The sequence below is a fragment of the Podarcis bocagei genome (genome assembly GCF_964188305.1).
Source record: "Podarcis bocagei genome assembly, chromosome: 11".
NCBI classification, from domain to species: Eukaryota; Metazoa; Chordata; class Lepidosauria; order Squamata; family Lacertidae; genus Podarcis; species Podarcis bocagei.
Window position 1 is genome coordinate 66,158,273 of NC_138136.1, and position 64,730 is coordinate 66,223,002.

At 46.0% G+C, this 64,730-nt stretch overlaps 1 protein-coding gene across 3 annotated transcripts; it reads right to left on the minus strand.

The window, feature by feature from the left end:
• Nucleotides 1-4,084: 4,084 nt before the first annotated feature.
• Nucleotides 4,085-58,242, minus strand: LOC308597542 (lysozyme C-3-like). Of its 3 annotated transcripts, none has more exons than XM_081213375.1 (4): nt 58,041-58,242; nt 11,897-12,058; nt 5,709-5,787; nt 4,085-4,421 (listed from the first exon to the last, which is right to left on the minus strand). In XM_081213375.1, the coding sequence occupies exons 1-4, from the start codon at nt 58,174-58,176 to the stop codon at nt 4,355-4,357; spliced, it is 444 nt and encodes a 147-aa protein (XP_081069501.1). In that variant the 5' UTR covers nt 58,177-58,242; the 3' UTR covers nt 4,085-4,354. The 3 variants fall into 3 exon arrangements, with proteins under 3 accessions (XP_081069501.1, XP_081069502.1, XP_081069500.1); XM_081213376.1 differs by lacking the exon at nt 58,041-58,242 and adding an exon at nt 12,369-12,550; XM_081213374.1 differs by lacking the exons at nt 4,085-4,421; nt 5,709-5,787; nt 11,897-12,058 and adding exons at nt 46,089-46,425; nt 47,764-47,842; nt 57,595-57,756 and having other exon boundaries at nt 58,041-58,228.
• Nucleotides 58,243-64,730: the final 6,488 nt, after the last annotated feature.

The following is a 64,730-nucleotide window of genomic DNA, read 5'->3' on the forward strand; positions in this document are numbered from 1 at the left end:
CGGTTTGGATTCTTAGATCATGGACTGCAGTTTCTTGAAGATGGACTTCTGGCAAACAATGGGCTGCACCTCACAACGGTTGGGAGGAATGTTTTTGCCAAAAATCTCAGAAACCTCATCAGGAGGGCTTTAAACTGTGGGGGAGGGAGACAGTGCTCCTGAAGGTAGGAGTCTATCAATTGATGAAGATGATCATCCAAATGTCATAGACCAAATGGAGCAAACAGCACGCAGACCTAGTGGTGGGAGGAAAAAATCCTTAAATAAAAGACACGGGGGAATGATAAAATGGACTTCAATGTCTGTACACTAATGCGCAAAGGATGGGAAATAAACAAGATGAGCTTGAGCTCTTGGTACAGCAAACTAAATATGACATAATAGGCATCACTGAAACCTGGTGGGATAAGTCCCACGATTGGAATGTAATAATGGAGGGATACAATCTATTTCAGAGAAACAGACCAGACAAGAAAGGAGGAGGAGTGGCGTTATATGTCAAGGATGTGTATACCTGTGAAGAGATCCAAGATTTAGAACCTCAAAGCCAAAATGAGAGCGTTTGGGTCAAAATTAAGGGAGAGAAGAATAACAGAGACCTCATTGTGGGAGTTTACTATAGATCCCCAAGCCAAACGGAGGACATAGATGATGCCTTCCTGGAACAGATGGCCAAGCATGCAAAAGGAAGGGAGATAGTAGTAATGGAGGACTTCAATTACCCGGATATTTGTTGGATGTCAAACTCAGCCAAGAGCATAAGGTCAAACAGATTCCTCACTGGCCTTGCAGACAACTTCATTGTCCAGAAAGTGGGAGAAGCAACAAGAGGAACAGCCATTTTAGATCTGGTCCTAACCAATGTTGATGACCTGGTTAGTGGGGTAGAAGTGGAAGGATCATTAGGCGTGAGTGATCATGCTCTTCTGAAGTTTACTATACAGCGGAAAGGAGCAGCCAAGCATACTAGGACTCAATTTCTTGACTTTAAGAAACCCGACTTCATAAAACTTAGGGAAGTGCTGGGTGAGATCCCATGGACAGTAATACTAAAAGGAAAGGGAGTTCATGATGGCTGGGAGTTTGTTAAGAGGGAGATAGTAAAAGCACAACTTCAGGCAATACCAATGAGACGGAAACAAGGAAGGTGCCTAAAGAAGTCAGGGTGGCTATCTAAAGAACTTTTAACTGAGTTAAGATTAAAAAAGGATGTGTACAAAAAATGGAAAAGGGGGGATGACACCAAAGAGGAATTCAAACAAATAGCCAGCACATGTAGACACAAAGTCAGAAAAGCTAAAGCACAGAATGAACTCAGGCTTGCTAGAGAGGTTAAAAGCAACAAAAAAGGCTTTTATGGGTATGTCCGTAGCAAAAGGAAGAACAAAGAAACAGTGGGGTCACTCAGAGGAGAAGATGGTGAAATGCAAACAGGGGACACAGAAAGGGCTGAACTCCTCAATGCCTTCTTTGCCTCAGTCTTCTCCGATAAAGAAAACAATGCCCGACCTGAAGAATTTGGAGCAAATGATTCAGCAAAGGAAACACAGCCCAGAATAACTAAGGAGATAGTACAAGAATACTTGGCTAGTTTAGATGTATTCAAGTCTCCAGGGCCAGATGAACTGCATCCAAGAGTATTAAAAGAACTGGCAGATGTGATCTCAGAACCACTGGCAGTCATCTTTGAGAATTCCTGGAGAACAGGCGAAGTGCCGGCAGACTGGAGGAGGGCAAATGTTGTCCCTGTTTTCAAAAAGGGGAAAAGAGAGGACCCAAATAATTATTGCCCAGTCAGTCTGACATCAATACCAGGGAAGATTCTGGAGCAGATCATTAAGCAAACAGTCTGTGAGCACCTAGAAAGGAATGCTGTGATCACCAATAGTCAGCATGGATTTCTGAAAAATAAGTCATGTCAGACTAACCTGATCTCGTTTTTTGACAGAATTACAAGCCTAGTAGATGAAGGGAACGCAGTGGATGTAGCCTACCTTGATTTCAGCAAGGCATTTGACAAGGTGCCCCATGATATTCTTGTAAAGAAGCTGGTAAAATGCGGTCTTGACTATGCTACCACTCAGTGGATTTGTAACTGGCTGACTGACCGAACCCAAAGGGTGCTCATCAATGGTTCCTCTTCATCCTGAAGAAGAGTAACTAGTGGGGTGCCACAGGGTTCTGTCTTGGGCCCGGTCTTATTCAACATCTTTATCAACGACTTGGATGATGGACTCAAGGGCATCCTGATCAAATTTGCAGATGACACCAAACTGGGAGGGGTGGCTAACACCCCAGAGGACAGGATCACACTTCAAAACGACCTTGACAGATTAGAGAACTGGGCCAAAACAAACAAGATGAATTTTAACAGGGAGAAATGTAAAGTATTGCACTTGGGCAAAAAAACCGAGAGGCACAAATACAAGATGGGTGACACCTGGCTTGAGAGCAGTACATGTGAAAAGGATCTAGGAGTCTTGGTTGACCGCAAAATTGACATGAGCCAACAGTGTGATGTGGCAGCTAAAAAAGCCAATGCAATTCTGGGCTGCATCAATAGGAGTATAGCATCTAGATCAAGGGAAGTAATAGTGCCACTGTGTTCTGCTCTGGTCAGACCTCACCTGGAGTACTGTGTCCAGTTCTGGGCACCACAGTTCAAGAAGGACACTGACAAACTGGAACGTGTCCAGAGGAGGGCAACCAAAATGGTCAAAGGCCTGGAAACGATGCCTTATGAGGAACGGCTAAGGGAGCTGGGCATGTTTAGCCTGGAGAAGAGGAGGTTAAGGGGTGATATGATAGCCATGTTCAAATATATAAAAGGATGTCATATAGAGGAGGGAGAAAGGTTGTTTTCTGCTGCTCCAGAGAAGCGGACACGGAGCAATGGATCCAAACTACAAGAAAGAAGATTCCACCTAAACATTAGGAAGAACTTCCTGACAGTAAGAGCTGTTTGACAGTGGAATTTGCTGCCAAGGAGTGTGGTGGAGTCTCCTCCTTTGGAGGTCTTTAAGCAGAGGCTTGACAACCATATGTCAGGAGTGCTCTGATGGTGTTTCCTGCTTGGTAGGGGGTTGGACTCGATGGCCCTTGTGGTCTCTTCCAACTCTATGATTCTATGATTCTAAGCTCTGGCCAAAAAAAAGAGAAGAAATGTTCTGTATATTTTCTGGCCACCAGCAATGGGGAACTGAATGCATTGCTTAAACAAATCCATACCACGAGAACAAGATTTTATTGATGCCCCTGATCCCCATTGCCCAACCCTGCTTAAACCCAGCAGTACCCCTCAACTTAAGAGGAGAGACATGTGTTGCTTGATATAGCTATCTTGACGTTTGAGTTTCCCCCTCAGCTGACAGGAAGGCAGTTGCACCTGATGTAGGGAGAAAGGGCTCTTCCTCAGCACTGCAGACCCAGTCCAAATCAAGGCAATTCTGGTCCTTTGGAGGGTTAATAGAATGCCTGGAAAACTTCATAATAATAGGATGTACCAGACGTTATAAGCAGGAGAAAGTCAGTTAGGAAGTAATGGGAATATTATAGGGTGTGTTCCATTTTTAAATTGACTGCAAACTTGGGGCCCATTTTCCAATTTTGGAGGTCTTTAAGCAGAGGCTTGACAACCATATGTCAGGAGTGCTCTGATGGTGTTTCCTGCTTGGCAGGGGGTTGGACTCGATGGCCCTTGTGGTCTCTTCCAACTCTATGATTCTATGATTCTATGATTCAATCTACCTGACATTTGTAAGTCACCCCAGAAATCTGTCACTATCTGTATAAGGTCATGAGTTTAGACAAGAGCTGGGAGCTGAGTGGTGGGAGAGATGGCGAGGAAGCATGAAGGTAGACTGAGGGAGATTATGATGTGTATGTGTGTGGCAGTGCGTTGCTGCTGTCGCAGCAAGATCACATGTGCGAGAAGTGATTTTCCTGGTGTGCGTGTGCCCATACAGCTCCTTGCCAGGGTGCAAGAGGCCTTGATGCGCCTCTGCACCTCCCTGCCAATTATGATGAGACGATGATGCTTAACCTAATTCTGTTATTTCTATTTACCAATCAAGCAAGAAAAGAGTTTTGTTTATGTTCAGTTTATTGAAGATTTTCAAGCAGAGAAGCTCTCAATCCAAAGCAAGATGACTCACCACCCCAGACACACTTAAAAATAATAATCACTTTCCTTCATCTAGAAAGAGGGCCATTTCCCTCCACCATGGGGTGGGGCACAACATGCAAATGCTAGCCCAGAAAGAAGCAGCTGGATCTTGATTATATGGCAGTAGGTAGATGTTTCATCAAAGGGGATCTCAAGAGAAATGCTGGAATTCATTCAGGACCATGGAACTCAGAGTCTGCAACCTTTTGTCCACCCTGAGAGATCTTTTCCTTTGCAATGATTCCTCCAAGCAACCCTAAAAGTCAGAATAAGAGCAAAAAATGAAGCAAGGGAAGCCGCATGACTGTTGCTTGGATAACTAACTACAAGTGAGGTGGATCTTCTTTAAAAGCTCCACAACATTTCCAAGTGAGGCATTTGTGTCAGCTGCAGGGTCATTCTCTGCTGATGATCAGTTTAAGCGGTCAACGGGAAGTCTACCTATTAACAGCCCATGGTGCCCTTCTAGCAAAATTTTGCTTCACATCCCATCCCATGGAACTTTACTGCTCAGTCATGGATACAGCTGTCGAGCTGCTCAACTGCCTCATTCCTTGAGTCTGAGCAACTGAATCTGTATCTACCTCCCATGTGCCGGTTCATGACTAGGGGCTTCCAGATTTCACGGTCCTACCACTGAGGACTTCTTGGATCATTCTTTGTCTAGCTCCTCCCCTTTGACCCTACCGCCTTGGGGGACCCTGCTGGGAGTATGAGACTCCCGATTGCCTTGCTCCCAAGGGTCATAGGAACGTGCAAGCCCACACACCGCGACAAGGTGATGATCCAGTGAGTGAAAAGCACATTCAGAGGCACATTGTGCCTAAGAATGGAGGTGGAACAGAGTCATTGTGGCTGCTAAGCATTGATAGCCTTCTGTGAAAGACCTCCAAGCAAACTTGGGAAGTGAACCATCTGCCCCAGGACTTCGCTCCAGCCCATGACAGAACTCAGACTGTCTCCTCCTTTCCTGCATTCCAATTTATTTATTACTACATTTATACCCCACCTTTTCTCCAAGGAGCTCAAGGTGGCATACATGGTTCTTCCCCTTAGAAAAACACTGTAGGCTGGGTTGTGAGACAGTGACTGACTCAATGTCAACCTGTGAACTTCCTGGCTGAGTCAGGATTTGATCTCTGGGCTCCCAGGTCCTCTCTTACCACTACTCCACATTGGCTCAGTTGCCAAATCATGTCCTTAAATCCCCACCAAGACAGCTACCAAGTGTTTGCTGCACACAGTGGTGGCTGGCTTTGTGATGCGGGTGGGGCTGTGGTCTTTTCCTGGCTTCCCAGCACTGTCTGATGCTGCCAGTTACTCAGAGGAAGTGGAGAAGGGCAGCAGGGTCCCAGAGCAGTGAGGGCACTACTGGCTGTACATTTAAGGAAGCATCTTTAGCCCTTGTCAGTGCCTATTGGGGAAGGATCTTTAGCTGCCAGCTATACAACAGTCAAGTGAAACCACCTTCCTCTACATAGTTATGTGAACTGAAAACTTGGCAGGTATTGAATGTTCCAAGCACTGAGATATTAGCACTTACCAGGCGTTCATCCCTTGAGGGTCACGGACAATCCTCTTGACACAGTTAATATCATTTGCGATGTCATCATTTAAGAATGCTGGCAAAGATTTGTCAGAAAGCAAAGGAGGTTACTGGGTGATACGGACCGGGGGGGTGCCTCCTTCTCCCCCCTTCTCCTTGAACGTCCGAGGCGATGACCTCGAGGGTGCCACCGCACACTCACCCTCAACCCCCTTCACCGTTGCACAAGCACCACACTTTTCCCAGACCCCCCCTTTCTTCCCCTTCCGCGAGCGAAATAAGCTCGAATACTTATATATATTCCCCTATCTTTTCCTATGCCTATCTGCGCTCCATACTTAGAACGAGTAGACCGAGTGTTCCTGTTTCCCCGCTGATTCCTATGGCCGCGCTTTAGCCAATCACAGCCATGCATTCGTCCTGCAGGAGCTAGCTCAGGGAGCTACTGCACGCCTCATTTCACCCCTGACAAGCTGTTGACGGCCCCCCACTGTGAGAACAATGGATCCGAAACCAGAGACCTCGTAAAACTGTCAAAATCCTGTTACAATGTATCCATTCTGTTTCCACTTGTCAAAATCTTGTTACAATGTATCTATTCTGTTTCTGCTTTTGCCCTATAGTACAGAATGGGTTTGAAATCATTGAAATCTTTAGAAATTGATATAAAATCAACCGTAACTCCGATTCCCTCACTTTTGGTGTCATTCAACTCAGCTCCCCTTGGACTCCATAATGCTATCCCTACTTCCATAATCCCCAAAACGGCAGGTCACGTACACAGGAACTTCTTAATCCTGCCAGATCGTTTCCCCAAACCCTTCCTCCGGGCAATACGAAGTGGCAGACGATGCATATCTCTGGCCCATTGTCTTGCCACCACCGGTACTCAATAAATGTTTATCTATGTATATTTCTTGCTCTGCATATTCCCCCTCCCTCATCCGAAATGTTAATGAATGTAATCCCACCTTTCCTTAATCTATTCATGACGTCTAAAATATATTCATGATGTAATTCGCGAAACATGACCTTCCCATAATGTATTCATGACGTTTCCTGCACTGTATTCTGGGTTATGGAGGGAACTTTTAAAAGCCTATGTCACCCCATTCTCGGGGTTCAATGCCATTTTGAACCTGTTGCGCAATAAAACTCGGATCTTCGTAGTTTGCTCCTGCGTCCGGCTGAGCTCCTTTTCTTCTCCGCTAGGACCCGCGGACTCTGTCCGACGAGCTGGGTGGCAGTGCAATCACGCACCCAGATTTTTCCGTAACACTGGGGATTCCTAAAATGCAAACCCCAGAATACAAACACCCCCAAGGCTGCAGGGGCTGCCTCTGAACTGTGGAAAACCTTTTCCTAGAGGTCCATCCAACTTTTGGGGAACACTTAAAGCATTTCCCCCTTGAGCTGGCATTCAAACATTATAGCACCAAGCGGGGGATCCCTTCTAGTCAGCTGCATTCTAGCCAGAGAAAGAAATCAGTTCTTTAAAAATGGCCCATCTCATCCTTCATCCAGACAAGCAAGGTCACAGCTCCAGGACACATTGCAACCCGGTAAAAGCAGGAGGATACAGAGCAGAGGCAGTGGGGCAGAGCATGGCCTAGTGAGAGCTCATGGCCTAGGGCATTGTTTCCCAGTCTGTGGGTCACAGCCTGCAAGTGGGCAGGCAAACCAGTTGAAGTGGGTCGATTGCTTCAGTGCTTCCCACCCCCACCCCCCACCCCGTTGGAATACTTTGGTAAGGAGTGCTAGGTCCTTTGTTTGCACAGCTGCCTGCCTCCAGATTACTTGAAATGAAAGGTTGGGAAAGGAAGGAAGGATCTGTGGGGTTATAACTGTGTGCTCCGGCTGCTGCTGCCTGCCAGCAAGCAGTGAGTGTCTTGTTTGTCCCATGGTAAGTAAGGCTGAATGGAATGGAGGAGGGTGAGGAGGAACAGCAGGGATTCAGGATTCTGCTATCCACCAACCTTGTGCTGAGGATGTTTTGTTTAAAAGGGGTGGAAAAGTAAAGGAGAGGCTGAGGTCAGAGTCAGGGGAATGTTGCTGCCCACTAGGCGGCACTGTTGGCAGATGGTTCTTTAGCCCTATGAAGATGCTTTTTAGAGCTGGGATGTTAGTGCTCAAGTAATGTGTGTGTGACTGCGAGAGAGATGTGCAAGTTGTGTGAGGAAGGTGGGAGAGATGTATTTGTGATGTGTGTTTACATGTTGTTTACATGTTGTTTCGTGCAAGTGAGAAAAATGGGTTACATGTATGTGTGCTCAGAAGGGAAGGTATGTATCTGAGTAAAGAGGGAGAGCAGTGTGTGTGTTTGCGTGTGTGTGTGTGTGTGTGTGTGTGTGTGTGTGTGAGGGGCTGAGGTGTAGGAGCCAGGGGGAGGTGTAGGAGCCAGGGGAAGCCAGGGGGGGGGGGCATCGCCCTGGCACACATTTTTGAGGGTGTGCAATCAGGTATCCCCACGACAGGTACCGAGCCCTGGCAGCTGAGGCACATTGGCAGGCAGGCTGGTCTGGTGAGCAGGTGGATAGAGGCAGCAGTCGAAGAGCCTGTTGGAGGCGGGCTCCATCCACCCTCTGTAGGGGCTCTGCATGCCACCCCTGGTGCCCGCCCCAACTGCCCAGTCCACCAAGGGAGGGGGGGCAGCAACCCACACTACGCTGCTGGTGAGGGCAGAGGGATGGACACATGCACATGTGGTGCATGAGAGACAGAGGAAGACAAGAACCTGAGCAGAGAGAGAGAGGCATATCTGAGTGAATGTATATCTGTGCAGTATAAGGTGGAGTGAGAGACACAAAACTTGCATGTATGCCTGTGGTCTGTATATGTGAGGGCATGTGTGTGCTCTGTGTGTACGCAATAGTGTCGTGCGGCTACCTTGTATAGATTTTCCTGGTACAAGGAGTGCTCCCTGGTGTTATTGGACAACAGCAGTATCAGTGTGTACGTTTGCATGTAAAAACAATATTAAGTGACACAGTCAGGACAAACAGGGCACAGCTGGCTTTCCATGATAAACATGAAGTTTGCGGGGAGGGAAGCAGCAATGACTGTACTGTACTCTCTGCAATTTTCCCTATGCTCACCCCAGTGGCTTTAACTCTAACAAATAAATGGAACCTATACTATGTGAAACATTTTGAATTTCATTATGTAGTTCCAATTTTTATTATTAACTGTGTCATTAAAAGTTCATCACAAATTCAACAAAGAAGGGGGCACAGGAAGAGAAAAGTGTTGGAAACACATTTTTAAGTTTATTAAGATATTAGTACCAGCATTTCTGGAAGTCCAAAATTCATTTGACAATAAATCTGTAGTCACCATGTCTTGCAAATTTGGATTTGTGGGTCACCATACCAAAAACATTGGGGACCACTGACTAAGGACAGTCCTGAAAGCTGGACAGATACACCTGGGGGTGAAGGTATGGAGGTTGTGGAATTCTTTTTTTAAAAAGTCTTCATGTAAATTCAGCAGTTTTTTAGTGTGAAATTCTCCTGAATGACAGCTTTGTGTGCAATTTTTTGTAATCTAATGTACTTTTGTATGCAATTTTTGTAAATATATCTATTTATAGGCATACTGTGCCCAATGCAGTTGGCTTGAGAAGGGCATTGGAAGATTAGAAGTGTGAGTTTTGAAGAATGTGCTGTGTCTTTTTCCGTGTATTATTTCAGAAAGTGCAAATTAGGTAGATTCACCTTCAAATGTGAACTGAATTAAAGAAGTGTAAGCTAGTAGGGAATCAAGAGATAAAAGGAACAACTGGCAAGTTTGGCCTTGGAGATCAAAACGAAACAGGGCAAAGACTAATAGAGTTCTGTCAAGAGAACAAGCTGGTCATCACAAACACGCTTTTCCAACAACACAAGAGACGACTCTACACATGGACATCACCAGATGGGCAGCATCGAAATCAGATTGATTATATTCTCTGCAGCCAAAGATGGAGAAGCTCTATACAGTCAGCAAAAACAAGACCTGGAGCTGACTGTGGCTCAGATCATCAGCTTCTTATAGCAAAATTCAAGCTTAAACTGAAGAAAGTAGGAAAAACCACTGGGCCGGTAAGATACAATCTAAACCAAATCCCTTATGAATACACAGTGGAAGTGAGGAACAGGTTTAAGGATTTAGATTTGCTGGACAGAGTGCCTGAAGAACTTTGGATGGAGGCCCGCAACATTATACAGGAGGCAGCAACGAAAACCATCCCAATGAAAAGGAAATGCAAGAAAGCAAAGTGGCTGTCCAACGAGGCCTTACAAATAGCAGGGGAGAGAAGGCAAGCAAAATGTGAGGGAGATAGTGAAAGATACAGGAAACTGAATGCAGATTTCCAAAAAATAGCAAGGAGAGACAAGAAGGCCTTCTTAAACGAGCGATGCAAAGAAATAGAGGAAAACAACAGAATGGGAAAAACCAGAGATCTGTTCAAGAAAATTGGAGATATGAAAGGAACATTTCGTACAAAGATTACCATAATAAAGGACAAAAGTGGTAAGGACCTAACAGAAGCAGAAGACACCAAGAAGAGGTGGCAAGAATACACAGAGGAATTATACCAGAAAGATATGGATGGCTTGTACACCCCAGGTAGTGTGGTTGCTGACCTTGAGCCAGACATCCTGGAGAGTGAAGTCAAATGGGCCTTAGAAAGCATAGCAAATAACAAGGCCAGTGGAAGTGATGGTATTCCAGCTGAACTGTTTAAAATTTTAAAAGATGATGCTGTTAAGGTGCTACACTCAATATGCCAGCAAGTTTGGAAAACTCAGCAGTGGCTAGAGGTTTGGAGAAGATCAGTCTATATCCCAATCCCAAAGAAGGGCAGTGCCAAAGAATGCTCCAACTACTGCACAATTGCAATCATTTCACACGCTAGCAAGGTTATGCTTAAAATTCTACAAGGAAGGCTCAAGCAGTATGTGGACCGAGAACTCCCAGAAGTGCAAGCTGGATTTAGAAGAGGCAGAGGAATCAGAGACCAAATTGCAAACATGCACTGGATTATGGAGAAAGCTAGAGAGTGCCAGAAAGACATTTACTTCTGCTTCATTGACTATGCAAAAGCCTTTGACTGTGTCGACCACAGCAAACTATGGCAAGTTCTTAAAGAAATGGGAGTGCCTGATCACCTCATCTGTTTCCTGAGAAGTCTCTATGTGGGACAAGAAGCTACAGTTAGAACTGGATATGGAACAGCTGGTTGGTTCAAAATTGGGAAAGGAGTATGACAAGGCTGTATATTGTCTCCCTGCTTATTTAACTTATATGCAGAATTCATCATGCGAAAGGCTGGGCTGGATGAATCCCTAGCCGGAATTAAGATTGCCGGAAGAAATATCAACAACCTCAGATATGCAGAGGACACAACCTTGATGGCAGAAAGTGAGGAGGAATTAAAGAACCTTTTAATGGGGGTGAAAGAGGAGAGCGCAAAATATGGTCTGAAGCTCAACATCAAAAAACGAAGATCATGGCCACTGGTCCCATCACCTCCTGGCAAATAGAAGGGGAAGAAATGGAGGCAGTGAGAGATTTTACTTTTTTGGGCTCCATGATCACTGCAGATGGTGACAGTTGCCACGAAATTAAAAGACGCCTGCTTCTTGGGAGGAAAGCAATGACAAACCTAGACAGCATCTTAAAAAGTAGAGACATCACCTTGCCAACAAAGATCCGTATAGTAAAAGCTATGGTTTTTCCACTAGTGTTGTATGGAAGTTAAAGCTGGACCATCAAGAAGGCTGATCGCCGAAGAATTGATGCCTTTGAATTATGGTGCTGGAGGAGACTCTTGAGAGTCCCATGGACTACAAGAAGATCCAACCTCTCCATTCTGAAGGAAATCAGCCCTGAGTGCTCACTGGAAGGACAGATCGTGAAGCTGAGGCTCCAATACTTTGGCCACCTCATGAGAAGAGAAGACTCCCTGGAAAAGACCCTGATGCTGGGAAAGATGGAGGGCACAAGGAGAAGGGGACGACAGAGGACGAGATGGTTGGACAGTGTTCTCGAACCTACCAGCATGAGTTTGACCCAACTGCGGGAGGCAGTGGAAGATAGGGGTGCCTGGCGTGCTCTGGTCCATGGGGTCACGAAGAGTCGGACACAACTAAACGACTAAACAACAACAAAGCTAGCAATCCCTGCAGTATCAAGTTGCTTACCATTGCAGGAGCTTCTACACCCATTGGCTGTTGGGCGATGCCCATTGTCGCACCACCAGCGGCTGTTTATCTGAAAGATTCCATAGTCACGGCTGCCGTCGGAGTTTGGTGGCCCCACGGCTCTTGTGTTAAATCTGCTTTCATGATAAGCGGCACAGAGCCCTGGAACAAAGTGAACAAGAAAAGGACTGCAATTTGGGTATACGCTCGGTGTGCAAACATTTTGTCAAAGTTTAGAAATAGAATAATTTTAAAACATTCTTTCAATGTTCACTATGGAAGCTGCCTGTAACGTCTACTCCCCCCCCCCCATGGTCTTAAATAGAAATTTGCACAAACTATGAATGAAAGTTGGGACATTTTGATGGGCAGCAAGGTGTGTGAACCTTTTCCTGAAAAGAAGTCCCCATTCCAGCTTTCCCCCAAAACACCAGAAATAGCAAAGATGAAGGGAAAGGAAGAGCAAACTCACAGTTGGCCAGGCTGATGCCATGATATCCACCTAACCCGCCCCGTTTCAGTCGTGCAGCCAGTTCACATCTCTTATACACTTTGGCTTCATTCCCTGCAAGGAGGAGGCAGAGGAGGGTGAGGGCCAGAACCTTCATCTCTGCGGCTCCCTGGCGAGTGAAGCTTGGATTCCCTGGGATCCCCAGTGGCTTTTGTAGACCACTGTTGTGGGCGGAGTCCAGATGGTGAGCAGAACACTGACGGGGGGAGGGGAATAAGTATTGATAGGAACCCCGCCCCCTGCAAAAAAACAGACACATGCTGCAATTCTGGTTTGATATATGATAACAGTGTGCAACTTAGGAAATATTTCAACATTCACTTAACATTTTCAACGGAAAATATTAAAGCAGGCAGCATGTATGCGCTTAAAGATTTAGCATCTGTGTAATATTAAATAATGGGATGCGGGTGGTGCTGTGGGTAAAGCCGCAGTACCTAGGACTGGCCGATCGTATGGTCGGCGGTTCGAATCCCCGCGGCGGGGTGAGCTCCCGTCGTTCGGTCCCTGCTCCTGCCCACCTAGCAGTTCGAAAACACCCCTAAGTGCAAGTAGATAAAGAGGTACCGCTTTATAGCGGGAAGGTAAACGGCGTTTCCGTGTGCTGCACTGGTGCAGGCTTGCCAGAGCAGCTTCGTCACACTGCCCACGTGACCCGGAAGTGTCCTCGGATGGCACCGGCTCCCGGCCTCTAGAGTGAGATGAGCGCACAACCCTAGAGTCTGTCAAGACTGGCCCGTACGGGCAGGGGTACCTTTACCTTAATATTAAATAATAACCTAATAGGAAAAAAGCAATATATTTGTCTTTTCCAGCAGAAACAATCAAGAGAGCCTTGTGGCATCTTAAAGATTAATAAATGATTAGTTTATTGTTGTTATATTCTATTTATACACCACCCTTTATCAAAAGATAACTCTGGTGCTGGGAGGTCAGGTTCATAGCAGTACTGCTCCTCAGCAGTCACTTCTGCCAAATGGCAAGGAAAACATTTGCTGAGAAACAAAATATGTAGCAGTGGAGGAAAAGAAATAGAAATGTAGCGAGACTGGAATGCGATGAAAACAGGAATTCACATATTCTGCGACTTCTGGGGAGATAATGGCGGACTAGGCATAATTATGCAGTGACTGAAGATAACCGGGATATATATCTTGGTTACCAAAACTCTTCTTTGAAATAAGGGAGTTCAAGGGTTTGACCAGAGCTTTCCCAACTTTCCATGTTGGTGACACACTTTTTAGAGATGCATCATTTTGCAACATAGTAATTCAGTTTTACTAGCAAACCAGAGGTTAAACGAATCCCTTTCCGGCCCTGGGAGGAGCATGGAGAACACAGGGAGCATTTGTGTGACACACCTTCACACTGCAAGTGACACACTAATGAGACTCTCGTGCTCGGAAGAAGGTATTTGTCACACCAAGAACAAATAGGTTTTTTGAGGGAAAGTTCCAACTAACAGGCTAAAACTGTGGCTATTGGGGAGTTGAGGCTATATGGGTGGCTGTGACCCCAAAGTGGTGGACACTAAAGGGATTTACCTCTTTGTGGGGAGTCTGTTTCAGTGGGAGAGGAAGGACAAGGGCTGCCCTGTTAATATCTGGAGACTAATGGTATAGATTTCTCCCCTCATTCCCCTTCAACTTCAGGTAGAGAGGCCTGGAGATTATCTTGTGGGGGAATTGTGTGAGGGAAAACTTAATAATTTGTAGTCTCAGGCAGGATTTGATCAAATAAACAATAACAATTTTATTTAACAGGGAAGTTTATTTTTTTTTTTTAAATATTTTTATTGGGTTTTCACATTTTATATAAACACAAACAACACACCAAAACAAACATAAAAAACAACAAACATGAATAGTTCCCGAAAATCTTATTTTCTAACCCTAGTCCTTGACTTCCCCCCACCCCCTCCCCTGCATCCCTATTCCCAAACTTATGTCAGCAAGTTGGCATTTCTTCCATCTTAATATTAGTCCTTTTATAAAAAACAAAAATAAATTTTCCCTAAGTTGGACCCCAATTCTCTTCCCTCGATTTCTCCTTTTTTCTTACATAATTTTCTTAATACTAAACCCCCTGGTCTTGAGTGTTGTTTAAATTTAATACTTCCCTCCCTCCCCTCCCCGCTTTGCGTCCTTTCCCAAGACATGTCTAAATTAACAGTTTTTAGCCTGGATTCCGGATATCCGAGGCTCTCAATTCTCTTTTAGTCCCTCTCCGCCGGTTTTGTTGGTAGTCCTTTTTGTCTATCATCGAGTCTCGAAAGATTTCCTTAACAATCAATCCAGTCAGTCCATAGTCTCTTCCCATATTTAAAGGCAACTGCTGAGGAATTTCCACAAGGCCTAAGTCTTGCTGATAGTCAAAATCAAAGTCTAAGTCTATGTGGAGGCCCCAATTGTACTTCTTTATTTCGAGCTCCTGAATTCCATAAAGTCCCAGGGCCTCCACTTTCATCTTCTGTATCTTTCGTAGGCTTAGAGTGGATTTAATCCAATAGTCTCCTTGCTTGTGTTCTCCAGATGCCGGCTTCTGGTTGGTACTTTCCCAGATAACTTGTTCTCTTTCTTGTTTTGTCTTCTCCTCTTCTTTGTTTATTGTTTCAAATTCAGCTGTGGGTTCTTTCTCACTCAGGCCCTCATTACTTTCAGCAGAACTACTTGTTTCCAAATCCAAGGTCGTCAATTGTTTACTCATAGCTGTAGTCTGCTCCTGTAGGGTTCCCACCAGTGAGAACATTCTTTCGATTTCTCTCAGTATCTTTCCACCCACAGCCATTGTAATTCCACAGAATTCCCCCTAGAGGGAATCTGGTTACTGAGTAACCTTTTCTCCAACAATCCTCTGTCCTATTATTGTTTCTTTGTTTCTCAAGATTTTAGTTCAATTGTAACTCCTTTTAATCCGGAGAGGTCTTAAACAGCAATTTTTTTTTCACTATTAATAGTCCATTTGACAGCTTTTGACAGCTGTCAAATTCTGCTCCTCTATACAGGCTCCAAATCAGGTCGCTCCCGGGCCCGGGAGGGAGGGTTGTTTACCACAAAACAAAGACTCTTCCAACACTCCACTCTCCTGCTGAAATTTACCTTTCTAAATCTTGGAAGTTACTGTCTTTTTAAAACTCACCCTTTACAGGGTAGGCACTCCAGCTTAGTTCTTATTTCGTTGCTCTGGATCGTCTGCAAGGGGGGGTGTGGGGACTTCCTTTTAGCACACCCCCCGGTCGTCTCAAATTCAAAAGGTAAAAGTTTTAAAGTTCAGTTCCAAATTACTCACGGGTTCTTTTTTCAGTCCGAATTTCAAGGAAGGAAGTCAGCGCTCTCCGGTTATGGCTCGCGGCTTCGCTCAGCGGCGGTAGCGGTCGACTCTCAGTGCCACGCCGTCCCCTGTATCCCCTCCGTAGCCTTTAAAAAGGCTCATTGCGAATCAGGGGGGGCGCTTAAGGCACCCGCCGAGTCTTCAGTCCGCAGGCTTCCGCGCCTGCGGTTTTTAAGGGTCCCCGTGTCGCCGGCACGGCAAAGACCCATCCACCGCTGAGCCGATTCCCTCCGGAGCTCGGAGGGAATCCGCCATTTCCCGATCGCGCCAACCCGGAAGTCTCCTAACAGGGAAGTTTATGACACAAGTGGATAAAACTTAGGATATTTCAGTTTACAATGTTATTTCACTTCAAGGTTTTCTCAGTTGTTTCACGCTTAATAGTTTGGTTCTTTGGTACTTTCTGTCAGTTACACACCTCTTAGACAACCCTACTCCTGAGGTACTCCAAGTAATAGAGCCAAGGTTTCACTGGTTTGGGAGTCTTCTCTTACTAGAAGAGTCTCTCCCCTCCTGACTGGAAGGAGACCTAAGTAGACTGTCTCTTTACAGTTTCTACTTCTCCTGTCTCAGCTTCAGCCTCCCAGGTAATTCCTGGCCTAATTACTCTTATAGGACAACACACACTCTCCTTCACACTAAGCTCAGAGACTCCTTTCTCTAGTTTGTGATCTTTTCCTCAGAGTCAATGTTTCTACCCAGAACCAACTCTTACTCCCTCTCTTCCTACCTATCCTCCCAACCTAAATCCCAACCTACTCCAAAACCTCCTCCCAACACTCCCTCCAAAGCTCACTAGCTGCCTCTCCAAATCCTTTCCTTTTCAACTCCCCTCTGGAACCTCGGACAGTCAGAGGCTGCCGTACATTAACCCTTTTCTGGCATGGGGAAAAGAAAAAGAAAATACTTGGGGACACAACCAGCCCCAACAAAAACAATCTTTTCCATCACAGGGTGCAGTGGGTGCAGGCTGCCCCGGGTGTCACCACTGAGGGGGGTGACAAAATGCTGGGCGGCACTCACCGCTGGGCCTGCAGTGCACCCAAGCCACGCATCTCTCCTGGGAGAGACGCGCTGGCTTGAGCACGCAGAGGCGCCGCGCTGCCTCCCCCCCAAGGTGTGCCCCGCCCCTATGGGGGGCTCACCCCACCCTTGCCGCACCCCACCCCAGGTGCCCGAGTGGCTTCCTCTGCCGCTGAGGACAAGTAGAAAACTTCCGGACCTGTACTTTCTAGGCCCAAGTCAGGCGAAAGTACGGACAAGTTCTGTATCTACACAGGCTGTACCTCCTAGAGAACAGCATGGTTATGATAGTAATCAGCAATTCATCAGCCTGTCCATGCTGGTTATTGGACACTATTGCACAGGCATTGTGGTGAATGAATGCATGAATCTTTATTTGAGTGAGCCATTGGCCATAGCAATAAGACAACAATACGATATACAAAGAATAGAAATAAAAAGTCAGTTATATAAAATATATTTTAGGATTTTTAATCAATCCTTCAATTGTGGATTTTATTCTGATTGCCCCAGCTAAAAACCTTGCAACCTTTGCTGTCACCTATTCATCTTGATCTGCCAAGAGAAAGGACACTGTGGCAGTGGCTGGGCGACCCAGAATGGACAATAAAAGAGGGGTGATAATCTCATTCCTCAAGTCTTTATAAAGAGTGCAAGCCAGAAGGGCATGCGCCATCAATTTGGTACGGCCATTTCCGCAGGGACATAAGCATTTTTCGTGTGGAATCTGTTGGAATCATCCCTCGAGTCCAGCTGAGGGCAATACATTCAATCTTGTGAGAGTAAAAGCCAGTAGGGTGCCAGAGATTCGAAACGGGAAGGTGGAAAATAGTCATACCATGGGCAAAATTTCCTTATTGTGGCCAAGTTGTTCTGAAGCTCAATATCATTTAGGCACTGACAAATTAGACTGTTTGCTTTACTAAAACCCAAAGTGAGTAGCTGTTGTGGTGATAAACCACAAGAGTGAAGTTTTTGATAGACAACTTTAGTCCAGGGGCTTTTGTGACAATCTTGCAGCACTAGGGATATTAGACCGGGGGGATTTGAGTTTAGGCGAAGCCAATAGTTAAGTGTCCTATGTCAGATCCGTAATTCTACCAAGGGAAGATGCATTTGGGACGCATGGGTGGTACGGAGGAAATTTGCCTTAAGAACTTTTTGGGACAGCTTCTGTAGATCCAAGGTGAGAGCCTGTCCAAATCTGAGCCCTATATGATTTAGCTTGGAACACTTCCAGGACTGGTGGTATATGTTTACCACCTTTTGTGTGGAAAAAGCATGTCAGAATTTTGGCCCTTTGGGAGGCTTTTTCTTTTGCACATTTCTGGTGTGCTCCCCATGACTCCGTAGACTGGAAAATAAGGCCAAGATATTTGAAAACTTTGACCTGTTCAATTAGCTGGTTGTCCATATGCTACTATGGGCTCAAGTAAACCATGACTTTGGTTGTCTTGTAATTCACGGCCAGCTGTTCTCTCTGGCAATATCCTGAAAGTGCTCTGACCAATCTTTTTAGGCCTACTTTTGTTTGGGATAGAAAAAACGCATCATCTGCATATAATAGAATTGAGATGAGTTTTGTGGCCAATTTAGGAGCATGATACTCTGGAGATGTTAGACACTGGACAATATCATTTATATATAAGTTGAGCAGTGTTGGGGCTAGAATACACCTTTGCTTGACTCCCTTTGTGGCTGGTACAGATCCTGTAAGTTGTCCATTTGTGGAGCAGCGCACTTTCAGCACAGTATCTTAATAATAATAATAATAATAATAATAATAATAATAATAATAATAATAATAATAATAATTATTTATTATTTATACCCCGCCCATCTGGCTGGGTTTCCCCAGCCACTCTGGGCGGCTTCCAACTGAATATTAAAAACAGTACAGCATCAAACATTAAAATGCTACACTTCCCTAAAGAGGGCTGCCTTCAGATGACTTTTAAAAGTAAAATAGTTGTTTATTGCTTTGACATCTGCTGGGAGGGCGTTCCACAGGGCAGACGCCACTACTGAGAAGGCCCTCTGCCTGGTTCCCTGTAGCCTCACTTCTTTATATAAGCATTTAATCAAGTACAGTAGACAAAAGTCTATACTTGAAGAGTTCAGCTTATCCCAGAGTCTTACTTGTGAAATTGAGTCATTGGACATTATTGCACAGGCATTGTGGTGCAGCACAACTTATCTCTCAATTATGAAATAATAATAATGATAATAATAATGATAGTGATGATGCTAATTCCTCCTTAATAACCAATAAGTACTCGGTGGAATTGGGAACAGAGCAGTGTTTGATTGCTTCTTACTTCTTGCCTCTCCCATTCACCCATCAAACAGGAAAACAGTTTTAACTGGACTCAGTTCTCTCCTTCCTGTTCACATTCTCTCCTTCCTGTAGAAAGAAAGCTATTCTACTGAACCATAGGAGTAACAGCATGTAAATGCTTGTATAGAAAGAAACAGCTGGATTTTGATTGTAGAGATCACTTTCACTAAAGGGGAAATCCAGAGAAATGCTGGATCACATATAAGACTATGGAGCTCAAAGGCTGCAGCCAACTGTCCATTCAGAGAGATCCTTTCCTTTGCAATGGTTCTGACAAGCAACCCTAAAAGCAAAAAATGAAAGTAAAAAATAGGATGGTGGGGAGTAATGTGATGGTTCTTTGGATTGCTATGGGTGAAATGGATTGCTTTTAAAAACCTCAGAAAGCTTTCCAGTGAGGCATCAGCATCAGCTGCTCATTCCTTCTTCCTATTCACTGTGTGACCTTGACTGGGCCAGACAAACCATAGAATCACAGAATGTCTTGCCCCCTGGCCCCCTTCCCACTCACCTGCAATCTATTTAAAACAAAATGTGGTGTTCTCTCCCCATCCCTGCTTTGCTTTTTGCTTTTTGCTTAACAACAAAAGGACGGGTGCAGTTTACAAGGCACATCATGGCCTCTTCAAGGAATAAATAGTTCCCAAGTTCATGTTACATACATTCAAATTGCCAAATGCCTATAACTGCCCTTTGTGGTGTGTTTTTGTAAGTCTTACAAGATGCATGTGCAACAATGTTCTGCCGGTGTTGTAAAATGATTGTCGTTTTTTCTTTTCCTTGCATAATCTGCATTTTAGGGGCAATTTTCTTTCTATTGCTAAAATCCAAATTGGTCTGTACTGTACTGTTAAGTTAAGCTATCTAGATTTTTCCATTGTCAAGTGATGATTTGTCTAGCTGCAATTAGCAAATGCAAAATTAAGTCTTTGAACTTGATAAGTTTATTATATACCCTATAAACACAGAAAGCAAAAAACATTCTGGAGTAAATTCAATATTACCAGTTATAATGCTAATCAGTTCCCTTTGGACATCATACCAGAATCTTCATATTGAAGTGCATTTCCATCAGAGGAATGATCAGTGCTGGTGGTCAATGTAGAGTCTACCTATCCACACCCCAGAATGACATTTGTCACACTTCTGATCCCCATCCTCCATGAACTTTAAGCATGCTAAAGACCAGCTTTCTCAAAGCTGGTACCCTCTGTATATTTTGGGCAATAACTCCAATCATCCCTGAACGTTGGCCGCACTGGCTGAAGGTGATGGAAATTAGAGTTCAAAGTATTGGAAAGGCACCAGGCTGGGGAAAGCTGCTCCAGATCATTGTTTTTGTACCCCTTCTCTTAGTTTTCTCATAAACCACTTTTTACCCCCAGGGCCAAGAACAAATGGAAGAGCTGCAGTACATGAACCTAATAAGAGCCTGGCTGTGGCCCTTCAGAAGGACCATTTCTGGCAGCATCCTGAACCACTTGTGTGCTGTGCAATGCTATGCCTTGTAGTGGCTTTGAATGTAAGAACACGTTCCACAACAATTTGCCAAGCATTTATTAGGACCTTGCTTTGGAAGAAATCAGACTCTCACACTGGTTCAGGAGTGCAACACCTCAAGGACCACCTCTCTCAATATGAACCAACCTGAACCTTGCAATGAACATCTGGGGTGTTGGTATTAAAGGGTTAAGAAGCTCTAATCAAGACGCTCTAATCACTGAGCAGCTGAAGGTCGTTAGGCTTCCAGGAATGTGAGTTTGTATAAATAGTCAACTCACTCCTGTGTTTGCCTCTTCCCCCTTCCCCTTTTCTTTTGGGGCGTGCTTGCTGATATGTGTGATTCTTCACCAGGGTTTTTTGTTTTGTGTAAATAAACCTTTTATTTGAATTCCAAACCGCTTGCTCCAAGATTCCTTTATTGAAAAGATGCTGACTCTCCAGCCCTTCTTGAGCCGCTGTGCGAAAAGCTCTGCTGTAATGGAACGTTGTCGCATCGGAAGCGCACTGGACATTTGATAAGCATTAAACTAATTAAAGTTTAATGGGACAGGTTATGGCTGTTTGTACGTCAAGAAGGAGATAAGGAGTGCAGTTAAGAGTGATTTATGCAAGGACTGGAGCGAAGACAGAAGCGGTTGACGACAACGAAAGCCTTCAAAGCAGCTTGAGTCCTGCAACGTGCCTAGGAAAAGTTTTAAAGAGGCACTGCGCAGTTTGTACTCGCTGGAAGACGCCTTATTCCTCGAGGAGCCACCTCAGCAGCTGGGAGACGGTCTACAGGTCTGTGAGTATCGTTCCTAAGCCCCAGGGAGGATGGCAGAGTCCCAGGAAAGTTTTACTGTCCCCTTTACGCGACTCAATGGGAAAAATTGGCAAGATTGGAAGGCTAGAGTAAGGGTTTGGTTGCAAGCAAAAGAGTTGTGGAGTTGTACTGAAGCACCGCCTTTACAGGCAGCTGCAGACACGTCTGCAGAAGACAAAGCAGCAGCGGCAGTTTCTCAGAAACGCGACAGGAAAGCCCAAGGTCTACTAGTTTTGGCAGTGGGACCAGAGCAAATGCCTTATGTTTCTGAGTTAAAGAACACGCATGAGGTCTGGACGGTTCTGCAGCGGTTAAATTCCAGAAACACTGCGGGGGCCAAGATCCATGCTACAAGATGTTTGTTTGATTTACGTCTCCAACCGGGAGCGTGTGTGAAAGAACATATTGCCAAAATGGTGTCTGCCTTTAATCAACTAAGACAGCTGGGTATTCCTTTCTCTATGGAGCAGCAGTCATACATATTGTTGTCTTCTCTTGATAAAAGCTATGAGACTCTAGCTTTAACTTTGGAAGCTATGCCTTCATCTGAATTAACCCTTGAATACATTTCTTCTCGACTTGCTGATGAACAGGATAAAAGGCAAAGAGAAAGAGGTTTGTCTTCAAAGGGGAGTTATGCTGTGCCTAAGAGTGGGGATGCTGAGTTTGAGAACACAGTAAATGCTTTTGCAGCTAGACACTGTTTTCGCTGTTGTCAGAGTTGCTTCCAGATCCTAGCTCACAGAGGATCACGCTAGCCAGCGATCATTAAGTAAAAGTCTTTATTGAGTTACAGTTTCCATTCTCAAGCTACTGCGTGCAACTCTACGTCTAGTGGCTAGATCGGCGAAGCTCCGTCTGAGTCTCCGCCCTTTGTGCACCAACTTAATATCCTAGCCCTGCTCCACCTTTTCCGCCTGACTGTTCTCCTCCGGGTCCCTCTGCCCCCCGGGGTCTCTTCCTTCCTGGATTCTTCTGACGCCGACCCCCCGGACCCTCCTGTCTCCTTGCGCCGGGCTTTAGGACCTGGCTCTCTTTCAGGGCTGCCTACTGCGTCACCTTCCTGTGCATTTGAACTTGGCGCGCGCGCCCAACCTTCCACTTTCCGTCTGACCGTTTCTTCGCTCCCCGATGGAGGTGTGGCCACTCCTGACTCATGCCCTCCCCCCTGTTGTGAGCTGCCAGCGCTTAATCCCTGGCTCCCTTCCTCTTCCCTGCTCTCTGGCGGTGACGCTGGTCCCGATTTCCAACTGCTCTCCTCTGAGTCCCCTCTGGCTCTATCTTGCTGGGGTGTCCCCCTAGGCTCCCCCCTTGCCCTGGCCACTGGTGCTCCTTTCTGTGAATCTTCCGATTCACTGGAAAGACTCGGAGATCTCGGGTCGTCGTCATCACTCATCTTTTCTTCTGCCTCCTCCCCCTCGCTCTCTGTTTCCTCCCTTGCCCTTGCCTCTGCTCCTGAACCCCTGACAGCTGTGGTTCCTCTTCCCATTTGATCAGGAATTGTACACGTGTACCTGGTCAAGATAGCACCAAGGCCGTTGCCCCTAGTTACCAGACAAGGAGTTCCAGGGGACGTCGAAGAAGAGGAGGAGGTCGTGGCTACTCCCACAGCACACAGCACATGGCTTCAGCAATGGCGTTGATGCAAGGGCGTGGCCAAGGCAGCAATCTACGCTGGTTGATCGACAGTGGTGCATCTCATCACCTGGTGGCGCCATCTAGTGTCCGTTTGCAGAATTGCAGACATTTGCAAACCCTTAAAGTTGTGACAATGGCAGATTCAACTAAATGTTCCTTAGAGACTGTAGGCACAGTGTTTTTGAAGTGTTTGCAAACAGAAATTGATGCCTACGTGCTAAAGGGAATGAAGGGGTGTATTTTGTCTGTGTCAGAACTTGATAGAAATGGGTTTAAAACTGTGTTTGAAAATGGGGTTTGCACTATTTCAAAGAATAACGTATCTCTTTTGCAGGTGGAATGCAGAGATGGGTTATATTATTTTGAGACAAGTCCAGATTAAGTTGAACAGGTTCATGCTGGTTGTGTGAACTCGCCTACCCATAATTCTTGTGTTCATTTATGGCATCGCCGTTTGGGACATATTAATTTTCAGTATGTTAAAAGACAACCTGAATTATCAGAAGGGTGCAAATTGAACAAATGTACTAAGTATTTGGATTGTACTGCATGCAAAAGGGCGAAGGTTCATAGATGCAGCTATCCCAGTTCAAATAGGAAATCTGACAAAGTATTCCAACTTGTGCATATGGACCTATGTGGCCCAATGCCTGTTGCTAGCATGGGAGGTTCGAGGTATGCACTGTGTCTCTCAGATGACAAAACAAAGGTTACATGGTTTTTTCCTCTCAAAACAAAAGCAGATACTGCAGAAACAGTTAAAAATTGGGTTCATGCAGTAGAACTTGAATTCAGTACTAGAGTTCTTGCTTTTCAGACAGACAGAGGGTCAGAATTTACCGGGTCTGTGTTGCAGAATTTCTTTAAGAAAAAGGGAATTAAGCATCGTCTGTCTACACCTTATTCCCCCCAAGAGGGAGGCGTGGCCGAACGTAAAAACAGGGTTCTGCAAGAGTTGGCAAACTCTATGTTGTTTGATGCTAAACTTCCTCAAAGTTACTGGGCGGAAGCCTGGCAGACGGCTACTCATGTTCTGAACCGAGTATATAATTCGGTAATTGATACTACACCATATTTTGCTTTATATGGGAAGAAGCCCAAAGTTAATTACTTTCGGGTGTTTGGATCTCAAGCCTATGTACTTATCCCAAAAGCGTTAAGGAAAAAGGGAAGTCCAAGGGCTAGGAAACTCATCTTTTGTGGGTACGAACCACATGCCAAATCTTGGAGGTTCGTGAACCCAGATGGGGATACTACAAGAGTGGTCCTCAGTAGGAGCGCTGAATTTTGTGAGCAATCCGGATGGACTCACTTACATGCTAACCCTGACATTTTGAGAGATGATTTAGGCATTTATGCTGAGAAAGAAAGTCCAGAGGGTGATGAGCCAGAAGGGGATGGTGCACATGGTCCAGATGCAGATTCTGACCAGGCACAAGGTTCTTCTCCTAAGGTAGAAAAGCCAGAATCTAAGAGTGTTCCAACATCGCCAGTCATTAGGCCTAGCAGACAGCAAAAGCGAAGCAGGTCGCCTGCAACACCAAGCCCAAGGGAGGTATCTAAACGGAGGTCTTTATCCCTAGAGGCACGTCTAGACATAAAGTCTGAGACAGATTCTGACAGCCAACGGTCAGAGGGGGCACAAGAGGAGCAATTGCGCAGGTCAAAACGTGCCACAAAGGGCAAGCCGCCAGAGCGGTTTAAGGTGACAAGTGTGTACGTAAATATGGCACAGTGTGAGCCAGATAGCTATGTAGAGGTACAACAGCTTCCAAGCTCAGAAGCCGCAAAGTGGCAGGAAGCAATGGAAAAAGAGATGGCTTCAATGAAGTCTCTCGGTGTGTTTACAAGTACAGAGCTTCCAAAAGGCCAACAAGCTGTAGGTTGTCGATGGGTATATCGTTTAAAGCCCACAACTACTGAGGAGTTGCAATATAAAGCCCGACTAGTTGCAAAAGGGTTTTCACAGCGCAAAGGAGTTCACTATTCTCAAATTTATGCCCCTACTTCAAGACCGGAGTCATTAAGAATGCTCTTAGCCTCTTCAGCTAAGAAGGGAAATAAGCTGTTTCATTTTGATGTCAATGTGGCTTATTTAAATGCAGACTTACAGGAGGAAGTCTATATGACGCCACCACCAGGTTTTGAAGGAGACAAGCCAAACCAGGTCTGGCGCCTACACAAATCCATTTATGGGTTGAAACAGTCCGCCCGTAATTGGAATTCCTGCTTAAACGATGCTCTAGAGAGCATGGGGTTCAGAAAGAGCGCAGCAGATGTGTGTCTTTATCTAAAAGGCTCGGGATGTGAACAAGAAGCAGTCTTGATATTTGTTGATGATTTATTATACAGTGGAAAGGACGATAAACTTGCACAACAATTTGCCACAAAGCTTGGAGAAAGGTTTCAGATAAAATCACTAGGCAATGTATCTGTTTATCTAGGAGTTAAAATTCAGCAAGATGAAGATGGGAACTATTGGCTCAGCCAAGAAGCTAAGATCCAGCAGTTGCTGGAAAGGTTTAAAATGGACAACTGTGCTGGTGTTAAAACCCCAATGGAGTTAAGTTACACAAAGGATGCTCAAACTGAGCAACAGACAGAGTTCTGTAATCCCGGGGTTTATCAGTCAGCGATAGGCAGTCTACTCCACATTGCACAGTGGACTCGGCCCGATATAACATATGCTGTCAACATGCTATGTAGACAAGCTGAAAAACCATCAATGCATGCTTGGCAAGGAGTAAAAAGAGTTTTACGGTATCTCCAAACTACCAAAAGGTTTCGCTTAAAACTACCAGCAGAGGGCAGCACACAACTTGAATGTTGGGCCGACAGCAGTTGGGCAGATGCTGGACCAGATAGAAAATCAGTGTCAGGAATGGCGATAAAATTTGGAAATGCACTAATTGGTTGGAGATCAAGAAAACAATCACTTATAGCTTTAAGTTCAACTGAATCTGAGTTCAATGCATTATCAGATGTATGTAGAGAACTGGAATTTTATAAGCAACTGGTACAAGAATTGTTTGGAGAATGTTCCCTACCTATCAGAGTGTGGGAAGACAATCAACCTTGTATTAAACTAGCTAAATCAGGTCAATTCAAGGCACACACAAAACATTTGGATATCCGTTATCAAAATGTATGCCAAAGTGTAAAACAAGGTTTAATTGAACTAAAGTATTGTCCAAGCCAAGAAAATCTCGCAGACGGTTTTACAAAAGCTTTGAGTCCGCAATCTCATAAATGTTTCTGTTCAGGTTTAAATTTGAATTAAGGTTGGTACAGCTCAGTGTTACGAGCGAGAGGGGGTGTTGGTATTAAAGGGTTAAGAAGCTCTAATCAAGACGCTCTAATCACTGAGCAGCTGAAGGTCGTTAGGCTTCCAGGAATGTGAGTTTGTATAAATAGTCAACTCACTCCTGTGTTTGCCTCTTCCCCCTTCCCCTTTTCTTTTGGGGCGTGCTTGCTGATATGTGTGATTCTTCACCAGGGTTTTTTGTTTTGTGTAAATAAACCTTTTATTTGAATTCCAAACCGCTTGCTCCAAGATTCCTTTATTGAAAAGATGCTGACTCTCCAGCCCTTCTTGAGCCGCTGTGCGAAAAGCTCTGCTGTAATGGAACGTTGTCGCATCGGAAGCGCACTGGACATTTGATAAGCATTAAACTAATTAAAGTTTAATGGGACATGGGGCCCCTAGTTTAACCGGTTTGCTAGTAAAACTGAATTGCAGTGTTGTGAAATGATGCATGTCTAAAAAGTGTGTCACCAACATGAAAAGTTTGGAAAGCTCTGCCCTAAGTGGTAAAGACAGAGGAGACAAGAGGATTCTGAAGGTTAAGACTGCAATTGTATGTCTTCTTCTTTGGCAATCCCTTGTAGCCAAGTAAGTTTGTCTTCCAAAAACATGGTTTTAACAGTGAGTCCATAAGTGACCGTGGAGGCCAGTTCTGGATCCACACATCCTTCCACAATGAGGACATAGCTTTCTGGATGGGAGTAGATCATGGTGAGGGTTTGCCAAGCATGCCTTCCTCTTAGCACCTTTCTCCCTTTTGTCCTGAGTTTGACCATCTTCAAAGCCCATGACACCTGGTAAAGGCTGTTCTCCAATTGGAGCGCTCACAGGCCAGTGTTTCTCAGTTGTCAGTGTTTATACTACATTTCTTAAGATTTACCTTGAGAGAGTCTTTAAATCTCTTTTGTTGACCACAAGTATTACGCTTTCCATTTTTAAGTTCGGAATAGAGTAGTTGCTTTGGAAGAAAAAAATCAGGCATCTGCACAACATGACCAGTCCAACGAAGTTGATGTTGAAGAATCATTGTTTTGACACTGGTGATCTTTGCTTCTTCCAGTACATTGGCATTAGTTTGCCTGTCTTCCCAAGTGGTGTGTAAACATTTTCGGAGACACGGTTGATAGAATCTTTTGAGGAGTTGGAGATGGCGTTTATAAGAGGTCCATGTTTCACAATTGTATGTGCACGTACCCTGGGGATAAGCACCATGGAAGTATGTTGTTGTTGTTTAGTCGTTTAGCCATGTCTAGTTCTTCGTGACCCCATGGACCAGAGCATGCCAGGCACTCCTGTCTTCCACTGCCTCCCGCAGTTTGGTCAGACTCATGTTTGTAGCTTCGAGAACACTGTCCAACCATCTCGTCCTCTGTCGTCCCCTTCTCCTTGCGCCCTCCATCTTTCCCAATATCAGGGTCTTTTCCAGGGAGTCTTCTCTTCTCATGAGGTGGCCAAAGTCTTGGAGCCTCAGCTTCAGGATCTGTCCTTCCAGGGAGCACTCAGGGCTGATTTCCTTAAGAATGGATACGTCTGATCTTTTTACAGTCCATGGGACTCTCAAGAGACCCCTCCAGCACCATAATTCAAAAGCATCAATTCTTCGGCGATCAGCCTTCTTTATGGCCCAACTCTCACTGGACCATAAAGTACAATCTATTTATTTTTACACCTATATTCCACATTTCCTTCAAGGCGCTCAGGGTGGCATATGTGGTTCTCCCCCCTCTCTATCTTATCTTCTCAAGAACCCTGTGAGGTAGATTAGGCTGAGAGACCAAGTATCAGCCCATGAGCCAGCAGTGGCATAGCATGGGAGGGCACAGGGGCAGTTGCCATAGTGCAAAATTGTTAGGTAAAGGTAAAGGTACCCCTGCCCATACGGGCCAGTTGTGTCCGACTCTAGGGTTGTGCACCCATCTCACTTAAGAGGCCAGGGGCCAGCGCTGTCCGGAGACACTTCTGGGTCACGTGGCCAGCGTGACGAAGCTGCTCTGGCGAGCCGGCATCAGCGCAGCACACGGAAACACCGTTTACCTTCCCGCTATAAAGCGGTACCTATTTATCTACTTGCACTTAGGGGTGCTTTCGAACTGCTAGGTGGGCCGGAGCTGGGACCGAAAGAAGAAGAGTTTGGATTTGATATCCCGCCTTTCACTCCCCTTCAGGAGTCTCAAAGTGGCTAACATTCTCCTTTCCCTTCCTCCCCCACAACAAACACTCTGTGAGGTGAGTGGGGCTGAGAGACTTCAAAGAAGTGTGACTGGCCCAAGGTCACCCAGCAGCTGCATGTGGAGGAACGGAGACGCGAACCCGGTTCCCCAGATTACGAGACTACCGCTCTTAACCACTACACCACACTGGCTCCAAAAGACTGGAGCTCACCCCGCCGCAGGGATTCGAACCGCCGACCATATGATCGGCAAGTCCTAGGCAGTGAGGTTTTACCCACAGCGCCACCCGCATCCCTTTGCAAAATTGTTAGGGGCACAAAATTTCAATACCCAGTGCTGCCTCAATACAGCTGTGCCCTTCTGTTGCTGGGCTCTCTTGAAAATGTTTTTTCCATGTGAACCAGGAAGTGACCTCTCCAGACAACGGAACAACTCTTCTTTTCTAATCTCTGCAGCTGTGATCTCCTGCATGACACCAACACTGTTAGGCAGTGCACATGTGCACTTCATCTGTTTCCCTCCTCCCACTGACCCTTCTGCACAGCCAGGGTGCTGGCAACCCATGCCACAACACTGTAAGCTGGGATTTGAACTCAGGCCTCCCAGGTCCATCACTTTTAACCACTGCTGTACAGTGGCTCAGTTGTTAGACTGTTCCCTTAAACTCACACCTGGGTACTTACAGCTCCCAAGAGGCAAGAGACACCTAAAGCCATTGCTGTACATTTAAGGAAGCATCTTGGAGGCATCACCAGTGCCTAGTGAGGAATAATCTTTAGCTGCTAGCTGCAAAAAAACCTAGTGAAAGACACGTCTCTAAGCAGTCACAACAATTGAAATCTCAGCTGCTTTTGAGTCTTGCCAGCAGTGAGAAGTTAGCAAGACGCACCAGGCATCCATCCCTTGGGGGTCACGAACAACTGTCTTAGCACACTCAATGTCATCTGTGATGTCGTCATCTGTGAAAGCTGTTGAAAAAATTAGCAGAAAGGAAAGGAGGGTGTTTGGTTTTCTAAAGAGCTTTTTTCCAACCCCATAAAGCACATCCTGCCTTTGCACTCAGGAAGGATACATTGGGTTGCCTCAGAATTGTGGAAGTGCTTTTCCCTTCAGACTCAAAGCCGGAATACTTTGGGGGAGCATTTAGAGCATTTCCACTTTGAACTGGCCTTCAGATATTAGGGCAGGGCTGGACAGTATGTTTCAGCCTGAGGGCCACAATTCCTCTTGGGAAGTCTTATGGGGGCCACATGCTAGTGCAGAGGCAAAAGTGGGTGGGTCAAAAGATAGGACTCTTTATGCAGCCAGCTACAGTAGCCACAGAGCAGTCAGAGTTTTCAACCCCCCATATTGTCTCTTTATCCCCCAGGCAGGCAAGCAAGGGGGTCTCATCACAGTTCAAGGGCACATTCAGGTGAAGCACTTGGGCTGCACACAGAACAGGGCCATGAGAGAGGGCATGGTCAAGGGAAAGTCATGCAAGGTGGACAGATATGTCTGGAAGGCCACATTTGCCTTGAAGTTCTCCCTCCCTGTGTGGGGGTTATGTGTTTGTGTGTGAATTATAGTGGCTAACACCCCAGAGGACAGGATCACACTTCAAAACGACCTTGACAGATTAGAGAACTGGGCAAAAACAAACAAAATGAATTTTAACAGGGAGAAATGTAAAGTATTGCACTTGGGCAAAAAAAATGAGAGGCACAAATACAAGATGGGTGACACCTGGCTTGAGAGCAGTACATGTGAAAAGGATCTAGGAGTCTTGGTTGACCACAAACTTGACATGAGCCAACAGTGTGACGCGGCAGCTAAAAAAGCCAATGCAATTCTGGGCTGCATCAATAGGAGTATAGCATCTAGATCAAGGGAAGTAATAGTGCCACTGTATTCTGCTCTGGTCAGACCACACCTGGAGTACTGTGTCCAGTTCTGGGCACCACAATTCAAGAAGGACACTGACAAACTGGAACGTGTCCAGAGGAGGGCAACCAAAATGGTCAAAGGCCTGGAAACGATGCCTTATGAGGAACGGCTAAGGGAGCTGGGCATGTTTAGCCTGGAGAAGAGGAGGTTAAGGGGTGATATGATAGCCATGTTCAAATATATAAAAGGATGTCACATAGAGGAGGGAGAAAGGTTGTTTTCTGCTGCTCCAGAGAAGCGGACACGGAGCAATGGATCCAAACTACAAGAAAGAAGATTCCACCTAAACATTAGGAAGAACTTCCTGACAGTAAGAGCTGTTCGACAGTGGAATTTGCTGCCAAGGAGTGTGGTGGAGTCTCCTACTTTGGAGGTCTTTAAGCAGAGGCTTGACAACCATATGTCAGGAGTGCTCTGATGGTGTTTCCTGCTTGGCAGGGGGTTGGACTTGATGGCCCTTGTGGTCTCTTCCAACTCTATGATTCTATGATTCTATGATTCTATGACTACAAGTTCAGAGAAAAGTTTCCCTTCTCCCCTCATCATGCCCTTGCCCTTGCCAAATCTGCTTCAGAGGGTCTCTGAATAAGGTTCCCAGGTGTCCTTGTTTCCCAGGGACAGTCCCCTTATTTACAAATCAGTCCCCATACAAAATCCATTGAAGTTGAAAAGTGTCCCTGTACTTAGTCACACAAGTAATTCACCTTATTGAAAGCATTCTGGCTGTCCTCATGGATGGGTGAAAGCCTGAAAATGCATTTTCTTATACTAGACTCATGGAGGGCTAAAGAGTGTGTCTGGGAATGTGGAGTGGGGGGGGGCTGGAGGGGGGAGAATGTTCAAGATGCACTGCCTCCCCTTCCATCCTTGACTGAAGCTTGTAGAAAGAGGAGCAGAAGAAGCCATTGTGTTGATTATGCTTTCCCATCTAAGTTCAAGAACTTGATCTGGGGGCGAAGAGGAAGCAATTCTTCAGAACTATTCAACAAAGAGGCACAGGTAACGGTTTTTATTTGCTTCTCCAGCAACACACAGTTGTTGGCAAGGAACAGGGGGTGAACTTCAGTTTGTTTCACCCAATTATCTTGTTTGCACTTCCTGAAATATTATGCAATCCCAAAGACAGTTATCTTTCAAAATACAGTTTCAAAACCTCCAAATACAGTTATAATTCCTAATCTTGCAATGCAGTTCTCCAGCCAAATAATATGTATGTTAGGGCGAAATCCACATATTAATGAGAACAACATAGAAAAATGCATTACATAAGTTACAGTTGCATACAAATGTATGTATATTGGGAGAAATACAACATAGAATGCAATTGAATGTGCTACACTTTTAAAAAAATTAAGGCAGAAAAATTGAGAACTTATTTATTTATTCATTCATTCTAAGCATACAACCATAAAACAACCGTACAAAATAATAATAACAAACACGCATACAAGTATATACAAAAATAATTTCAAATCCTAAATTAGGGATTCTCCAAATCCCATGACTCCCCTCCCCTCTCTCCCCTAGTTCCTTGGTCTTCCTTTTCAACTGCATATTATTATTACTCCAAAGTTTTTCCATCCATTTTTTTCCACAATAACTCTAAAATTACAAGTGTTCATAAAAACCTGCCAATGTGTTAACATGTTTACAATACTTCTGCGTTTCCCAGTACGTTTCCCAATCCTTCCTGAATTTCTTTTTGTCTTGGTCTCTGAATTTTCCTGCTAATTTAACCATCTCAGCATAATGCATTAATTTAATTTGCCATTCTTCCTTGGTTGGAACAGCTTCTTCTTTCCATCTTTGGGCTAGCAATTTCCAGGCAATAGTCTTAGCATTCATAAACAAATTCTTCTGTTCTTTTGGAACCTCCGCTCCTACAATTCCTAATAGAAAGTCTTCTTTTTTAAAAAACAAAGATTATTCTAAACTTTTTTTTCATTTCATTATAAATCATTTCCCTTTTTTAAAAACAATCTCACATTTCCACTACTGGGAAAACCATAGCTTTAACTATATGGACCTTTGTTGGCAAGGTGATGTCTCTGCTTTTTAAGATGCTGTCTAGGTTTGTTAAGATGCTGTCTAGGTTTGTTAATAATAATAATAAATACTAAAAACCAAAGGCCAGGCGAAACAGCTCTGTCTTTGTTGCTGAAGTGAACCTTCCTGCAAGGCCCTGTGTAGTTTGACTGTATGATCTGCATGATCTTCCTCCCACGGCTCATCCCCAGAATAGGATAGATGAGAGGGCAGGGGAAAAGATTATTTACATGGAGTAAAATCCCAAGTGCAAGTTTGCTTTGGGGATTTGCTCCAAAAAAAGAAGATCCTAGCATTTTCTTCAATTAAAGGAGATCCTTGCAGATTGAATGGAAGATTAATCATGTGTACAAGTGTAATTTTCCACACACACAGTTGTGTGCTGGTTGTGATGGCCCAACATCAGGCATTTTTGCCACATATTACATGAGAGATGGCTTGGGAAATCAAACTTCTGTGCTAGATACCATCTCATATCTATATTCTCAGAGGCTGGAATCCCAGAATACTCCAGCTGTAATTTTGCCTCCCAGCTAGTACAGTTTAAGGGTTGAGCTGTTGTGGCCCTAGAGGTGATATATACAACCAACCAGCTTGGTTGGTTTCACACAAGGTTAGATGACTTATCTTAGAACATTTGAGTAATTCTTTTAAAAATAAATACATTACCAGACCCCCCCCCCCCGCAATTGTCCCTATTTTCCAGCGACGTCCCTGATTTAGAGAAGCCGTCCTGGTTTCTGATTTGATCCCGGAATGTCCCACTTTTCCTTAGGATGTCCCTATTTTCATTGGAGAAATGTTGGAGGGCATGCATTACAAAACCCAGCATCTGAATCTGGATCTCTTGCAGCAGGGCCTTTTCTCTGTTGAGTTTGTAGCTGGGCATACCGTATCTTATGTGCTATCTCCCAGGATACTTGGAGTTAAGGTCCAACAGCATGTATGGTATATTCCTCTGTCACTCTCCTTTGCCACCCAAACAGCCTGAGCTGCACATTTAGGGGATTTGGGGTTCAGGGGCTGGCACAAGGGAGTCTGGGGATGGAAATCATTGTGAGGCAACAAATAAACAGAGAAAAAAGAGAAGCTTTTGGAGACAAAAAAGGGACCAGTATAGAACTTTAATATCACAGCCATGGTCAATGTCATTCTTGGCCAGCTGTCCTCTGCTTTTAGGGCTCTGTTCTGTTATTCTAGTGCAGGGGCTCTCAAAGGGTGTGGTGGCAGAGAATGGCAACTGGGGTGGGAAGATTCAAGGACAATATTATATTTGGGGAAGGATTTGTGTTCTTATGTACAGTAGCTGCATTGTTTTCTACTTTCTAGATGTCCCATTATCATATTATAAAGCAGTTGTGTTCTATGTTGTAAATCAAGCACTGCTAGTTGTTTCTCTCCCCTGTCCCATGTAATTCTTATCAATAAAAAATTCAGTGCGGTGCAAGCAAATTTTTATTCTGAAAGTGTGCCCCAGAGTTTCCCCCTCAGTTTCACATTTTTCCAATCTCGATTTCAGTTCACGACATTTCTGCTGCAATTTGAAAAAAACTAATAATAATAAATTCCTAATTTATTTCAGTGTGAATTTCTCATAAAAACACATTTTTGTATGCACTTTGAAATTATGTACACATTTTAAAAAGCAATTTCCTTCAATAAAAGGCATTTTTGTATGTTATTTTCACTAATACATTATCTTTATGCACACTTTCTTTAATATATGCATTTTTGCAAACATTGGAGAAGTGCACCACAACATTCAGCTTAGTGCAGATTTCAAAGGGTACCTGTGTTTCAATTTGTGTACTGTATCATAAAGTGTGAATAGATTTGGCTTTAAAATGCTAATGGAATTGACTACCTTCCACCATTCCTACTGGAGACCAGTAACATCAAACCCTCCTAGTGTCCCTATTTTCCAGGGATGTCCCAGATTTACAGAAGCCGTCCCAGTTTCTGATTTGATCCTAGAATGTCCCACTTTTCCTTAGGATGTCCCTATTTTATCAGAGAAATGTTGGAGGGTATGGAGTTAACCAACCCCTGAGCCATCTGAAGGCAGCCCTGTATAGGGACGTTTTTTAATGTTTAATATGTTGGAAGCTGCCCAAAGTGGCAACCGAGTCAGTTGGGTGGGGTATAAATAGTGAAATTCTTCTTACTATTATTGAAGAGAACATCTCTATTTTCATCAGAGAAATGCTGAAGGGTGTGTAACATTTCCCCGAAGAAAGCTGAAGGCATTTCAAAAGAGGAACCATTTCTTGTAATATGCCAAAAAAATCAACCCCAACATCCAGTTTCACCAGCTTGGACAGTTCTTTTTTCATTGTTTCAAAAACTGTAAAACCTGAATAAACAGTCTATTTCCCATGTTCCACTCTTGCATGTGTTCATTCCTAAGTCCTTTCTGCCCTGTTGCCTCATTTGCCTTAAAAAATCCCACAAATTCCATATTTACCGGTAAATATATTTCAGAACATATTTTGCCCCAAAAGCTGCTTTCACATGACCTATTTATTGATTATACATCCTGGTGCTTTTTTGCACAAAGTTTGTCAGCAAATTATACAACATTAATTAGTTACTGAGCATTCTTTCTGTTGATGTATTACAGTATTTTAATATTTTTTTGGAAGCCACCCAGAGTGGCTGGGGAAGCCCAGCCAGAAGAGCGGGGTATAAATAAATTATTATTATTATTATTATTATTATTATTATTATTATTATTATTATTCATTCTGAATAGTTTTGGGAGAGCTTATATGATATTGCAGCAAGCAATTGCTGCCCTGCATTTTCCATTGCATTTCTCTACGACTTTCTGTATTGCAAAAAGTCTGAGTTTTTGATGGTGGCAGGGGCGGGGGAGAAAAGGAAATTATTTTTTTGCACATTAATGCAAAATAAACTTTTGCCAAATCAACAATGGGAAAACCTGAATATGTTGTTATATGATTGAATTTCACCAGAAAAGAGTGAAAGTATGGAAGTGTCCCAAACTCAGGTTTAAATCCAGCGTCTGTTGTGCTTCCTGCCTGTTCCTTCACAAGTCCCTTTCTAGACTTCTTTTATAACAAATTGTCAGGGGTTCAGGAGCAGAGACGCAGAGAAGGGAGGAGACAGAGAGCGAGGGGGAGGAATACGAAGGAAAGATGAGTGGGGATGACGAACCGAGATCGCCGAGCTTATCCAGTGAGTCCGAGGATTCCCTGAAGGGAGCGCCAGCAGTCAGAGCAAGGGGGGAAAACAGGGGGACACCCCAGGAAGAAGGGTCCAGAGAGGGATCAGAGAGCAGCAGTTGGAGATCGGGACCCACGTACCCAGCCGGGAGCAGCGGGGAGGAAGGGGACCAGATATCGGGTTCCGGAGGCTTTCAGAAGGAGGGAGGGCATGAGTCAGGAGTAGTCACGCCCACCTCGGGGAGCGACGAAACGATCAAGAGGAAGGTGGAGAGTTGGGCGCGCGCGCCAAGTTCAAATGTAGCGGAAGCTGGCGCAGTAAGCAGCCCAGAGAGTGAGCCAGGTCCCAAAGCCCGCCGCAAGGAGGCGGAAGGGTCAGGGGGGTCCGCGTCAGAAGAGAGTAGGAAAGAAGAGACCCCGGGGGGCAGAAGGACCCAGAGACGGAAGGAAAGGCGCAGGAGGTAGAGCAAGGCTAGGGTATTAAGCTGGTGTGCTAGAGGCGGAGACTCAGACGGGTCTTCGCCGGTCTGACCTAGAAGAAGTAGGGCTGCACATTGCAGTTTGGAAATGGAACCTGTAATCCAATAAAGACTCTTTTAACCTGAACGCTGGCTAGCGTGGTCCTATGTGAGCTGGGACTGAGTGGCAGCCCTGACACAAATGTATGCTTTTTATCATGCAGTGCACATGTGAAAATGCCTTCTTGAGTAGAAACCTGCATTGCAACATTTGGAGAAGTGTGAAATCGGAAGGATCTGCACATTAGCCCAGGAGCTGGTTGTGTCAGAGCAGGTCAGGCCACTTCATATGGGACATTACAAAGGGACAAATTCTTCATCTGTCCTGAATTGAACAGAGGAGAAACTGGGGGGTGTTATGCAGATGAAGGGTCACATTCCCTTCTGAGGGCCAAACACCAGTGATGGTTGAGGCCAGAAGCAAAAGTAGGAAAACAATGACTACACCTGTCAGGGGTTCAGGAGCAGAGGCAAGGGCAAGGGAGGAAACAGAGAGCGAGGGGGAGGAGGCAGAAGAAAAGATGAGTGATGACGACGACCCGAGATCTCCGAGTCTTTCCAGTGAATCAGAAGATTCACAGAAAGGAGCACCAGTGGCCAGGGCAAGGGGGGAGCCTAGGGGGACACCCCAGGAAGAAAGGGCCAGAGGGGACTCAGAGAGCAGCAGTTGGAAATCGGGACCAGCGTCACCAACAGAGAGCAGGGGAGAGGAAGAGCGCCAGGTATCAAGCGCTGGCAGCTCACAACAGGAGGGAGGGCACGAGTCAGGAGTGGCCACACCTCCATCGGGGAGCGAAGAAACGGTCAGGCGGAAAGTGGAAGGTTGGGCGCGCGCGCCAAGTTCAAATGCACAGGAAGGTGGCGCAGTAAGCAGCCCGGAAAGGGAGCCAGGTCCTAAAGCCCGGCGCAAGGAGACAGGAGGGTCCGGGGGGGTCAGCGTCAGAAGCGTCCCGGAAGGAAGAGACCACGGGGGGCAGAGGGACCCAGAGAAGAACGGTCAGGCGGAAAAGGTGGAGTAAGGCTAGGGTACTTAGCTGGTGTACAGGGGGCGGAGACTCAGACGGAGCTTCGCCGGTCTAACCCATAAGACGTAGAGTTGCACGCAGCAGTTTGAGAATGGAAACTGTAACTCAATAAAAGACTTTTATAAGTGACCGCTGGCTAGCGTGATCCTCTGTGAGCTAGGATCTGGAAGCAGCTCTGACAGTACATTTTATATTTGTACAGAAGGTTAGTTTCTACACAAACTAACAAAAACCTCTCTACATTGGATTACACCCAAACTCTTAACGGAAGGCAATGGCACTAATTGGACCCCCACAAGAGAAGGGAGTTGGTCCCTCATCCCCATACAATCCCGACCCAGCCAGAGGACCTCTGTCTTCGAAGGATTTAGTTTCAATTGGCTCCCACAAAACCATCCCGCCACAGCTTCCAAGCATCTGGTCAGTGTGTCCGGGGCCGAGTTTGTGTGGCCATCCATCAGCAGATAGAGCTGAGTGTCATCAGCATATTGGTGACAACCCAGCCCAAAGCTCTGTACAATCTGGGCAAGGGGGCACACAAAGATGTTAAAAAGCATCAGGGAGAGGATTGCGCCCTGCAGCACTCCACACACCAAGGAGTGGTGCAACGACATCTCCCTCCCTAGTGCCACCCTCTGTCCCCGACCAGAGATAAAAGAGCACAGCCATTTATGGGCTATGCCCTGTATCCCCACATCAGCGGGGCAGTGGTCCAGAAGATCATGATCAACCATGTCAAAGGCTGCTGATAAATCTAAAAGAATCAGCAGTCCCGACCAGCCTTGATCCAGTTGTCTACGACCAGCCTCAATCCAGTTGTCTGTTAGGGCAACCAGAGCCATCTCGGTCTCGAAACCAGGATGGAACCCAGACTGAAATGAATATAAAGCCGATGTTTCCTCCAGAAACCTACCAAGCTGTTCAGCAACCGCTCTCTCAATTACCTTACCCAGTTATGGAAGATTTGAAACTGGGCGGTCCTTGGATAGGTCTGAAGGATCTAGTGAAGTTTTATTTAAGAGCGGACACACCACTGCTTCCTTCAGCTCCCCTTCAGCATCTATATAACATCTATGGGACTTCTGGGTGAAGATGGTGACAAGAAAAGCTCCCTGCCAAGTCAATTAGCTCAGCAGATGTTAATTGCAGCATACAGACAAGGAGCATATCTGTTGTCTGTAAAATCTTAGGGAACAGGCAGGGTGGGATTGAAAGCAGACCTGGCCATAGCATTAGGCAAAGGGATGCAGCTGTCTTAGATGGCTAATGTTGAGAAGTGGGCAAAACCAGTGAGGTTTTATTGAGCCAGAGTATATGCCAGGCAGCCTATTCTGCACCCTCTAAGGTAGGCTGCTGCACTCAGATGTGACAGAAGATGCGGCCCCCATCACCACTGTTTTATGTTTGCTTGTCTATTTGTTCGTTTGTTTAAAAAAATGGGAAAATCAATTAAAAAAAATTGGGGGGAAAAGACAACGCTGGCTGCTGAGCTGTTCCTCCCTCCCACCTGTCAAAGGGAGCCTCGAAGCTGATGTGGATCCCAATAGTGCCTGCCCTCCCCCTCCCTGTCAAAGGGGGCCACGCAGCTGGTCCTGATCTTGATCCCTCTTTCCCTTCACGCGGCTCCTCCTCACGCTTCCCTCCGTCTCCAGCAGCCGCCCCCTTCCCCAATTGAGAAAGCCACGATAAGCCCACCTCCCCTTTTCCAACAGCATCACACAGACCTCTCCCAGCTCCCTTGTGCCTCCCTCTGTCCCCCCATGTGCGCGCTGCTCAAAGTTGCATCACTGTGGAGACTGGCAGCAGCAGCTGCTGCTGCTGCATCTAAGGTTGCAGAGAAAGGCCCTGAGGTCGACCAGAAAAAAACCAAGGTTGACTGGGGGCTTGCGATCAACATGTTGTACGTGCCTGCTGTAGTCTACCACTAGGAGTTACACTTGGTGTATTCTGCTCTCCAGGGTTATTGCCGTTTTCAACTGCACTACATACTCCAGGGATAGCTAAATTGCCTCCAGATGTCCCTAGACTCCAGCTCCCATCACTCCTAGCTACCATGGGATTATGGAAGTTGTTTTTTAAAAAATAATTTTTATTAATTTTTCATTAATAACATACCAAATCTTGCCACATCATAGCACAAATAATAAAGCCAATTATACATTCCAAATTAAATAATTTAATGGGACTGCCCATGTTCTGGCTAGTAGGAGAAGGTATTTTATTCTTGTTCTTGAATTTTCCTCTGTTGTTTATTCCCAATATCATAGTTCTGATCTTAACCCTTTATCATCATGACAATCACTGGTATGCGACTTTCAATCATATTTAACAAATCCATATGTGTATTAGCATGCAAGAGGAATGTTATTCATTCTGTTTGACAATTGTTTTCGGCACTGTCCCCCCTCAGAGGGCCCCCTTAACTCTTAACTCCAAAACTCTGGGCTGGCTTCTAACTTTCCTTTGTTTAATAAAATTCAAAGCAGTCTTTCAAGTCTCTTTAACGAGCTGGGGTTTCCCAAATCCAAATAAAGGTCTTCCATAGAAGACAATGCCATCAGGTATATTCCAGTTAATAATTGTTTGGTTCCCCTAGAATCCAAGCTTGCTCCCCCCGGGCCCTAGGGGAAGCTTGCAAAGATCAAAGATTCACTTTCACTTTAATGTTGATCCATATATGACAAAAATCCATGCGAACAGATGCAGTTTTTTGTGTGAAATATTCCCGTTTTAGTCCTTTGGTTGTCTTCCACCGCCTTATGGAGGCTCCTTTCTTTTTCAGCAGCACCACAGTTTATGCCATTTTGTTGTCCCAAGCTGAAAGCACATCTTATCTTGTTTTTGTCAGTTAATAATAATAATAATAATAATTTATTATTTATACCCCGCCCATCTGGCTGGGTTTCCCCAGCCACTCTGGGCGGCTTCCAAAAGAATATTAAAATACTATGATACATCAAACATTAAAAGCTTCCCTAAACAGGGCTGCCTTCAGATGTCTTCTAAAAGTCTGGTGGTAGTTGTTCTCCTTGACATCTGGTGGGAGGGCGTTCCACAGGGAGGGCGCCACTACCGAGAAGGCCCTCTGCCTGGTTCCCTGTAACTTGGCTTCTCGCAGTGAGGGAACCGCCAGAAGGCCCTCGGTGCTGGACCTCAGTGTCCGGGTAGAACGATGGAGGTGGAGACGCTCCTTCAGGTATACTGGACCGAGGCCGTTTAGGGCTTTAAAGGTCAGCACCAACACTTTGAATTGTGCTCGGAAACGTACTGGGAGCCAATGTAGGTCTTTCAAGACCGGTGTTGTCAGGGGTTCAGGAGCAGAGGCAAGGGCAAGGGAGGAAACAGAGAGCGAGGGGGAGGAGGCAGAAGAAAAGATGAGTGATGACGACGACCCGAGATCTCCGAGTCTTTCCAGTGAATCAGAAGATTCACAGAAAGGAGCACCAGTGGTCAGGGCAAGGGGGGAGCCTAGGGGGACACCCCAGGAAGATAGAGCCAGAGGGGACTCAGAGGAGAGCAGTTGGAAATCGGGACCAGCGTCACCGCCAGAGAGCAGGGAAGAGGAAGGGCGCCAGGGATCAAGCGCTGGCAGCTCACAACAGGGGGGAGGGCACGAGTCAGGAGTGGCCACACCTCCATCGGGGAGCGAAGAAACGGTCAGACGGAAAGTGGAAGGTTGGGCGCGCGCGCCAAGTTCAAATGCACAGGAAAGTGACGCAGTAGGCAGCCAGGAAAGGGAGCCAGGTCCTAAAGCCCGGCGCAAGGAGACAGGGGGTTCCGGGGGGTCGGCGTCAGAAGAATCCCGGAAGGAAGAGACCCCGGGGGGCAGAGGGACCCAGAGGAGAACAGTCAGGCGGAAAAGGTGGAGCAGGGCTAGGATATTAAGTTGGTGCACAAGGGGCGGAGACTCAGACGGAGCTTCGCCGATCTAACCACTAGACGTAGAGTTGCACGCAGCAGCTTGAGAATGGAAACTGTAACTCAATAAAGACTTTTACTTAATGATCGCTGGCTAGCGTGATCCTCTGTGAGCTAGGATCTGGAAGCAGCTCTGACAGGTGTTATATGGTCTCGGCGGCCGTTCCCAGTCACCAGTCTGGCTGCTGCATTCTGGATTAGTTGTAGTTTCCGGGTCACCTTCAAAGGTAGCCCCATGTAGAGCGCATTGCAGTAGTCCAAGCGGGAGATAACCAGAGCATGCACCACTCTGGCGAGGCAGTCCGCAGGCAGATAGGGTCTCAGCCTACGTACCAGATGGAGCTGGTAAACAGCTGCCCTGGACACAGATTTGACCTGTGCCTCCATGGACAGCTGTGAGTCCAAAATGACTCCCAGGCTGCGCACCTGGTCCTGCAGGGGCACGGTTACCCCATTCAGGACCAGGGAATCCCCCACACCTGCCCGCCCCCTGTCCCCCAGAAACAGTACTTCTGTCTTGTCAGGATTCAATCTCAATCTGTTTGCCGCCATCCATCCTCCAACCGCCTCCAGACACTCACACAGGACTGTCACCGCCTTCACTGGTTCTGATTTGAAAGAAAGGTAGGTAGAGCTGGGTATCATCTGCATACTGATGAACACCCAGCCCAAACCCCCTGATGATCTCTCCCAGCGGCTGCATGTAGATGTTGAAAAGCATGGGGGAGAGGAAAGAACCCTGAGGCACCCCACAAGTGAGAGCCCAGGGGTCTGAACACTCATCCCCCACCACCAATTTCTGAACACGGCCCAGGAGGAAGGAGCGGAACCACTGTATGACAGTTCTAATTAGAGCCCTCCACAAGGGACCGTGCCATAAAATATCAAATTTAAAGCTCAAGTACAAAGACATGGGACTAGAAGGGCCCTGGACTCCTACTTACATGCCGTTTTAGGTTTCATGTCTGATGTGTCATTCCCTCTCTCTCATCCATCATGCCCCTGATCCCCATTGCCCAACCCTGCTTAAACCCAGCAGTACCCCTCAACTTAAGAGGAGAGACGTGTGTTGCTTGATATAGCTATCTTGACGTTTGAGTTTCCCCCTCAGCTGACAACTTCAGGAAGGCAGTTGCACCTGATGTAGGGAGAAAGGGCTCTTCCTCAGCACTGCAAACCCTATATCTGTTGACATACTGCTGGGTTTAAGCACAAAGTCCCATGTCTTTGTACTTGAGCTTTAAAAATGGGGAAGTTCTAACTTTGCAAACAGTTTTTGGAAATATTCCTTATTTCCCCAATTGCTCAGCTGAATCAAATCTTGTTCTCGTGGTATGGATTTGTTTAAGCAATGGTATCAGTTCCCCATTGCTGGTGGCCAGAAAATATACAGAACATTTCTTCTCTTTTTTTGGCCAGAGCTTAAGGGAACTTCCAGTAAAACACTTTAAAAACAACAACACAGTTTTGCCCCTTAGCTGGACAGAGAGCATGGAGAGAGAAAGAATCTCTATAGACCACAGCAAGTACCCTTCCCTGAACCCCAAGTCTGCGCTGATGCTGAACCAAGTACCCAGGTGGGCACAGTTGAGCGAGACCAACTCCACCCTGCTCATCCACCCAGGTCTCAGTGACACAGGCCAGATCAACATCCTCATCTATAATCAGATCATGGGTGAGGGAGATCTTATGTATTTCCTGTTTTAATATTATGATTTTATCCTGTGAAGCGCCCCGAGACCTGCTGGTATAGGGTGGTAAACCTTGTATTATTATTATTTAAATCTTATTCTGAGCTGCCCTGGCATTCAGCAATAGTCACTGACCTGAGGGCTGGCTGATAGGACCAGCACAATTCCCCAGGTTGGAGGAGGGGCTGGCACGTGTGCCCCTTACCTGGCCTGCCCCCCTCCATACCTCTCCCTACCCTAAACCACTGCGATTGAGGGGCCCTGCTCCTCTCCTCTCCTCTGAGGCACATCCCCCAAAGAGCCGTTATAAAACAGGTTGAAAACAGTTGAAAACAATTTAAAATTATTAAAACGCTAAAGGCCATTTAAAACACTCTAAGCAGTTGGGGGCCACAACAGCAACCAAAGCCAACAAAGCTCAGCCCAAGGCTCATCTGGCCCTCCTTTTTTTTGTAAAAAAAATTTTTTTATTCATTTTCCAATAAAGAGGGGGAAAAACATTCATATTAATAACAAATCAAGCCAAATCTTACCACATTCAAAAACAAAAAACAATACAGCCAAAAGATTGTTTTTGCTGGGGCTGGTTGTGTCCCCAAGTACCGTATTTTTCGCTCTATAGGACGCACTTTTCCCCCTCCAAAAATGAAGGGGAAATGTGTGTGCGTCCTATGGGGCGAATGCAGGCTTTCGCTGAAGCCTGGAGAGCGAGAGGGGTCTTTGTTACTTCACAATTTTCCAATCCTGATATTGACAATCTCCTCTCTCTATCAGTCAGTCGCTGGTATAACTCTCAATCTTGTTTTATTTAACCATTCCTTATTTCTATCATCATGCAGGGGCTTTTTCCACATTGTTCAGTCTTAATATTTTGAAGCACAGACTTCCTTCAGTGACCCCTCCTTTTTCTGCTGATTGTTGCTCTAATAGGCTCTGAGCTTCCATCCAAGGTTGAAATTAATTAACGACTTTGCACTGTCTTTGATCTTTCCAAACCAGCCGATATTTCAAATGTACTGTAGGGGAGTACTTGGCAATCAGTAAGTTACACAAAGATTGTTTTAGTTTCCGCATAAAAACCCACGCCAGCTCTCCGGGGCCCTCGGACAGCTGGCAGGCATCCAGAGTTTACCATCACTCTCTTTTCAAACTGTATGTCATAATATTCCATGCAAGCAAATGCATCCTCTGTAAAGTACACCCCTTTTGTAATTCCAATTAAAAAAATCTCCCGAGCTGACCTGATCATATCTGATCTTACTCTGCCAGTTTTGATCAGGGGTCTCTGCTGAGGACTGTGATGATGCCAATACGTCCAACTATTTTACGCCTCCTGCGATCCTTTGGGTAATTAATTCTTTCTTGGTGAGGTTCACTAAATCATGAAATAGCAGATATAACGAATACAAAAACACAGTAGCCTCTCACCTCATTCATCAAGACAAGATAGGAGTCTTTTTGAAGTCCAAAACTTGGCTTCCAGCGACTGTGTAGTTTAGCAGATTTTTCTTTTAACTCTTTCTGTCCAGAACACGCCTGTTTGTTTCTTTTTTTGCCAAATCTTTTTAATTTTAGGAGACAGGGGCTTCCGGCTGACGAGACTGACTTTGGGGAGTTGCCGAATTTGTGCCTTGGACATCTTCCAGCTTCCAGCGATGAAATATGGCAGCCTCCGAAGAGATCGAACAGCCAGTTATGCCAGTAATTCATGCGGGCTTCAATTTCCCCGATATCAGTTGGGACTCAAACCTGGATGAGCAATTGAGAGGATGCTCATCCAATTTGCAGCTGACACCAAACTGGGAGAGGGAGCTAATGCTGCAGAATAAAGACTCAGAATTCAAAATGACCATAACAGATTGAAGAATTTGGCACAAGCTAACAAAATGAATTTCAATAGGGACAAATGTCAGTTTCTGCACTTAGGCAGGAAGAACCAGATGCACAAATATAGGATGGGGAACACCTGGCTTACTTGCAGTACATGTGAAAAGGATCTAAGGGTTTTGGTGGACCACAAGTTTAACGAGTCAACAGTGCGATGCAGCAGCAAAAAAAGCTAATGCTCCAGGAAGAACAATTCCTCCATTAGTGAAATAGATGTTGGTACAGCAATAAAAAATTTCCCCTCTTCCCAATTCTGTTCATGAGGGTAGGGGAAACCCCAAAATCTGTTTCTAATGGGCATGGGGGTGAGTTTGCACAAGCTTATATCCCCATACTGACAGCATTACTTGGTACTGGACCAAGTACAGCCCATTTTCGACTCCCCCTGTGGTTCTTTCTGCTTCCCCTTGCCATCATTCCGCTGCACTCATATTTCCAGACTGCTTGCCCATGTGCTCCCCTTGTCATGGATTGGGCTGAAGAACGTGCACACAGTAGTAGTTTGCATGCAGAGCTCCTCCTGCTGGCCAGGGATATTCCTACCTGCACATGGCAATGCCCACCTTGCCCCCAAACCCATCCAAGGAGTACAGAAACATTTCTTGCTCATCACTCCTTTGTGGATAATTTTTGTTTTGTTTTGAAGTTGCTACACAGAAATGTGACAGAAATTTTGACCAAACTGTGGGAGGCAGTGGAAGACAGAAGTGCCTGGCGTGCTCTGGTCCATGGGGTCACGAAGAGTCGGACACGACTAAACGACTAAACAACAAACAACAACACAGAAATTTGGTGGTTGCGAGTCCCTCTCTCTGTGAGCCTCAGCTTCCCTTAGGTCTCAACCTGTGTAAGTAAAACCTTTGCCTCACAGAAGAGTTGACCACAAAGACACCAAGCAAAATGCCTGGAAAACTTCATAATAATAGGATGTACCAGAAGTTATAAGCAGGAGAAAGTCAATTAGGAAGTAATGGGAATATTATAGGGTGTGTTCCGATTTTAAATTGACTGCAAACATGGGGCCCATTTTCCAATCTATCTGACATTTGTAAGTCACCCCAGAAATCTGTCACTATCTGTATAAGGTCATGAGTTTAGACAAGAGCTGGGAGCTGAGTGGTGGGAGAGATGGCAAGGAAGCATGAAGGTAGACTGTGGGAGATTATGATGTGTATGTGTGTGGCAGTGCGTTGCTGCTGTCGCAACAAGATCACATGTGCGAGAAGTGATTTTTCGGGTGGGTGGGTGCCCATACAGCTCCTTGCCAGGGTGCAAGGGGCCTTGATACGCCTCTGCACCTCCCTGCCAATTATGATGAGACAATGATGCTTAACCTAATTCTGTTATTTCTATTTACCAATCAAGCAAGAAAAGAGTTTTGTTTATGTTCAGTTTATTGAAGATTTTCAAGCAGAGAAGCTCTCAATCCAAAGCAAGATGACTCACCACCCCAGACACACTTAAAAATAGTAATCACTTCCCCTCATCTAGAAAGAGGGCCATTTCCCTCCACCATGGGGTGGGGCACAACATGCCAATGCTAGCCCAGAAAGAAGCAGCTGGATCTTGATTATATGGCAGTAGGTAGATGTTTCATCAAAGGGGATCTCAAGAGAAATGCTGGAATTCATTCAGGACCATGGAACTCAGAGATTGCAATCTTTTGTCCACCCTGAGAGATCTTGTCCTTTGCAATGATTCCTCCAAGCAACCCTAAAAGTCAGAATAAGAGCAAAAAATGAAGCAAGGGAAGCCACATGACTGTTGCTTGGATAACTAACTACAAGTGAGGTGGATCTTCTTTAAAAGCTCCACAACATTTCCAAGTGAGGCATTTGTGTCAGCTGCAGGGTCATTCTTCTGTTCATGTTGATGATCAGTTTAAGCGGTCAACAGGAAGTCTACCTATTAACAGCCCATGGTGCCCTTCTAGCAAAATTTTGCTTCCCATCCCATCCCATCCCATCCCATCCCATCCCATCCCATCCCATCCCATCCCATCCCATGGAACTTTACTGCTCAGTCATGGATACAGCTGTCAAGCTGCTAAACTGCCCCATCCTTGAGTCTGAGCAACTGAATCTGTATCCACCTCCCATGTGCCGGTTCATGACTAGGGGCTTCCAGATTTCACGGTCCTGCCACTGAGGACTTCTTGGATCATTCTTTGTCTAGCTCCTCCCCTTTGACCCTACCGCCTTGGGGGACCCTGCTGGGAGTACGAGACTCCCGATTGCCTCGCTCCCAAGGGTCATAGGAATGTGCAAGCCCATACACCGCGACAAGGTGATGATCCAGTGAGTGAGAAGCACATTCAGAGGCACATTGTGCCTAACAATGGAGGTGGAACAGAGTCATTGTGGCTGCTAAGCATTGATAGCCTTCTGTGAAAGACCTCCAAGCAAACTTGGGAAGTGAACCATTTGCCCCAGGACTTCGCTCCAGCCCATGACAGAACTCAGACTGTCTCCTCCTTTCCTGCATTCCAATTTATTTATTACTACATTTATACCCCACCTTTTCTCCAAGGAGCTCAAGGTGGCATACATGGTTCTTCCCCTTAGAAAAACACTGTAGGCTGGGTTGTGAGACAGTGACTGACTCAATGTCAACCTGTGAACTTCCTGGCTGAGTCAGGATTTGATCTCTGGTTTCCCAGGTCCTCTCTTACCACTACTTCACATTGGCTCAGTTGCCAAATCATGTCCTTATATCCCCACCAAGACAGCTACCAAGTGTTTGCTGCACACAGTGGTGGCTGGCTTTGTGATGCGGGTGGGGCTGCGGTCTTTTCCTGGCTTCCCAGCACTGTCTGATGCTGCCAGTTACTCAGAGGAAGTGGAGAAGGGCAGCAGGGTCCCAGAGCAGTGAGGGCACTACTGGCTGTACATTTAAGGAAGCATCTTTAGCCCTTGTCAGTGCCTATTGGGGAAGGATCTTTAGCTGCCAGCTATACAACAGTCAAGTGAAACCACCTTCCTCTACATAGTTATGTGAACTGAAAACTTGGCAGGTATTGAATGTTCCAAGCACTGAGATATTAGCACTTACCAGGCGTTCATCCCTTGAGGGTCACGGACAATCCTCTTGACACAGTTAATATCATTTGTGATGTCATCATTTAAGAACGCTGGCAAAGATTTGTCAGAAAGCAAAGGAGGTTACTGGGGATTCCTAAAATGCAAACCCCAGAATACAAACACCCCCAAGGCTGCAGGGGCTGCCTCTGAACTGTGGAAAACCTTTTCCTAGAGGTCCATCCAACTTTTGGGGAACACTTTGTAGCAGGAACCCCCCCACCCCAATCATTCTGTTTGCACAAACTTCACACACACTCACACTCACACACTACATACGCCACATTTCTGTTATAAATTCATAGAAAATCAACCATACATCGGATTTGCACTGTTCCATTTTTATTTTAATATCAAAGGAGGGTGGCTTGGTTTCTGGTCAGCCATAATCTCTTCAGCATCCCAGCACATCCACAGGAGCCCTGCCCAGTTGCTATGTCAACCCTGATAATCCCAGACAGAAGACAATCAAAATCACAAAGAACAGTGGATTCACCACAGGCTGAAACAAAGGACAATGATCAGATCTTCCCTCTGGGGGCAGGAAACTGCAAACTCCCCATTGTCACCTGGAAAGTACTCATGGGGAGGGGGAAAGGAGGAACCAGCCAGGTGACTGGACACTCAGGTTACCACCACAACTCCTCCCTCAACCCCTCCTTTCTGTAATGTATGCATGATGTCAACCCCTTCTGTAATGTATGCATGATGTTTCTGGGGGTGGGCTTGACCTGGAGGAGGGGAATTTCAAAAGTTTTTATAAGGTCTTGCAGGCCATTGTTCTGGGTCTTTTCCTCTCTCTTGCAAGGGAAGGGAATACCCTGTTGCAACAGTTCAATAAAGGCCAAGCCTACAGGCTGCTGTTTTGCTCCAAGTTATCCTGGTTGGTGTCTTTACTTTTTGTCCAAGAGAGCCCTCAGATTTTTCCGTTAACAGTTGGCGACCCAGACTCAGGGACACTTGGTTCTCCTGTAAAGGTGAGAGGGGAGATAGAAGGGATCGGGCGCCACTGGGCAACCTTAGCCCAGGGATCCTTCTTCCTCTCCCTGCCTCCTCTTTGCGGGCGGTAATCAATCGTCACCAAAAGCTCAACCAGGGGAGCAAAGGCGAGGTCAAGCCGGCTAAGGGAAAAGGATCCCGGGATCTGCGGGGGGACATCTTCGAACGTGAGTATGGTTTGAAGTAAATACATTGGGAGGGGGGTGGAAAAGTAACGTCCCCACGACAGCCAGACTTTCCTTCTTTCATTTCTGACGTTACCCTTCGGAGTCGGCCGGGTACGTTCTCTCTCTCTCCTTTTCTCCCCCGATTCTCCCCCTCGGAGGGTGGCCAGGGAAATCGCGGAACTTTTCTGTCTGACGTTATCTCTCGGGGTCGTCTAGGAACGTCAAATCCTTTCCCTTTCTCTCCCCCAATTCCTTACGCGGAATGTGGCCAGGGAAATTGTGGTACTATTACTGTTTTCCGATGTTCCCCCTCAGGGTCGTCCAGGAACGTCTTAATCTCTCTCTCCTTTTCTCCCCCGTTTTCCGTCTTGGAATTGAGTCCGGGAAAGCGTGGCTCTTTTACTGTTTCTCTGACGTCTTCCCTCGGAGACGTCCCTACAATTTGTTTTCTCGGACCCTGATCTGGCACTGCACTGCACAGGCGTCCAGTAGGGAGCCCGAACTTAGTCCAAAAGGCTAGGCAGGAGGCTGTTGTGGAGGGTAGAAGGGGAGGTAGAAGTTTTCGGGCCAGGTGTCCCGAGGTAGAAGTTTTCGGGCCAGGTGTCCCGAGGTAGAAGTTTTCGGGCCAGGTGTCCCGAGGTAGAAGTTTTCGGGCCAGGTGTCCCGAGGTAGAAGTTTTTGGGCCAGGTGTCCCGAGGTAGAAGTTTTCGGGCCAGGTGTCCCGAGGTAGAAGTTTTCGGGCCAGGTGTCCCGTGGATGAAGTTTGAGTTCATGTATAAGATTTCTTGAAATGAGTTTGTAGCTTGAAGATAAGTAGGAATTGTGTTAGTCAATGGTACTTTGAGTACTGAAAGGATATTTTTTTCTGTCCCCCCCTTTCTTTCCCATTGCCTTTCCTCCCTTGTGTGTGTGTTTCCACTCTTTCTGTCTTTAGCGTACTTCGTTAACGAAAAAAACCCCCCAATAATAACATATGAGAGAATGGGAGCTCACTAAACACCCTAGCTGGACTCCTCCTGGCAACAAAGCTTCCATGAAGCCTTTTGCCCCAGAGAGGACTCTAATATGCCCCTCCAGCTTGTCATCTCCAATTAGAGAAAAAATAGAAATAAAATAAAGGGGCAAAAATGGTCTTTCCAAGTACAAAGTACGAGACCGTTGTAACTTTAGTGGGTGGCTTAGGCCCACCACCTAGAACCCAGGGCACAGTGGCCACCTCAGGGATCCTTCAACAAAATCAGGGTGTGAACTCTTAGGGAGAGCTGAACACATCAAATTTGTGTTGTTAAACTATAATCTAAAGCTAGAACATGAAACTGTAAACTTAATGGTGCTCAGAGGCAAAAAAAAAAAAAATGAATAAGAGATGTATTCAAAGATTTAGAAATATTTCAAGGGTTTGTATTTACATTGGCCTTGGCATCCACAGACTGTTCTTAAATGCACATAGTTTTAAATTGCAAGCTTGCTTCAAAATTTTAAATCTAAGGAAGCCATGTTGCGCCTTATCGATCTTAAACAAAACAAAATGGAGAATGGAGTGTGCAAATGTTTGTTATTTGAGAGAGGCTCTAAAAGAGAGTTTCCCTCCCAAGTGGTGAAATCCTGTACACGTGCTACTTGTGTTCTGAAAGGGGGATTACCCCACCTCTTTCTTCTAGTTTTAAGTGAGGAGGGTGATTTTAAGTCTAATGGTAAATGATGTTTTATTGTAACTTTGAGTTTGCTCCAGTCTATTTTGGAAGGAGAAGTTAACCTAATGTTTCTGCTGCAAAAGCCTAGTTGAGCACAACTGCTCTCTCAAGCTAAAATGCAGTGTATGTATTTCATTAAGCGTATGCCTATAAAAGTATGGTGTTCATTCTAAGAAAAAATATTTGAGTCCAGTTTTAACTTTGATTTGGTTGGACAGAAGAGTTATTGTAAGGCTCCTGATATCAGTCTCTATAAGACTTCATGGCCTCTTTTGTTAGAAAATGCCCCCCCTCCCCCTTGTTTCACTCTGCCTCTTTCAGTTGTTTTCTCCCTTCTTACTTCTGTGCCAGGTAAATTTACTCCCGAGTAAGCTTCCTTTAAAGGAAACTGCAAAGAGGGGAGGGGGCAACACTTGTGTATTCCCTAAAAAAAAAATCAAATCTATGGCTGTTTTAACTATGCTTTATAAGAGATCCTCTCCCTATCTTAGGAAAAATGTTCACTTCAGTCTTTAAAGATAATTTAATTTATCTAGGAACTTTCACTCTTTAGTCTAAGGAAGTAAAAACTCTCACTCAAACTAGCTTCAAGATCTGCTAAAAGGGTTGGGTACTTTTATTTTCCTCTTCCTTAGTACATGATAGGCGCATGGTTTGTGATAGGCGCATGGCTTGTGATCTCTTCCCCAGTTTTGTCTGTGTACATAAGTATGTGTGTGTTTCTAGTAGTACAAATCTTGCTATGAACCCTGTATTTTAGGGTTGGACTAGATGACCCCAGGGTCCCTTTCAACTCTCCCAATTTGTGGCTGTGTGGAAGACCATGTGTCTGCAAGCATTGGAGGGTAATTCTTAAATTCTGGTGTGGTAATGGAGTTGAAATTCAGCCTAGCTTTGCTTTTTAGTTTTAAAAGGTGCGAGATGAAGCCATGATGTTTTGAAGCACAACTGGTAACATCAAGCATTTGGGTGATTACAGTGTTTATCATTTTGTCTACTATTTAAAAATCAGACCTCAAAGTCAGCTCAATACATAGACGCCTTGACCATCCATCCTGTAAATAAAGGGCAGTAGAATTTGTCTGCAAATGGTAAGGCTGAAATGGCTGAGAATGTTAAAAAAAAAAAAAAATCCTATGAATTCTAACTCTGGCCATTTTTACTCATAAATAAGAGAGCGGTTGATTGTTCCGCGAATGGCCAGAAGGATATTAGCCCTTTCCTGTACATAAAGGAAGCAGTCTCTTGCTTGGGCTGAAATTGCTAGTTTTGGTGAATACTTAAATTGCTGAGTTCCTCTTTTTCGTTTAAAATCAAACCCTGTTTTCAAAATCTACTCCTTGCCCTTCCCTTCCCTTATTCAAATGGTAATTTAGCCAAAGGATGCAACATTTTCAATAGTATAAAAGGTTTGCTGAGACATGAACTCTGCACATGCACAGAGGCTAGATCAGCTAAAGAAGAGAGAGAGAGGAAGGGGGGAACTGTAAGGGGGGAGAGGAGGTTTCTTCCAAATGTAAAAGAAAACTCGGAACCATTGAGGAACCATTGAGGGAAATCACCCTTAATCTGTCTTTGCTCCAGGGGCTATTTAAGACAAAAGGCTAAAAACAAAAAACAAAACAAAACAAACAAAAAAAAAAAACTAGCCCATCAAAAAGTCAAGAGCTTTCCAGGTTCCAAATCTTAACATGCCAAATTCTTTTCACAGGTAAATATCAAAGCATTCCCCCCCCCTCAATGGGAATTTTAGGAACAGCATTTCCTGACAGGCTTCTCACATGAAATAATTTTCCCTTTTAACAGGATATGTGAACCCCGATAACAAAGTGTTTGTCCCTTTTTCCTCCCACAGCAACTTTCTTTCTGTTCTGTGAAACAAGTCTGAATCCCTGCTACAGTTTGACTTCCATCTCTTTGTGGCTTTGACACTTTTTTTTTAAAGTTACAAATAATCTGTTTTCATTTATTTAATCTGTCTCTCCATGATGTCTATGAAGTTAATCGAAGCACAACCAAACATTGTTTGTGGAATGGTATTTGTTTACCTTTTTGCCTGAGCATTTCTTATTAATTCTGTCATCTTGGCTAGTGCAAGTTACTTGCACAACTTTAAATTGCCATTCATTTTTTCCTTGGTATTAAGTCATTTTCCAGTATTGTCCAATAGCCGATGTTGTCACTTCAAGAAACACTCTTTTATTTTCATTGTTACTTCAGATTTCTTAAAATTGTGTGTCTTAGCATTTGTTTATTTTTCGTTCCTCATAAGTCATTGTGTGTGTTTCATTATTATTTTAACCTTGTATTTTTTACAGTTCTCTTTCTCTCCAAAGTGAAGGAAAGCAAACGAACTTGGCAGATAATAACAGTAATTATGTGGAAATGTGATAATAATATTGAAATGAATAAAATGTTTAATGTGCTAAGATTGTTATTATTTGCAGCTTCCCATGGAAACTGGAGGACATCCCTTTTGCCTTTTACCCCTTCCTTGTCTAACTGTGTTTAAGTCCCCAAAACCCTGCCCCCTTACAGGATATCACGTCTACAGATGTGCAATGATGAAAGGCAGCAACAACCCCTCAACTCATCACAAGACCTGCAACGCCAGAGTTTTCAAAGTGCCCACAGCTATCTCTTTCAAAGGATATAGACTGATGGGGAGTGGGCCTGACAAAGGGGGGTGGAGTTGACTTGCAAGGACATCTTTTCACTTGAACCTCAAGCCTCTGTGCTCCAGGATTCAAAAGATACATGCGTAAAAGATCACAATTGTGTCAAGATATGCAACTGATATTTAATTAGTTTGTTTTGTATTAAGCGTTATTATGTAGGAATGTTGAAATGTGTCTGACAGTGTGTTATTTCCACAAGGGGGGTATTTTTGTGTGTAATTTTTATGTTTAATGTCTTATTGCTTGCACACCAATTCTCATGCATTTTATACTTTCTGATAGCTCACACTATTGTGTAGTCCAATGTTTAGATAACCACATTTCATTGTCCCACCTGGCACTCTGCCAACTTTCCCTATCCATTTTAAAATGTGCTAAAACTTGCTTTACCAAGGAGAAGCTTATAAGATACATGAAGGTGCACATGCTTTGGTTTAGCAGGAATGATCCCTTATAGAGTTAAATTGACTTATTTGGACAAAGTGCCCTTTTAAGAACGGTTTTCCTTTACAGACTGGTTTGAAAGGTTGAGAACCATGGGCACATAAATTCAAATTGGACTCAGTTTGAATTGGGCAAGTGTATCCAGGCTGCAATTAGCTCTTTGATCCTTAAAGTGCAAGTGAGCAACTCCCATGACTGCGAGACCAGAGCCTGTAATAATAATAAGAAATCCCATGGATTTTGGCCAAGGCAAAGACATTTCTCTCAGGACGTGTCTGAAACCTGTGCCAGCTGTGGTGGGTACCAGGCTACATGATAAATATGAAAGCCCTAAGTGGATTCACCAGGGATTGCCACTACTGCGACACCATGCCGATGTGAGACCGCAGAAGAGCTACCTTGACACCTGAGAACACACAAATGGCGGGGGGGAAGCAAACTGCACTTTTCAGTCATTAGTGGACCTTCCTGCCTAAATGTAAAGCATAGATCACTATTGAGAAAATATTTCTTCCAAGGTGCTAGAATACCACAAGTAACTGAGCAGTGCACTGTTACACCATTATATTTCCATGCAAATATCCTTAAAGTAGCATGATATCCAAGTCCCTTTCAGGTTCACATGGACACACACATCTGGGACGGAGAATACCAGGTTATTATTTACCACCTTAAATTGTGCGGAGAAAAGGATTGCAAAGTAGCCACCTTTGCAATCTTATCTCCGAAGGGGGGAACTGTAGCAGGAACCCCCCCACCCCAATCATTCTGTTTGCACAAACTTCACACACACTCACACTCACACACTACATACGCCACATTTCTGTTATAAATTCATAGAAAATCAACCATACATCGGATTTGCACTGTTCCATTTTTATTTTAATATCAAAGGAGGGTGGCTTGGTTTCTGGTCAGCCATAATCTCTTCAGCATCCCAGCACATCCACAGGAGCCCTGCCCAGTTGCTATGTCAACCCTGATAATCCCAGACAGAAGACAATCAAAATCACAAAGAACAGTGGATTCACCACAGGCTGAAACAAAGGACAATGATCAGATCTTCCCTCTGGGGGCAGGAAACTGCAAACTCCCCATTGTCACCTGGAAAGTACTCATGGGGAGGGGGAAAGGAGGAACCAGCCAGGTGACTGGACACTCAGGTTACCACCACAACTCCTCCCTCAACCCCTCCTTTCTGTAATGTATGCATGATGTCAACCCCTTCTGTAATGTATGCATGATGTTTCTGGGGGTGGGCTTGACCTGGAGGAGGGGAATTTCAAAAGTTTTTATAAGGTCTTGCAGGCCATTGTTCTGGGTCTTTTCCTCTCTCTTGCAAGGGAAGGGAATACCCTGTTGCAACAGTTCAATAAAGGCCAAGCCTACAGGCTGCTGTTTTGCTCCAAGTTATCCTGGTTGGTGTCTTTACTTTTTGTCCAAGAGAGCCCTCAGATTTTTCCGTTAACAACTTAAAGCATTTCCCCCTTGAGCTGGCATTCAAACATTATAGCACCAAGCGGGGGATCCCTTCTAGTCAGCTGCATTCTAGCCAGAGAAAGAAATCAGTTCTTTAAAAATGGCCCATCTCATCCTTCATCCAGACAAGCAAGGTCACAGCTCCAGGACACATTGCAACCCGGTAAAAGCAGGAGGATACAGAGCAGAGGCAGTGGGGCAGAGCATGGCCTAGTGAGAGCTCATGGCCTAGGGCATTGTTTCCCAGTCTGTGGGTCACAGCCTGCAAGTGGGCAGGCAAACCAGTTGAAGTGGGTCGATTGCTTCAGTGCTCCCCCCCACCCCCCACCCCGTTGGAATACTTTGGTAAGGAGTGCTAGGTCCTTTGTTTGCACAGCTGCCTGCCTCCAGATTACTTGAAATGAAAGGTTGGGAAAGGAAGGAAGGATCTGTGGGGTTATACCTGTGTGCTCCGGCTGCTGCTGCCTGCCAGCAAGCAGTGAGTGTCTTGTTTGTCCCATGGTAAGTAAGGCTGAATGGAATGGAGGAGGGTGAGGAGGAACAGCAGGGATTCAGGATTCTGCTATCCACCAACCTTGTGCTGAGGATGTTTTGTTTAAAAGGGGTGGAAAAGTAAAGGAGAGGCTGAGGTCAGAGTCAGGGGAATGTTGCTGCCCACTAGGCGGCACTGTTGGCAGATGGTTCTTTTAGCCCTATGAAGATGCTTTTTAGAGCTGGGATGTTAGTGCTCAAGTAATGTGTGTGTGACTGCGAGAGAGATGTGCAAGTTGTGTGAGGAAGGTGGGAGAGATGTATTTGTGATGTGTGTGTGATGGAAGAAGGGAGGGACAGATTTACATGTTGTTTCGTGCAAGTGAGAAAAAGGGGTTACATGTATGTGTGCTCAGAACGGAAGATATGTATCTGAGTAAAGAGGGAGAGCAGTGGGGGGGGGGCTGAGGTGTAGGAGCCAGGGGGAGTTGTAGGAGCCAGGGGAAGCCAGGGGGGCCATCGCCCCGGCACACATTTTTGAGGAAGTGCAATCAGGTATCCCCACGACAGGTACTGAGCCCTGGCAGCTGAGGCACATCGGCAGGCAGGCTGGTCTGGTGAGCAGGTGGATGGAGGCAGCAGTCGAAGAGCCTGTTGGAGGCGGGCTCCATCCACCCTCTGTGGGGGCTGTGCATGCCACCCCTGGTGCCCGCCCCAACTGCCCAGTCCACCAAGGGAGGGGGGGCAGCAACCCACACTACGCTGCTGGTGAGGGCAGAGGGATGGACACATGCACATGTGGTGCATGAGAGACAGAGGAAGACAAGAACCTGAGCAGAGAGAGAGAGGCATATCTGAGTGAATGTATATCTGTGCAGTATAAGGTGGAGCGAGAGACACAAAACTTGCATGTATGCCTGTGGTCTGTATGTGTGAGGGCATGTGTGTGCTCTGTGTGTACGCAATAGTGTCGTGCGGCTACCTTGTATAGATTTTCCTGGTACAAGGAGTGCTCCCTGGTGTTATTGGACAACAGCAGTATCAGTGTGTACGTTTGCATGTAAAAACAATATTAAGTGACACAGTCAGGACAAACAGGGCACAGCTGGCTTTCCATGATAAACATGAAGTTTGCGGGGAGGGAAGCAGCAACGACTGTACTGTACTCTCTGCAATTTTCCCTATGCTCACCCCAATGGCTTTAACTCTTAACAAATAAATGGAACCTATACTATGTGAAACATTTTGAATTTCATTATGTAGTTCCAATTTTTATTATTAACTGTGTCATTAAAAGTTCATCACAAATTCAACAAAGAAGGGGGCACAGGAAGAGAGAAGTGTTGGAAACACATTTTTAAGTTTATTAAGATATTAGTACCAGCATTTCTGGAAGTCCAAAATTCATTTGACAATAAATCTGTAGTCACCATGTCTTGCAAATTTGGATTTGTGCGTCACCATACCAAAAACATTGTGGACCACTGACTAAGGACAGTCCTGAGAGCTGGACAGATACACCTGGGGGTGAAGGTATGGAGGTTGTGGAATTCTTTTTTTAAAAAGTCTTCATGTAAATTCAGCAGTTTTTTAGTGTGAAATTCTCCTGAATGACAGATTTGTATGCAATTTTTTGTAATCTAATGTACTTTCGTATGCAATTTTTGTAAATATATCTATTTATAGGTATACTGTGCCCAATGCAGTTGGCTTGAGAAGGGCATTGCAAGATTAGAAGTGTGAGTTTTGAAGAATGTGCTGTGTCTTTTTCCGTGTATTATTTCAGAAAGTGCAAATTAGGTAGATTCACCTTCAAATGTGAACTGAATTAAAGAAGTGTAAGCTAGCATTCCCTGAAGATCAAGTTGCTTACCATTGCAGGAGCTTCTACACCCATTGGCTGTTGGACGATGTCCATTGTCGCACCACCAGCGGCTGTTTATCTGAAAGATTCCATAGTCACGGCTGCCGTCGGAGTTTGGTGGCCCCACGGCTCTGGTGTTAAATCTGCTTTCATGATAAGCGGCACAGAGCCCTGGAACAAAGTGAACAAGAAAAGGACTGCAATTTGGGTATACGCTCGGTGTGCAATCTTTTTTGTCAAAGCTTAGAAATAGAATATTTTAAAAACATTCTTTCAATGTTCACTATGGAAGCTGCCTGTAATGTCTACTCCCCCCCCCCCATGGTCTTAAATAGAAATTTGCATAAACTACGAATGAAAGTTGGGACATTTTGATGGGCAGCAAGGTGTGTGAACCTTTTCCTGAAAAAAACACCAGAAATAGCAAAGATGAGGGAAACGAAGAGCAAACTCACAGTTGGCCAGGCTGACGCCACGATATCCACCCAACCCACCCCATTTCAGTTGCGCAGCCAGTTCACATCTCCCAAACACTTTGGCTTCATTTCCTGCAAGGAGGAGGCAGAAGAGGGTGAAGGCCAGAACCTTCATCTCTGCGGCTCCCTGGCGAGTGAAGCTTGGATTCCCTGGGATCCCCAGTGGCTTTTGTAGACCACTGTTTTGGGCGGAGTCCAGATGGTGAGCAGAACACTGACGGGGGGAGGGGAATAAGTATTGATAGGAACCCCGCCCCCTGCAAAAAAACAGACACATGCTGCAATTCTGGTTTGATATATGATAACAGTGTGCAACTTAGGAAATATTTCAACATTCACTTAACATTTTCAACGGAAGAGATTAAAGCAGGCAGCATGCTTAAAGATTTAGCATCTGTGTAATATTAAATAATAACCTAATAGGAAAAAAAGCAATATATTTGTCAAGAGAGGCTTGTGGCATCTTAAAGATTAATAAATGAATAGTTTATTATTGTTATTGTTATATTCTATTTATACACCACCCTTTATCAAAAGATAACTCTGGTGCTGGGAGGTCAGGTTCATAGCAGTACTGCTCCTCAGCAGTCACTTCTGCCAAATGGCAAGGAAAACATTTGCTGAGAAACAAAATATGTAGCAGTGGAGGAAAAGAAATAGAAATGTAGTGAGACTGGAATGAGATGAAAACAGGAATTCACATTTTCTGCGACTTCTGGGGAGGTAATGGTGGACTAGGCATAATTATGCAGTGACTGAAGATAACCGGGATATATATCTTGGTTACCAAAACTCTTCTTTGAAATAAGGGAGTTCAAGGGTTTGACCAGAGCTTTCCCAACTTTCCATGTTGGTGACACACTTTTTAGAGATGCATCATTTTGCAACATAGTAATTCAGTTTTACTAGCAAACCAGAGGTTAAACAAATCCCTTTCCGGCCCTGGGAGGAGCATGGAGAACACGGGGAGCATTTGTGTGACACACCTTCACACTGCAAGTGACACACTAATGAGTAGCGACACACAGTTTGGAAAGCTCTGGGTTAGACTCTCGTGCTCGGAAGAAGGTATTTGTCACACCAAGAACAAATAGGTTTTTTGAGGGAAAGTTCCAATTAACAGGCTAAAACTGTGGCTATTAGGGAGTTGGGGCTATATGGGTGGCTGTGACCCCAAAGTGGTGAACACTAAAGGGATTTACCTTTTTGTGGGGAGTCTGTTTCAGTGGGAGAGGAAGGACAAGGGCTGCCCTGTTAATATCTGGAGACTAATGGTATAGATTTCTCCCCTCATTCCCCTTCAACTTCAGGTAGAGAGGCCTGGAGGGCTGCATGTGCAAATTGGTACCCTCATTTTGGCAATGCATAACCAGTCACATTACTTACATGGTTTGGTTATGTAAATAGGAAACTATTGTTATGAGTTGGTGGGTGCAAGACACCCTAAATTATGGATCAAGCTAGTGTTAGAATTTAATTAAGGCTTGTGTATTAAAACTGATTGCTTGACCCATGTGTGTATTTGAGCTGTGTACTACCCACTGGAATCAATATGTGTCAAAAGCTAATTAAGCCTGGGGGTAATGGGGGATTAGAAGGGCAAAGGCTCAAGACAGGGAAGAAGGGGAGGGCGAAGAGCCAGAGAATAGTAGAAACCTGATCCCTTCACACCCTGAGAGCACTCAGGAATGCAGCCTGGCAGTTCTGAAAGTAACACAGAGCAGAGAGAACTGGATGCAACAGAGGAGGCAGGGACGCGGACTTATAAAAAATATTGGGGGGCCCCGGGAAAGCTCATGAATAATAAATAAGCTCATGAATATGCAGATAAAGTGGCGCCGCCTCCTCGTGAGCGAATAGGGGAGAGCGTGCTGCGCCTATTAATCAGCTCCGAAGGAAATTGGGTGGAGCTTTTGCTCGGGAGGGAGGGCAGGAGGCATGCAGCCCGACCCTGTGCATTTTGGGCTGGGGGAGGGGCGGCGATGGTGCTCTGCTGGAGGGGCGCCGGAGATTATTGGAAGGGCGGAGCCCCCCAAACGAATTTTTGAGGGGGCTCGGGCCCCCTCAAGCCCCATGGAGTCGGCGCCTATGAGAGGAGGGGACAGGGCTCAGAGGACCAGAGTCCCCAAAAACCTTTAACAGAAAAGCGCATGACAGGGAAAAGGAGGCGAAAGAGGTGGAGAGCATCATTTGTAGCAGGAGACCCCCCCCCTTCATTACATCGTAATGCACAAGCACCACACACACCTCCCACCTCCCGAGCCGGGAGATGCCCCTTCTAGAGGGGCATCACCCCCCCCCAATGAAAGCCTTCCGTAAATAAGGAAGCGCTAGCTCCGCGTAGAACCCTTTTATTTTCATGTATTTTCCTGCAACGCTCCACCTCGCCCTATCTTTATTATGGGTAGACCGGCCGCCTGAACTCCGGGTCAATCGGCTGCCATTTCAGCTAATCAGAGTTACCGAACAGCGCCTCTTGTGGCGGCTAAGCAGGTACTGCAGGCAGCAGGCGCTCGCTTCTCTGTCTTTGACAGTCTTTTAATACAAAGTTTCCGAGTTCAATTGACCGTGACTGATTTAATCAAAATGTTGCAAACCGCTTCCGGAAAGGCGGAAGTGCTTTGAACTTCAAGGACAGCATTCTTCATAAATTCACCATAAATCAGCCATATATCGGATTTTCACTGGACCACTTTTATTCTGCTTCACATTACAAGGACTATCAAAGGGGGGTGGCCTGATACCAGTCAGCCATAATCCCTTGACCGAGCAGGCACGTACTCTGCAGCCCTTCCCAGTTGACATAGCGACCTTGATAGTCATCTTGATGGGCTCAGACGAAAGACTATCAAAGACACAACGAACTGCATACCCTAGTGTATTCAACACAAACTATGACAAAGGGACCGTGACCGGATTCCCCTCAGGGGGCAGGAAACTGCGCCTTTCCCTTTGTTTTCTGAAAATGACTCATGGGGAGGAATGGAGGGGGGCTCCCGCCAGGTGTCAGGATACTCAGATTACCTGTGCAACCCCTCCCCTGACTCCTCCTGTTCTTAATGTAGACAATCATGTAAATATGATGTATTTCTAGGGGTGTAGCTTAGGGGATTAGGAGCTAATAAAAGTTGGGGTCTTCTTTTGTTCTGGGCTTCCATCTTGCTTCACCTTGTGGGCAGTGGGAGTCTGTTAGGTAGATTTATTGCTCTAGAGTTCAGTGTCCGGCACGCTTCCCCTGCACGCCTCTGCAGGTCGTAAAGCAATTAGCAGATAGCAAAGTTGCACGGCGATCGAGTGATTTGAAAGAGCAGTGAATTTAGTCCCATACGTTTCTTCTGTCCTAATATCTCTTTATTTGCTCAAAAGTAGCATATTTACAAACAAGCACTTCCATCTGAATCAAGCTGCATGTTCTCCCTCTGTTTGCAGCTGCGTAACAAAGCTGCTTTCACTTTTCACTCAGCTCACAGCATTCCAAGCTGCTTTCCTCACGTCCTGGCTTACTTCCCTTGTAAGCGCCTCCTCTCAGCCTCGAGACACAGAAGGTTAACCCTTCACTACACCCAACAGAGTCCTGTCGCGACAGTCTTTCTTCAATAAAGACCAAGCCTACAGGCTGCTGATTTGCTTCTAAATTGCTTTGGTTGGTGTTTTATTTGTCCAAGGGAGCCCTCGGATTTTTCCGGTAACAATGTTTCCACCGAAAAAAAAGCTAGATCTGGCAACTGACTCCAAAAGTGACAAATGAGTTAATGAAGTTCAGACTGCTGAGCCCTGTAATGGCTCAATAAATCTGAAATAATAAAACTGTCAGAGACTGTGTCTTGTGTGGGAGAGACTACCTGTCAGAGCTGCTTCCAGATCCTAGCTCACAGAGGATCACGCTAGCCAGCGGTCACTTGTAAAAGTCTTTATTGAGTAACAGTTTCCATTCTCAAGCTGCTGCGCGCAGCTCTACGTCTTAAGGGTTAGACTGGCGAAGCTCCGTCTGAGTCTCCGCCCCCTGTGCACCAGCTTACTAACCTAGCCTTACTCCACCTCTTCCGTCTGACCGTTCTTCTCTGGGTCCCTCTGCCCCCCGTGGTCTCTTCCTTCCGGGATTCTTCTGACGCTGACCCCCCGGACCCTCCTGTCTCCTTGCGCCGGGCTTTAGGACCTGGCTCCCTTTCCGGGCTGCTTACTGCGCCACCTTCCTGTGCATTTGAACTTGGCACGCGCGCCCAACCTTCCACTTTCCGCCTGACCGTTTCTTCGCTCCCCGATGGAGGTGTGGCCACTCCTGACTCGTGCCCTCCCTCCTGTTGCGAGCTGCCAGCGCTTGATACCTGGCGCCCTTCCTCTCCACTGCTCTCTGTTGGTGACGCTGGTCCCGATTTCCAACTGCTCCCCTCTGAGCCCCCTCTGGACCCTTCTTCCTGGGGTGTCCCCCTAGGCTCCCCCCTTGCCCTGGCCACTGGTGCTCCTTTCTGTGAATCTTCTGATTCACTGGAAAGACTCGGAGATCTCGGGTCGTCGTCATCACTCATCTTTTCTTCTGCCTCCTCCCCCTCGCTCTCTGTTTCCTCCCTTGCCCTTGCCTCTGCTCCTGAACCCCTGACATCCATCCCCCCCTCGAAGCTCCCCCTTCCCCCCTCCCCTCCTTCTGGTGCGGGAGCTGGGTGCTGCCGTGTCAGGGGGACGAATGTCGGATACAGTTCGCTTCCCGTGGCGGGCCTCCACCTGAAGGCTTCCGGTTCTTCCTCCCTGCTCTCGTCGACAACGGTCACCTCCGCTTCCATCTCTGTGCCGCCGTGCTCGAAACCCGGGTCGTCCCCGAATACGTCCATGTCCGTCTCTCCCTCGTTTCCTTCTGGGGACGTTGCTCGTCCTGGACCCTCCAGCCACTTCCTGCGCCACTGCTCCTCTGGTCTATCGTCCCACCAATACGAGGGTTCTGAGGCAGATCCCGAGGGTGACCCCTCCGGGGAACGGGCGTCTCGTGTCGGTTCCTCGTCCGAGTCGAACCCCTGGAACGTGCTGGCTGAAAGCGTGGGCGTGAAAAGCCAGTCGTCGAAAAAGTCTGCTGGCATGGGTCTATGTGGGAAGAGGGCATGAAACTCGTCTTTGAGCAGAGGTTCCTCTAAAGCGTAGCCCGCCACCCAGCTGTTGGCACTGGCCGGGGTGCCCTCCTTGGCGAGAAGGTATTCTACTCCCTCTTCCCCCCATCTGGAGTCCAAAATCTCTGTGACTTTGTTGATGGGCTCCTCCTGTGCCACTCCACCTTGCTCGGTTCCCTCTCGGAGCGGACTCGGTGCCGTTCCTGGTTCCTGAAATCTGTGAGGTGCTTTGTAGGGAGTGAGCACCGATCTGTGGAACACCGGATGCATCCTGGAGCCCTCCGGAAGCGCCAGCCGGAAAGCCACCGGGTTGACCTGCTCTTCGACTTGGTAGGGCCCCAGTTGTTTATGCCCTAGTTTCTTCTTCGCTAACGACCTGGCCAGCACTGCGTGGGCTGCTAACCAGACCCAGTCTCCCACATGGATTTCTTCGCCAACCCTCCTGTGTCTGTCCGCTTGTACCTTGTATGCGTGTTTAGCCAGCTCCAGGTGCCGTCGAAGCTGATCGTGGACCTCCTGCAACTCCGACGCGAACGCATCCGCTGTCTGCGGCTCCCTCTCCCCCATTCTTTCCAGTCCCGGGAAAGTTCTGGGGTGCCGTCCGTTGTTGGCGAAGAACGGCGTCACCCCCGTGGACACGTGCTTCGTGTTGTTGTAGGCGAACTCGGCGAGAGGCAGGTAATCCACCCACGTCGCAGGCTGTTGATTAGCATAACATCTCAGGTACTGCTGCATGATGGCATTGACCCGCTCCGCTTGCCCGTTGGTCTGCGGGTGTCTAACCGAAGCCAGGTTGATCTTGACGTTCAGGAAGCCCATCAGCTTCTGCCAGAAGTTCGAGATGAACTGCCGCCCCCGGTCGGACAGTATAGACCGCGGCAGACCGTGAACCTTGAACACGTGATCTATGAACAGTTTGGCGGTTTGTTCCGCCGTGGCCACCTTCGCACACGGGATGAAATGTGCCATCTTGGAGAACAAGTCCACCACCACCAGCACTGCCGTCTTGCCCCTCGAGCTGGGCAGATCCGTGACAAAGTCCAGGGCCACTCTCTCCCACGGTTCGAACGGGGTTTGCAGCGGTTCCAGCAGTCCTGCCGGCGGTCTGTGTACTGGTTTGGCCCTCTGGCAGGTGTCGCACCTCGCCACGTAGTCCGCGACCTCCCCTCTCATTCTGGGCCACCAGAAATCCCTGGCGACTAATTCCATCGTCTTCTCCGTGCCAAAGTGCCCGGCAGTGGGTGCGTCATGCAGCTGCTGCAGTACCTTGGCGCGAAGATCGTCCCCCGGCACGTAGATGGCCCCTTTACGAAGGAGTAATCCATCGCGAACTTGGAACTCGCCGGTCGCCGCCGTGCCCTTTGCGCCTCTGCCATCTTGGCTCGCGCGAAGGTGTCGTCCTGCAACGCTCTCCTCACCGCATCCAGGTCAACTGTAGCTGAAGCGCACGCCCACACCGTCGGTGCGAAGATGTGCATGGCAGCCGCTGGCGTCGCCTCCTCCAGATACTGTGGTTTACGGGATAGGGCATCCGCCATGACGTTGGTGTCCCCCGGGACATACTCTATTCGGA

Bases quoted from the DNA above. Each gene is read 5' to 3' on its own strand.
- LOC308597542 (XM_081213375.1), bottom strand. From the start codon at position 58,176: ATGAAGGTTCTGGCCTTCACCCTCTTCTGCCTCCTCCTTGCAGGAAAT. The intron at 12,059-58,040 runs GTGAGTTTGCTC...ACTTTGTTCCAG, and splicing joins TGGCGTCAGCCTGGCCAACT to GGCTCTGTGCCGCTTATCAT. The intron at 5,788-11,896 runs GTAAGCAACTTG...AATCTTTGCCAG, and splicing joins GTGTAGAAGCTCCTGCAATG to CATTCTTAAATGATGACATC.